Source organism: Natrix helvetica (genome assembly GCF_964273705.1).
Source record: "Natrix helvetica genome assembly, chromosome: Z".
In the NCBI taxonomy this organism is placed as follows: Eukaryota; Metazoa; Chordata; class Lepidosauria; order Squamata; family Natricidae; genus Natrix; species Natrix helvetica.
The window spans coordinates 31,322,438-31,383,385 of record NC_138554.1 but is presented as its reverse complement, the minus strand read 5'-3'; the positions used below and the strand labels follow the sequence as shown (position 1 = coordinate 31,383,385).

Sequence of the window (60,948 nt, the reverse complement as noted above, 5' to 3'; positions counted from 1 at the left end):
GTTAACCATAACCAAGTTTTTTCACTGTCCACTTTATCTTTTATTTTTTCCAGAAATTGACCATGTAAGGCTTCTGCCAACTCTCCATTCTTGATTTTATCACTTCTTTTCTGTATTCTTGTTTCGTCTGTTGGGCCTTCAGTAGATTTTTGTTCTTTACTTCGATTAATAGATGTTCTTGACTTTCTTTTAAATAATCAGCTAGTGCATGTTTTTCTTCTTCAACTATTTGCTTCACTTGTAATAATCCTCTGCCACCTGATTTTCGGGGCAGGTATAGTCTATCAATGTCACCACGTGGATGTAAACTGTAGTGCATTGTCATTAGTTTCCTTGTTTTTCGGTCCAAAATGTTCAAATCAGCTTGTGTCCAGTTAACTATACCAGCTGTGTATCTTATAACTGGTATTGCCCAGGTATTTATGGCCTTGATTGTATTTCCACCATTTAATTTAGATTTCAAAATTTTCCTAACTCTGTTGGTGTACTCTCTCCTGACAATATTTTTTACTTGTCCATGTTTGATGTTATCCAACTGCAAAATGCCTAAGTATTTGTAGGCTTCATTTTCGTTACATTTAATTAGTTGGCCATTGGGCATTTCAATTCCCTCACATGTAGTGATTTTGCCCCTTTTTATGGATACAGTGGCACATTTTTCCATGCCAAACTGCATTGAAATATCGGTGCTGAATACTCGGACAGTGTTTGTCAGTGATTGGATTTCTATTTCTGACTTTCCATAGAGTTTCAAATCATCCATATATAATAAATGTGAAATTTTTTCAGCTTCTTTGGCTGTTTGGTAGCCTAATTTCATTTTTTTTAAGATTACTGATAGTGGGATCATCGCAATGATGAAGAGAAGAGGTGAAAGTGAATCACCCTGGAAAATTCCTCGCTTGATATTAACCATTCCATAGTTCTCATTCCCTACTGCCAACTCAGTTCTCCATTGTTTCATCGCTTTTTCAGTGAAGGATGTAATATTTTTACTAATGCCAGTTGCTTCTAAGCATTTTATGATCCAACTATGTGGCAATGAGTCAAATGCTTTTTTATAATCAATCCAGACCATATTCAAGTTCGTTTTTCTTTTCTTACAATTTTCTAATATCATTTTATCAATTAGGAGCTGATCTTTTGTGCCCCTACTCCTTCTTTTGTTGCCTTTTTGCTCTACTGGCAAGATGTTGTTTGTTTCCAAATAATCCATAATGTTATCTGCAATAATGCCTGTGAGTAATTTAAAGGTTGTTGGCAAGCATGTTATTGGTCTGTAGTTTTCAGGTATTGTTCCTTTAGTTGCATCTTTCTGAATCAAGTATGTTTTTCCAGTTGTCAACCATTCATCAATTTGACCATTTTGTAAAATTTCATTCAGTTGCCTGGCCAACATTGCATGTAAACTGGTCAGATATTTGAGCCAGAAACCATGTAATTGATCATTTCCAGGTGATGTCCAATTCTTTACTTTTTTTACTCGATTTTTGACCATCTCAGTTGTTATTTCTAATACTTGCATTTGTTTGTTACCAATGCTTTCCTCAAAGTCATGTATCCACTTTGCTTCTTTATTGTAGTCCTTTGCATTTCCCCACAATTCTTTCCAGAATTCAGCTGTGGCCTGCTTTTCTGGTTTTTGACTTTTGGTGCCACCATTCACATTAAGACTTTGATAAAAACGCTGTTGGTCTGATCGAAATTGTTGATTTTATTTATACTGGATGATTCGTGCCTCATATCTTTCAATTTTTCTAGCTGTTGCTGTTATCTGCTCTTTTACAATCTCTACAGCTTCATTGATGTTTCTTGTATCCAATCTATATCTTCTGATTAGCTGATCTATGATTTTTCTATTTTTAAGCTGTTGCTCATGCATGTTCTTTAAGTTGCTAGCATCTGCCCTTAATTTTTTGACTTTTTGTTCTAATCGGATTTTCCACTTTGGCTTTGATGCTTTTTCAATTGTGTGATTAGGTACTTTGATTTTAATGCCTAGTTCATTAGTGACTATTACAGCTGCACTGTACATTAACTGATTTGTTTCCAATATGGATCCCGATTCAATTGTTGAAAGCACTGCATTAACCATTTTCATGATAGGACCCAAAATTTTCTTAGGGACAGTTTTTAATGATGGTAAACGTTGCCTTTCCTCCCTAGCCAGAAAATGCTCCATGATCTTGTCCTTCAGTTCATTTTGTTTTTGAGTTGGTTCATCAGTTGGTTCAATGGTAAGTAGTTCTGGTGGTAGTGTTTTTATTTCCTCTCCGGCAGCTTCCTCTGAGAGTTCTCCTATGATTTCTTTAGTTGTGTCATGAGCATCACTTATTTCCTCTTGTGATGTTGTTGTTGTTTTTTTGCAATTTGCCTGAATTTCCTCAAGTTCAACTTCGCTAAACACTTTATTTCGTATAATAAATCACCTTTGATCTGCTAGTCGTTGTCCACTAACATTTGAATCTGGATATTGTTGTTTCCATAAATCATACATTCGCTTTAAATAGCCTCTTTTTTTTGGCTCTGAGTTGTAATAACAGGCCATTATGGCACGATTTTCATCTGCACTATATTTCTGTCGTTTTGTTGGCTGGTCCACTTGTAGCCCACTTGTCGACAGATGCCCAGGGACCTCAACATCCGCCGCGGCCCTTGTTAACCTGCGCGATGACCGATGCGGTATAGAATTTTTATTCGTTTCTTTCACCATGTTGTATGGGTTGGCGAGTTTTTTTATGGGGCCAGGTTGCCAACCTTACCCCAACCCTCCTCCTTTCTCATCCGGGCTTGGGACCGGCAATGGCGGAGTTGTTGTTGTTGTTGTTGTTGTTGTTGTTGTTGTTGTTGTTATTATTATTATTATTATTATTATTATTATTATTATTATTATTATTATTAAAATCCCACACGTGCAAGTGGAGGGAAGGGGCACCCTGTCCCCCTCCCCTTCACTTTGTTTTTCTGCCCTCCTTTTCATTTGAGGGGTGTGATGGTGCAGTGGGATTATTCCTTTCCCCCCCCCCTGAGAGAGGAAGAGGAGGAGGATTACCAGAGATTTAGTGCAGAAGCAAAGCTGCCCTGTACCTCCCTTCATGCCACATTTGCAGATAAGGCAGCCTTAGCTTCCTTCCGGTTCAGAATGGAGCTTGTGCACATCATGTCTTGCTTGCATATCCTTGGCTGAGGAGCTGTGGGCAGGACATGGCAAGGCAATGGCTGGGCCTTAGTACAGGATAAAAGCCATGTCCTTTTGCATCCTGCTCAGACCCTCCTTAGGTGAGCAGCCAGCCGCCCTGCACTGCAAAGTGCCTTTGCTGCACTTTGGCACTTGTTTGAGGGGGCTCTCTCTGCACTTGTGCACTCTCCAGGCCCTGCCACAGTCAGCCAGGGGGTTGCAAGAGGAGAAGGAGGAGGACCACCTGAAAGGAAGCCTCTGCCATGACTAGCAATCAATTTCCAAAATGAAGAAATAAAAGTAGCAAAGCACCCCAAGGTGAGCTTGCTGGCTTGGCCCAGCCTCAGCTCTTCAAAAGAGAGACAAGAGACTCAGAAACAGAGAGAGGAGAAACACACACACACACACACACACACACACACACAGAGAGAGAGAGAGAGAGAGAGAGAGAGAGAGAGAGAGAGAGAGAGATGGGGGGGAGATCAGCTGATGAGTAAGGGCTTTCTCTGAGCCTGACACCTAAGGTGGGCATGGGAGGTTCAGCAGAGACAGCTCCCTTTTCCTGCTGCCCTGAACCTTTTAAAGCCACGGCTGGGCACTGCTGGTGTGGACCCCTTTTTGACTTAACTTTAACCTAACTTTATTGGATTTCTAGACCGCCCCTCTCTCAAAAGAGACTCAGGGCGGTGTACAGTCATATTAAAATAGTTGAACAGTAAATATACATGTTATAAGTATACAATAAATAAATTAAACATAGGACTGGAGAAGGTAGTAGAAGTTCCCTGTACAATTTAGTTAAGTTAGATTAATTTTTTTTAATTTTTTTTTAAAAAAGTTAAAAACTTTAACCTTAAAAGCTATCCCAAATAAAATATCTGCCAGGAGGTAAGAGTTGAACTATAAGTGGGCCAAGCCAGCTAGTCGGAACAGGTGAGTCTTAAGTTTTTGTCGGAAGGAGCGGAAGTCGGTAGTAGTTCTAATATCGGGGGGGAGGTCATTCCAGAGGGTTGGGCCCATCACAGAGAAGGCTCTACTCCTAGGCGCCGCCCATTGGCATTGCTTGGTAGACGGCACCCGGAGGAGTCCCTCCCTGTGTGAGCGAATTGGTCGCAGGGATGTATGTGGTAGAATGTGATCCCGCAGGTAATTAGGCCCTGTGCCATGGAGTGCTTTGAAGATGGTGATCAACACCTTGAAACGCACCCGAAAAACCACAGGTAGCCAGTGCAGCTCACGCAGGAAAGGTGTTATGTGGGAGTACCTAGTACTCCCCATGATGGCCCGCGCGGCCGCATTCTGAACTAGCTGTAGTCTTCGGGTACATCTCAAGGGGAGCCCCATGTAGAGAGCATTGCAGTAGTCCAGACGAGATGTCACCAGCGCATGAGTGATTGTGCGTAAGGCATCCCGGTCCAATAGGGGGCACAATTGGTGCACCAGGTGAACCTGGTGGAACGCCCCCCTTGCCACGGCTGCCACATGGTCATCCATCGACAGCTGGGCATCTAGGAGGATGCCCAAATTGCGCGCCCGTTCCACAGGGGGCAGTTGTTCGCCCCCTATGGCCAGTGATGGAATCAACTGGTTGAACCGAGGCGCCGGTAACCACAGCCACTCAGTCTTGGAGGGGTTAAGCTTTAGTCTGTTGTCCCCCATCCAGACAGGGACGGCTTCCAAACACCGGGACATCATTTCGACAGCCTCGTTGGGGTGGTTTGGGGTGGAAATGTACAGCTGAGTGTCATCAGCGTACAGATGGTATCCAACCCCAAAACCACGGATGATCTCACCCAGCGGCTTCACATATGTGTTGAACAGAAGGGGCGAGAGGACCGACCCCTGCGGCACCCCACAAGTGAGTGACCTCAGGGCCGACCTCTGCCCCCCTGCCAACACACATTGCGTCCGGTCGGAGAGGTAGGAGCCGAACCACCGCAAAACGGTGCCTCCAACTCCCATCCCCTCCAGCCGGCGCAATAGGATACCATGGTCGATGGTATCAAAAGCCACTGCTAGATCTAATAGGACCAGGATAGAGGAACAACCCCTATCCCTGGCCCTCCAGAGATCATCAACCAATGCGACCAAGGCCGTCTCCGTGCTGTGACCAGGTCGGAAACCGGACTGGCGCGGGTCTAGATAATCGGTTTCTTCCAGGTGTCGCGGAAACTGCTGTGCCACCACATTCTCTACAACCTTCACTAAAAAGGGAAGGTTGGAGACAGGACAATAATTAGCTAGTTCCATCGGGTCCAGGGAAGACCTCTTGAGTAAGGGCCTCACCACCGCCTCTTTCAAGGCGGCCGGTAGGGACCCCTCACCCAATGAAGCATTCACTAGGCCCAGGAGCCAGCCTCGTGTCACCTCCCAGGATGCCAGTACCAGCCAGGAGGGGCACGGGTCCAATAAACATGTAGTGCATCGCAGCCGTCCACGCAACCTGTCCAAATCCTCAGGGGCAACAGAATCAAACTGTTCCCAGAATGGTCTCTCAAGACTCGCTGCTGATGACTCCCCTGGTCCACTGAAGGGGGCCCATCCACTCCGGATCTGAGCGATTTTATCCTGCAGATATTCTCCAAACTCCTCTGCTCTGCCCTGTAAAGGCGCTTCCCGCGGCCTCTGTAATAAGAGGGAGTGGGTTACCCGAAACAGGGCAGCAGGGCGGTTATCGGCGGATGCAATAAGAGCGGCGCAATGTCTACATTTGGCCACTCTCAATGCCACAAGGTATGTCCTTAAATAGGTTCTTACCTGTGTTCGGTCAATTTCGGAACGAGAGGATCTTCATCTGCTCTCTAGGCATCTCTTGTGGCGTTTCATCACCCTCAGCTCCTCGGTAAACCAAGGGGAGAGGGTGGTTCTTTGCCACAGGAGAAGCCGCAAAGGCACAACCCGGTCTAAGGCCCCGGCGGCCGCACTATTCCATGCGGCTACCAGGTCCTCCATCCGGGAGCGGGTCAGGTTGACAGGAAGTGGCCCAAGCTCCGTCTGGAACCTATCCGTTTCCATCAGGCGCCTGGGGCTGAACCATCTAGGACATTCTGGTTCTGCCTTCCTGCGGTGGGGGGTAGTACCAGGGAAGTCAAGCCGGAGAAATGAGTGATCTGACCATGACAGGGGTGTGATGACTAAGTCCCCTATTCCCAGATCACTCGTCCACTGGCCAGAGACAAAAACAAGATCCAGTGTGTGGCCTCCCTCGTGCGTGGGGCCCTGAATTAATTGAGTCAGGTCCATGGCTGTCATGGAAGCCATGAACTCCCGGACCACCTCGGATGCTTCTCCCATCGACGGCAGGTTGAAATCCCCCATAACTAACAGTTTGGGGGTCTCAACTGCCATCTCTGCGATCAGCTCGAGGAGTTCGGGCAGGGCCGCTGATGTATTGCGAGGAGCCAAGTATACAATCAGCAGGCCCAACTATCTCCCTGGGTCCCATCTCATGCCCAGAGACTCACACCCGGATGTCTGTGGCACAGTGAACTCTCTCAGTTCCAGACTTTCCCGGATAATCACCTCTACCCCACCACCCCTACCCTGGGCCCGTGGCTGGTGGAATACGCGGTAGCCCGGTCTGCACATTTCCATGAGGGGCAGACCTCCCTTGTGGCCCAACCAGGTCTCCGTTATTCCTGCGAGGTCTGGCTCCCCCTCTGAAATCGGGTCTTTTATGAGGGGGGGGCTTGTTGACAACAGACCTCACATTACACAACATCAGCATCAGGCCCTGGCTCTGTAGATCCTGGCCACCTAGTATGCGGGGGTTGGTACAAGTGACCGGGCATGTCCACGGTCTCCCAACCGACTGCAAGTTTTTTGTCTGTCCTTGCACCCACCCCTCCCTACAACCGTTGGTATAACAGGGCCCTCTGTAGGAATGTTATTTCCCCCCCCTCTCCCCCGCTCCGCTCACTCCCCTCGTGACCACACCTGTTCGCCTGGCTCTAATCCCATTCCTGGTCTGTTTAGCCCTCCCCTCCACTTTGGAGCCCCCTAAAACTGTTAAAAAACTTTTTATTAAAAATCCCCTGAACTTCCGTTTCCTCCACCTCTCTGGGTTAACAAACCCGTCATCAAGGTGGGCCCTTGAAAGGGCAGGGGGGACTCTCGCAGCAGCAGCAGATCCAACCTCGAATAAATCTTGTTACACACAGGGCCGCATGTGTTTTCGGGTGCTGTGGTTGTTTTTCTGGTTTTATAAGCCGGGATTCCCTACAAAGGGGGTAGTTGTCCATCCCTAGGTGGAAAGGATGGGGTGGTGAGTTTGCCAGCTGATCTATGGATGGAGCTGAGGTGCAGTTCATGGTGGACGGTAAGGGTAAAGCCCAAAGTCAGAGTGGTAAAGTTGGTAGCTGAGGATAAGCGAGCGGAAGAGGCAAGAGGCAAGTTATCAGGAAAGCAAAGCAAAAACCGTGGGGTGAGTGTTGAAACCTTAGGCGTGTGGCCACTCGTTTCTCCAGCGTCTCCCCCTCCATGACCTGCCTTCATCGCAAGTGGCCCTCCGCCTACTCGGCGACCCAGAGCCGTGTTCCGAGGCCCGCAGGACTGTTTTAATCTCCTCCACAGTCCTCCTAAAGATCTTCCGGCGCCGTCCTGCACCTCGGGCCTCATTCTCCCTCTCGCGGCCCGCCCCGCTGGTCTGGTGCTTATGGCGACCGAGGAGTTCGGCGCTCGGCGTCTCCAACTGCCCCCGCCATCGCCACCTCCATGCCGTCGCCATTTGAGCCGCTCGGGTTGTTAGGGTTGCCCCCATCACCGCTCCTGTCCTCGTTGTTTCTCCGCTCGCTCCATTTCACTCCGTCCCCCACCACCTCGCTCAGAGATGTTCAAAAACGCTCGGAAAACGCCAGCTCCGAATGCCAGCTCCGAACGGTACTCCCAGCTCCAGCTCCAGCTGGCCGTTCTCCTACTCCCATCCGGCTATCCGACCACCCCGGTGCACCAACCTGGATCAAGGATGAAGCCAGGGGTGGTCGCCAACAAACTCCCCGGCCCTCGAGGTGGAAACAGGACCGGCAGCATCCCTACTTCTCAAAAAGCCCCCGCGATCCTGTGGAGCTTAGAGGCAAGCCGCCATTCCCTCGGAAGCTCCTCCTCCTCCTTTGTGCTGATAAATAAATAAAGGGAGACTAGTATAGATCTATTTCGAGTAATTAGCTCTCATCAGCTAGCCATACCCTTACTGGGATTTGAACCCGGGCTGTATATATCTTAGGCAGGAGTTTTAGCCTCTAAGCCACGGGCTCTGTTCCTTATCAGTTGAGCCAGGGAAATAGGTATGTATTTGTGTTACAACCTCTGGTATGCCTAAATATGGGAGGAAGGTCACTACTCCCTCTTTCTGTCCTTCGACTTATCACAAAGACCATGCAGGCAGAAAACCATATTTTTATTTTTAATGTTGTCTTTTTATATTAGTGTTATATTTGTACTGATAAATAAATAAAGGGAGACTAGTATAGATCTATTTCGAGCTAATTAGCTCTCATCAGCTAGCCATACCCTTACTGGGATTTGATATACAGCCCGAGTTCAAATCCCAGTAAGGGTATGGCTAGCTGATGAGAGCTTTATTTATTTATCAGTACAAATACAACACAAATATAAAAAAAAGGCAACATTACAAATAAAAATATGGTTTTCTGCCTGCATGGTCTTCTGTGATAAGCCGAAGGACAGAAAGAGGGAGTAGTGACCTTCCTCCCATATTTAGGCATACCAGGGGTTGTAACACAAATACATATCTATCTATCTATCTATCTATCTATCTATCTATCTATCTATCTATCTATCTATCTATCATCTGTCTATCTATCTATCTATCTATCTATCTATCTATCTATCATCTATCTATCTATCTATCATCTATCTATCTATCTATCTATCTATCTATCTATCTATCTATCTATACACACATACATACACACACACACACATACACACACATACATATATACATATATACATACATATATACATACACACAAATAGTATGTATATGCCAGCTGTTGAAATGTCTCTGACTCAACAAAGAGCTATTCTGTTTTGTCTAGAAAACTCCTCTATCACTATCCCCTTTTGCTGAAAAAAGACGCTTCCAGTTCGACTTTGGGACACACACACACACACACACACACACATGTAGTGAAGGTCAGGCTCTTCCCCTGGTTGTGGCATGCAGAATAGAGGGTGAGATATTTTAAAAGATAGAGGTCAAAGAGAATCACAAATGATTAAATATGTGTCAGGGGTTTCTTCTCACTTGAATGTGTTTCACCTCTCACAATTTACACTGTAGCCCTCATTCTGTTAATAATCTGAGATATTATTATTATTGCATGTGATATCATAACTGGTCCTGGAGGAAGTTATTGGGTTCTTAGTGGCCAATTATATTAATGAGCATACATGTCTGTTTTATTTATATTTGCTAAATGTGTCAATAAGCACACAGAAGTCATTTTTACTTTGGTGCACAAGTCTCTTGAGAGAAATAAAACAAAATTAATAAACATTCAAAGAGAAATATCTATGACTACAGAGATATATTTTACTACATGAAAATTAGTAGGGCAGCATTGATAGTGATAGAAAGAGATTTGGAAAGATTTCTGTGTAGACTTTTTAAAAAATGAGTTAACTACATATTTAACATTGGTACCTTTTCCATATAATAATAATGAATAAAAAATAGTTATAATCAGCAGAAATTTGGACCAAACCTTCATGCATGAACTGATCACTAATAAAAGTATTAGTGTTGACAAAGTTATCTCATCATCTATCTGTATATCAGTAAAAAAAAATGCATGGTAAGATTCCTACATCTCTGTCTATTTCTCTGTTTTTAAACAAGTTAAATATTATTGCTGAAAATGTATTTGGCATTTGACACTTGAAAATAATGCTGAGATGTCAGAGTTCAAAGGTGCAATAGTTGTGTCACATTTTCTGTCCAAACTCCACTACGGACATTATTGGTTTGTCCTGAATGTGATACTGACTTTTCAAGTTGAATTTTCATTTCCTTCTGATTACTGGAGATGGGAAATTCTTAATTTATTGGGCCAATATTTGAAATCTTTTGATTAACTATATTTCAAAATAGTATAATTGTGTCTTTATCACCAAGCGAATATCAAAAATTTTATTTAACAATATGTCATTAAGCATATGTATATTGTTTTATGTATATTGTTTTTATGTATGACTTTCAAGTGTTTTTATCAGTGGTGAAATTATTACTTTTTTATTACCGGTTCTGTGTGTTTGGCTTGGTGGGCATGATATGGCTTGGTGAGCATTGCAGGGGAAGGATGCTGCAAAATCTCCATTCCCACCCCACTCTGGGGTCAGCCAGAGGAGGAATTTGCCAGTTCTCTGAACTACTCAAAATTTCCACTACTGGTTCTCCAGAACCTGCTGGATTTCACCCCTGGTTTTTATTCTATTATTTTATCCCAATATGTTAGAGAGAATACAACCCCCCCAAAAAAAGCCCACCACCATCACTTACATAAATCGCCATAGAGAAATTATACAAGGAGCAATGTCTGCTCTTTCCAAGTAACAGACATAGCAAGTTATGTTTATATTTATTGGTAAATTTTACATTGTCTTTCCTCTAGAAGTGCAAAGCACCATAGATAGATTTTTTCCCAATTTTCCAACAGTACCACAATCCTGGTGTCCAGACACATTACAATGGGCCTAATTATTCTGAGTAAACTTTCATTTATGTAAATAGACTTGAATCAGTGTTGTTCTACTCCCTAGCCAATGCTTTTGATAACTACATGAGATAATAAAACTGAAAAGAGGATAGAAGGAAAAATGTGAGGTTGGTAGTTGGCCCTTTAGTTCAGGTGGGCAAAAATTGAAAAAAGTATTTTTATCCTCATCCTACATTCCTGTTTTCTGTGTTCTGATTCTCTATCATTCTCTCCATGCTTTATGTTTCCTAATGTTTTCATATCTCACCACATATCAAAATGCCAACTACAAAATTTTCAGTCAGTTTTTATTTACGGTCACAGACCAAAATACAAGTACTACAAAGAGACATAAGAGAATTGATCATTTATTTATTTATTTTATTTATTTATTTATTCTTCGCATTTCTAAACCGCCCCCTCTCCCAAAAAGGGACTCGGGGCGGTGTACAGTCCACACAACAAATAACAAATAAAATACAAATATAAATATAAATATACGTATATATGTGAAGGAGGTTAAAATTAAGAGTACTGTACAGAAGAATAAATATGGGTCTAAAAGCCCTAAAAACAATTAAAAATTAAAACATTACCCTTAAAATAACCAGATGAGAGTATACTACCAGGAGTTCATAGTTGTAACATTTATAATTATGCCAGGCCAGCTAATCGGAACAGGTGAGTCTTCAATTTTTGTCGGAAGGAGCGGAAGTCCAAGGTGGTTCTAATGTCGGGGGGGAGGTCATTCCAGAGGGTTGGGCCCATCACAGAGAAGGCTCTACTCCTTGGCGCCGCCCACTGGCATTGCCTAGTGGACGGCACCTGGAGAAGGCCCTCCCTGTGAGAGCAGATTGGCCGCAGGGATGTATGTGGGAGGATGCGATCCCGCAAGTAACTAGGTCCTGAGCCATGGAGCGCTTTAAAGTTAGTAATCAGGACCTTGAAACGCACCCGAAAAACCACAGGTACCCAGTGCAGCTCGCGCAGGAGCGGTGTTACGTGGGAGAATCTAGACCTCCCCATAATAACCCGCGCGGCCGCGTTCTGGACTAGCTGCAGTCTCAGGGCACGTCCCAAGGGAAGCCCCATGTAGAGAGCATTACAGTAGTCTAGGCGAGATGTCACCAGCGCATGAGTGACTGTGCGTAGGGCATCCCGGTCCAGTAGGGGGCGCAATTGGCGCACCAGGCGAACCTGGTGGAACGCCCCCCTTGCCACGGCTGCCACATGGTCATCCATTGACAGCCGGGCATCTAGGAGGACGCCCAAATTGCGCACCCGTTCCACAGGGGGCAGTAGCTCGTCCCCTATGGCCAGCGATGGAGTCAGCTGGCTGAACCGAGGTGCCGGAAGCCACATCCACTCAGTCATGGAGGGGTTGAGTTTGAGTCTGTTGTCCCCCATCCAGACCCCGACGACTTCCAAACACCGGGACATCACTGCGACAGCCTCGTTGGGGTGGTTTGGGGTTGAAATGTACAGCTGAGTATCATCAGCGTACAGATGGTATTCAACCCCAAAACCACGGATGATCTCGCCCAGCGGCTTCATAGCATCATAGCAATCAGTCACCAGAAGTTTAACTAAGGAAAGTTACAGACTTCTCCTCTAACCTCCAAAATTTTATCTAACTGAATTTTCATCCTTTCTTTCTTTGCAGTTATGCCAGCTGGTAATAAATAAAACATGGAGAACCAAACCACAGTGCCTTACTTTCTGCTTCTGGAATTCTCAAAAAATCGACATCTGCAGATTTTGCATTTTTTCTTCTTCTTTCTGTTGTATGTGGCAACTGTTATAGCAAATCTTCTCATCATCTCTGCAGTCGCTTTTGACCATCGACTACATAGCCCCATGTTCTTCTTTCTCATGAATTTGGGTCTGCAGGACGTGGGCATTGTTTCAGTCATTGTCCCCAAATCCATGACAAATTCTCTCATGAACACCAGAAAAATCTCTTATTTTGGTTGTGCTGCTCAGATATTTCTCTTTCTCTTCTTTGGAGCTTCTGATTTCTCCCTCCTGGCAGTCGTGGCGTATGATCGATATGTTGCAATTTGTCATCCATTGCACTATGAGATGATAATGAATTGGAAAGCCTGCACTGTAATGATTCTTCTAGTGTGGGTTACAGGTCTCCTCTATGGACTGTTGCATACTACTAGTACTTTTTCCATCCTTTTTTGTTCTAATGTGGTCAACCAATTCTTCTGTGAAATTCCACAATTGCTGAATCTATCCTGCACTGGCTTAAATCTACTTGAGGTTGGAATTCTTGTGGCCAATGTCATTGCTGTACTAGGCTGTTTTACTTTTATAGTTGTATCTTATGCAGTGATATTCAAGACAGTGTTACGAATCCCTTCTGAAAAAGGAAGGCAAAAAGCCTTATCTACTTGTATTCCCCATCTTACGGTAGTGTTTATGTTAGTATTAAATGGATGCATTGCCTATCTGAGACCTTCCTCTTGCACTCCATCTTACTTAGATATTGGACTGACTGTTCTGTATGCCCTCCTTCCACCTCTGTTCAATCCAATCATCTACAGCATGAGAAATAAGAATATCAAATGTGTCCTTTCTAAACTGTGGAGATTCTGACAAATTCTTTTAACATTGTTTATATTCTATTCATTATATATATATTTATTTTTCCTCTCTTTTCATTTACTCATGTGAAAATATGGCATAATGTGCTTATGTGGAATGGAGGCAAAGTTTTGCCAATGTCCTCCACTTTTAATTCAATATACTTTACAGATGCTAAATAGGGATTTTTGGCAGCTCTGGCATCCTACACACTAATCATTCTTTATGTTTAGTGAAGTGAATATCAAAGTGTAATGTGATTGGGGGAAATAGGTAGCAATATCAGTAGCACTTAGATTTATATACTGCTTTACAGTGCTTTACAGTCCTCTGTAAGGTTTTTAGAGAATCAGCATATGGCCGCTAACAAACTGGATCCTCATTTTACGCACCTCAGAAATATGGAAGGCTGAGTCAACCTTGGGCCAATGAGATCCGTACTGCCAAACTGCTGGCAGCCTGTGATCAGCAGAAGTAGCCTGCAGTAATGCATTCTATGCACTATGCAACTGAATTGTCAGATGGAGAGCCAACCTGCCTAGAATCTGACTCTAGGTATCTTCTTATGCTTGTATCTTACTCTGTGCATTCCTTAAAACTTTTGATTACTTTTTAATCGTTGAATTTTTTAAAAAAATAAAAATAAAAACACTGAAATAATAAAAATGCTGAAATCTCTTTCTTGGCCATATGGATTGTAATGGTTTCCTCTAGAGAAGTTGCAGAGAACAGAGGGGAAAAATCTCTCCTGATTGAAGGGAACAATGTATTGCTGAAAACAAAAATTAACAACAAAACTGAGTATGCATATACTGATTTTCTAAAGCATATGTCTCCATTGCAGCCTTTCTAAATTTTATTTAGAAAATTTATGTTTCTTCTGCCAGTGTTCTTATTGTTTCTATGGATTTACTGTATTAGTCTATCATCAGTATTTTATAGGCTTCTATAAGATTACATTATATCTCATTTTATGAACCATGTTTTAGGTCTGCATTTAAAATGTACTCAAGCAGCCAAATGCACCCGAGAAAGTAATGGAATATAACAATAAACTATCATCTTGTTTGTTGATTGTCCCACCACCAATTCCACTGGTTTCTATGATGTTATTGCAATTCATAAGGTTTTTATGGGTTTATTTGAACTTTTTTCTTCCTCTTCCCTTTTTATTTTTTCCAGAATTCTGTGTTAATGAGCAGGGCTTAGATGGGCTTAACTAGCACAGTCCTCAGCTGTTCTCCTAGCTGTTGTGGGCAGAATACAGGGTGGGATTTCTTAAAAGCTAGAGGTGAAAGAGACTTCCAAGTAATGAAACAAAGTTCGGGGACATCTTCTCACTTAATAATGGTAATGTTTCACCTCTCACAATTTGGACTGCTGGAATCAATGGAGCCTGAACTCTGTTAACATTATTCTGAGATATTGTTATTTTATGGGATAACTGCAACTGAAGCTTTGGGAGATAGCAATAAAGTTATTTATTGCCAACTATGTTAAGAAGCACAAATAAGTCAGTTTTATTTCACTTTTCGCAGTCTTGGTTTCTAAAAGGGAGGCTGTCTACATTATTCTAGAAAACTGTGTTGGAAGGGAAATTTCATCTGGTTCAGTTCCAAGCTGGAGAAAGACGTTGAAATCAAAATGGAATGTAGAGGTTGATTGGAAAGGAGGCCCATTTATTGGTGAACAGAACCATCAGGATTTATGGTTCTGGGCAGCTTACAAAATGGAGTTTAGAGTGGGTGGGTTTTTATGCCTTCTGGATTCCTATGGAGTCATGTAGGGGTCTGCTCTATAGGCAAAAAGGGAAATGCAAATCCTAAGTGTTTGTCTGAGGTAGTTTTGTCAACATTTTGCTTGTGGCTTACCTGAGTTTCTGTCATGATCCAGTCTTTCTGAATGGATTATCAAATCTGCCTTACTAAAAGTTGGGCACCTCAGTTTCTATTTGGGGCAGTGAAACTCGGGCTAGTTTCTGCCTCCTTAAGATTTTTTTTTAATTTCTCTTTTAGAGAAAATATTTTATCCTGACTTTTCAAATATTTTCCAAAGTATTTTTTTCTCTTGGAGCAGGGTGGGGATTCCCATAGTTAACACTAATGGCAATTTTTTAGCAACACATTTGATAAAGACACACACACACACACACACACACACACACACACACACACACACACACACACACACACACACACACACACACACACACACACATATATATATATATATATATATATTTGTGTTAGAACCCCTGGTATGACCTAATATGGGAGGGAGCTCACTCCTCCCTCTTTCTGTCCTTTCGGCTCATCACAGAAAACCATCCAGGCAGAAACCCATATTTTTATTTTTAATGTTGCCTTTTTATATTTGTGTTGTATTTATTTTATCAGCACAAATACAACACACACACACACACACACACACACACACACACACACACACACACATATATATATATATATATATATATATATATATATATATATATATACATACACACACACACACACACACACACACACACACACACACACACACACACACATATATATATATATATATATATATATATATATATATATATACACACACACACACACACACACACACATACATACATACATACATAATACAAGAAGAGACAAATTAGTTAGCCAAAGTAACAGTTCTACAAAACCCATATTGCAAGTAATACAGAGTCCACCCTAAATAACCGTCAGTTTTCTATCTTTTGTAGTTTACCATTAGCACCCCACAGTGATGTGCGGTGAGGTTTATGGCTGGTGAGGCTGGTGATATCATCAGGAAGGCAGGGAATGGGACCACGTGTGCAGGAAGCTGAGGTAGCCTCCGCCTCCCATACACATGGTCCCATTCCCCGCCTTCCTGAGTCAACATGAAGGGGACTGCGGAGCGCAAGCCATGGTACCACGGAGCGTGCTGAGTCAACATGAAGGGGATCACGGAGTGCGAGCCAGCAGAGTGCACTCTGCGGTACCCTTCATTTTGACTCTGGGAGGCAAGGAATCACACCATGTGTGCCTTTCCCCTTTTTTTTCTTTTCATGATGAGAGCTGTGAGGCTCTGCCTCCCCTGCCTCCCCTGACCGCACGTCCCTGGCAACCCAATCTATTTAGATTTATGATTATCTCTCCTATATTCCAGTGTGCATATCTGTGTGTGTGTGTGTGTGTGTGTGTGTGTGTATGTATGTATATGTGTGTATACATACATACATATATATATACACATACATACATACATGCATGCATTCATGCATGCATACATAGTATGCATGTGGCAGCTGTTGAAATGTCTCTGACTCACTAAAGAGCTATTCTGTTTTCTCTAGAAAACTCCTCTATCACTATCCCCGTTTGCTGAGAAAAGAAGCTTCCAGTTCGGCTTTGGGACACAAACACACACACACACGCACGCACACGCGCGCACGCGCGCACACACACACACACACACACACAGCAAAGGTCAGGCTCTTCCCCTGGTTGTGGCATGCAGAATAGAGGGTGAGATATTTTAAAAGATAGAGGTCAAAGAGAATCACAAATGATTAAATATGTGTCAGGGGTTTCTTCTCACTTGAATGTGCTTCACATAATATATACAAAAAACAATATCACTATTTTCTGATATCTCTGCTACCACCCTCACAATATTTTTGTAAATGTATATAAAATAGAAGATTCACCATGTACTTTGGGGCTCAGTTTAAATGCATTTGTGGGTACTTATGGAATTTTAGGTGACATACGTCACTTATTTAGAGGAAAATGAGGGGCTTTCCGCTAAAGGGATATGAAATTTTCTCATACATTTATAGTGCTCTTGTTTAATTGCTTTATCTGTGGATATTTCTTGTCTACATTATAGAACTGCTATAGTTATGATTTTTCATTGCTTTGCTGAATGAACTCAACTTTTAGGAGGATGTGATTATTTCATTCTAATCCATGAACCTCCTATTTTAATTTTGTGTGGAGAAAAGGAATGATTCCATACCTCTTTAAGTATCTTTCTAATTTGTAATGTCACTTGCATCTGAGGATGTCTGTCTGTGTGAGCCTTTGGCTTGGTGAAAAAGTCAGCATTCTATCAAGGGTAAAGATAAAGCAGATATTAGATTTCTGCAAATCTGTTTATGAATAATTTTCACCAATTGTTGAAGTCCTGAAAGAGATAAGAGGTGAAATTGCTTGGGATGTTTTATGATTAGAGACATCTCCCATATCACATTAAATAAGGATCAGTGGTTTTATTGTGGAAAAAAAACCTATAATCTGTTGGAATCTCAAAACAAAATCATAAATTGCAATTATAAAAGTTATTAACTACATTCACATCAGCATACTAATCCCAAAATCAAATCAAAAGTCAGCATTCTATCAAAGATACATTTAAAGAGGCAAATTGAAAATACAAGAAAATCCATGTTAGTCACCCAGTGCAACAGTACTATAAAATCCATATTGCAAATATTACAAATATCCATCCTACATGGCAGTCAGTTCCCTACCTTATAGTAATTTGCATACTACTTAAACTGGGTTGTTTGCATATCTGAGATCTCCCACTAGCATCTAAAATTATTGAGTTTTAGCATTATTTATCACATTCCATACCAAAATGCAAGTTATAATGTGTTACCGTAATTCTCTCTTTTCCTCTCTTTCTGTCTCTATCTGCCCCTCCCTCTCTGTTTTGCTTTCTGCTTTCACTAAGTCTAAAATTACAGTGTCCCAAATTGTATTTTATTTGATCTCCCACTTCTGCTATTTACTGGTGTAACATTTGTTTTTATTATAAATAAAACATGGAAACATGGATTCACCCAGTGGTGAGATTCAAATAATTTAACAACCAGTTCTCTGACCTAATGTCTGGCTGGATAGGCATGGCTGGGTGGGCATGTGACTGGGTGGGCATGGCTAAATTGACGTCACTCACTTCAAGGGACACTTCACCTCCCCTGGCCTCTCATGACTGTGGGGATGCTGCAATGGTCATAAGTGTGAATAAAGGTAGATAGATAAAGGGAGAGAGAAAGAGAGAGAGAGAGAGAAATAGAGATAGAGAAATGGAGGGACAGAGAAATCCAGTAGGTAGGTAGGGGAGAGAGAGATAGAGAGAGAAGGAAATACACTAGATAGGTAGGGAGAGAAAGAGTAGGTAGGTTGGTAGGTAGAGCGATAGATTCAGTGAGAGAGAGAAATACAGTAGATAAGTAGGTAGAGAGAGAGAGAATAAGTAGGTAGGTAGATGTTTCCAGGTGTATTTATTAATCTGCTGGAGAAGGAAATCACTGACAATCTGCAGCAGTAAAGACTTTCTTTCTGCTGGCATAGCACTTGATCAATGTAGCTCTCAACAATTGGTTGAAGAGCTTTCCAAAAGGGGGAAAAATTGCATTCTGCAAACCTCCCAAAAAATGCCCCGTTATTCATGAAAAGGGGCCCGGTTTTTTAAAAAAAGTCATAAAGAGCCTTGGTGGGGCTTGCAAAGTGCTCCTGGGAGGTGGGGGGCAAAAACGTGCAAAAAATGGCCCATTTTTCATGAAAACACCCCTGTTTCTTTGTCAAATAAATTGCATGCATAGCCTTATGGAGGCTTAAAGAGTGCTGCTGGAGGCTACAGGGGAGCAAAAAATGGCCCACTTTTTGCTCATTTCTGCCCTCCCCAGCCCCCAGGAACTGTCTGAAAGCCTCCATAAGGGTATGCAAGGCCATTTTGGTGAAGGCTTTGGGAGGCACAAAATGCTGTATTCAGTGTATAAGACGCACCCAGATTTTCAGCCTCTTTTTTGAGGAAAAAAGGTGTGTCTTATACTCCAAAAATACAGTATTTTGTTGTATAACTACGAGCATTCCACTTGGTTTCTCTAGGTTTCCTGATATTTCTTTTTGGCCTTTTCTCCTTGTAATTGGCAGAATTATTATCCACTTCTAGATACGTGGACATACCTAGCCAAGGTCAATATCTGGTTCCTGCTGGAATGCTGCCATTCTGAAAAGGAGGGATGATTCTTGCGTGTATGCTACTTGGAGATGAATGCTTTGAATGCTTTCACTTTTGCTGTAACTGCATGGGAATTAGGAAGAGAGATTGTTCCATCATGATGGATTCCCACCAGCCAGTTCCATCCTGCTACCCAAGGCACCCTGAGGATGATCTGTTATCAACTTCCTACTCAGAGTTCTCATGCTACCGTATTGGCTATTGGTAGCACCATATAGGCTATTGGTGAGTATGGAACACTGGGTGAGTTTGACTAGGGGAAATTAGCTTAACATTTTGCACAAGAATCTCCAGACTCCACCTGATTTCTCTGCTATCACTTCTCTCAGTAAAAGTACCTTTTGAACTATGATTTGTTTCAAGAGCCATGCTTTCCTAAGAAGATAGCTGAGAGAAGATAGCTGAAGATCTTCCCGTACATGTGGCATGCAGGATAGAGGGTGAGATTTTTAAAAACTGGAGATCAAAGAGAATCACAAATGATGAAATACTTGCCAGGGAAGTCTTGTCACTTGATTTTTCAACTCTCATAATTTACTCTGCAGCCCTCATTCTGTTAATAATCTGAGATATTATTATTCTATGTGATATGCTAACTGATCCTGGAGGAAGATGTTGTGTTCTTAATGGTCAATTAAATTAATGAGCACACAGAAGTGAGTTTTACTCACATTTGCTAACTATGTTAACACGAACATATAAGTCAGTTTCATTTTGAAGTTCAAATCTCTTGAGGGAAATAAAATTAATAAACATTCAGAATAGAAATATCTATGACTGCATATATATGTTTCACTATCTGAAAATTAGTGGGACAGTATTGACCTAGTGGTAAAGACAGATTTGGAGAGATTTCTACATAGACTTTAAATAATGAATTAACAATTAGTACCTTTGATACTGATAATTGTGATAATGATAATTATGAAGAAGAAAAAGCAGTTATAATTTTCAGAAATTTGGACCAAATCTTCATGCATGAACTGAACCCTAATAGCTTAATTAGCAATGGCAAAGATATCTCATAATCTATCTTCATATGGAAAAAAGAAATGCATGGTAAAATATATATTTTATTTCTCTTTAAATTTTAAACAAGTTAAGTATTATTCTTGAATATGTGCTAACATGGCTTTCAATATTGTTGAAAAAAATGCTGTCAAAGTTCAAAGATGCAATAGTTTATGTCTCATTTTCTGTCCAAACTCTACTACAATTGTTTGTATTTGATAGGATACTATCTTTTCCAACTGAGTTTTTTTTCTGATTGTTGGATAACAGGATTTATTAATTTATTCTGCTGATATTTGATGTCTTTTGATTAAATGTATTTAACACTGATATAATTGTGTGTTTATCAGCAAGTGAATATCAAAATAGCAGTTTTGTTGTAACTTAAGTTCTATCATTTTCTATTTAATACTATGTTATTAAACACATGTTTAACAAACTTATGTTTATGTAGTAGTTTAAAAGCTTTTAGCCTAATTTGGTAGGGAAAATAAAATAAAAACAGTGCCATCATTTTCATAAACAAATACATACTCAGAGATTATGCAAGGAGGAAATGTGTGTTCTCAAGATTTCCAAGTAAGAGATATAGCAAATTATTTCCATATTTATTGGGTAGATTTACATTCCCTTTCTTCTAGAAACACATGGGAATTCTCCAATTTTCAAACACTACCACAAACCAACAAGAGTTCAGACAAATTATGATGGATCCAGTTCTTCTGAGTTATCTTTCATTGATGAAAATGGACCTAAACCAACTTTCTTCTACCCTTAGCCAATGGTTTTGTTTACTACATGATAACACAACTTAAAAGAGGAAAGAAGGAAAATGATTGGTGGTTGGTCCTTTAGTAGAGATGAATAAAAATTGGAAACAGTGTATTCTGATATGACCATCCTACATCTCTTTTTTTCCATATTGTGATCCTCTGTTCATTCCATCCATGTTTTATTTTTCTAGATGTTTTCTATTCTCACCATATATCAAAATGCCACCTCCAAAATTTAATCTAACTGATCTCTCTCCTTTATTTTCTTGCAGTTATGCCAGCTTTGTCATAAATAAAACATGGAGAATCAAACCACAGTGCCTTATTTTCTGCTTCTGGAATTCTCAAAAAATTGGCATCTGCAGCTTTTGCATTTCTTCTTTTTCTTTGTGTTATATCTGACAACTGTAACAACAAATCTTCTGATCATCTCTGCAGTCATTATCGACCATCGACTGCACAGCCCCATGTACTTCTTTCTCATGAATTTGGCTCTACAGGATCTGGGCATTGTTTCAATCATTGTCCCCAAATCCATGATCAATTCTCTCATGAACACTCATAATCTCTTATTTTGGTTGTGCTGCTCAGATATTTCTCTTTCTCTCTTGCTCGGATTTTTCACTTCTGACAGTCATGGCATATGATCAGTATGTTGCCATTTGCCATCCATTGCATTATGAGATAGTGATGAGTTGGAAATACTGTACTGAAATAATAATTATAGTGTGGGTTACAGGTATTCTCTATGGAATGTTGCATACCATTGGCACTTTTTCCATCCCTTTTTGTTCTAATGTGGTCAACCAATTCTTCTGTGAAATTCCACAGTTGCTAAAACTATCTTGCTCTGGCATAAATTTACTTGAGGTTGGAATTCTTGTGGCCAGTATCATTGCTGTACTAGGCTGTTTTACTTTTATAGTTGTATCTTATGCAGTGATCTTCAAGGCAGTGTTAAGAATCCCTTCTGAAAAAGGAGGGCAAAAAACCTTATCCACTTGTATTCCCCATCTTATGGTAGTGTTTACGTTAGCATTATGTGGATGCATTGCCCATCTGAGACCTTCCTCTAACACTGCATCTTACTTAGATATTGGATTAACTGTTCTGTATGCCCTCCTTCCACCAATGTTCAATCCAATCATCTATAGCATAAGAAATAAGAATATTAAATGTGTCCTTTCTCAACTGTGGAAGTTTTGATAAATTATTTTAATGTTTTTATATATATATATATATATATATATATATATATATATATATATATATATATATATATATATATATATATATATATATATATATATATATATATATATATATATATATATATATATATATATATATATATATACCCCTCCTACCAAGACTTACAGAAATACAGCAGCTCTGATCACATTTTAAGCCCACGCTTGAAGATGGCAGGTGAGATCCTGCCGAAACGTTGCAAAGACAATCTCAACCTTACACGGGAAAAGACCCGAATAGAACAAAACAGCATACCTGCACCCGTGAAAATCTACGAAAACAAATATATATATATATATATATATATATATATATATATATATATATATATATATATATATATATATATATATATATATATATATATATATATATATATATATATATATATATATATTCATTCTTACCTTCTCTTAATAAAGTAATAAAGGTAGGAATGGATAGTTGGAATAGAGGCAAATCCAAATTGTCAAACAGGAGAACCATAGAACTCAAGATTTATTTGCAAAAATCCTGCATCCCTAATTTTTGTCAATTTAGTTTACCAATGCTAAATATGGATATTTGGTAGCTCTGGAATTTCACAGGCTTGGGAAACTTACTGGGGAAAATGACATTGTGGTTTTGATAATGACGCCTTGCGAGGAATTCTACTGATACTACAATTATGTAGTAACATAGAATTTTATCCTGAATTTTATCTTGAATTTTATCCTGAATTTGAGTAGATGTCATCCTTTTGAGGTAGGCCAGCCAAGAAACTCATCAAGTGTAACTGGAATTGTTATTATTATTAAGAATATTAATAGCCACACTGTGTTTAAGTATGGCTTGTAAAATAAGAAGAAGATAAAATACTAGCAAGGAGGTATTTTATTCTGAGGTTGCCTAGAGCCAATAAGAACTCTGGAACTAAACCTTCCTGAGGTCATCAAGAGTTCCAGGAAACCAAATCCATCAATCCAATGAAAAAAGACTTGCAGTGCCATCAAAGCCTATCTTTTCACCCTTTCATGTATAAATGGGAGATTTTAATGTTTATAGAATTTCATAGAATAACAGAGTTAGAAGGGACCTAGGGGAGCTAAATTTGACTTTGCCTATACCTGTACAATGGGCTTTTCTTGCCTAAGTGTAGAACCTTATCTTTAATGGATTTCATTTTGTTAGGTAGGGCCTAATGTTCAAGTCTGCTTAGCTATCGGTAATAATAACTAGACCCAAACATGAAGATGTCAATTAGCTGTTTTATTTGTCAAGTCTATACAAAGGAATCTTCTCAAAATGACAGTTGGCACCTGGCTGAGTGTAGATAAGTGTAGTCCTCGACTTATGACTGGTTGCAAGTCCTCAACAAAGGACTGTCTGGCAACCAAAGGCTCAAGATGTGTCTGGGTGGAAGTGGGCTTTTTGCTGAGTTACCATTGGCTGCTCTTCTTGACAGCTCCGTATAAATATCTATCAAGCAGATCAAGGTACTGAACTGTTCTGTAATTGCTTTGAGCTTGTTCTATTGAAAATAAAAGCTGTTCCGTTTACCTCAGCAAGTCTGATGCCTCGTCCTTGGGTTCAGGCTTCAACAATAAGGTCCAACAGCATTCAAAGGGGGTGAGGATGTCAGACTTTGCCCTCCTATACCACATAGGGATTCCAGACTAATTCCCCATTTGACTACTGCCCCTGACTCAGCCAGTCTCTTGCCTACATTAGCAAAGTTTATGTACCTTGTGTTTTCCAATACATCCTCAAACCTTCCAATGGTATGCTCAGTTTTCTTCATTTTCTAGCTATTTTTCCATTCATTCCAGTAAAAGCTGCAAAATTGTGGGATACAGAGAGCCAACCACCCTAGAATCTGCCTCTGGGTATCTTCTTATGCTTGTATCTTGTGACTGTGCGTAAGGCATCCCGGTCCAATAGGGGGCGCAATTGGCACACCAGGCGAACCTGGTGGAACGCCCCCCTTGCCACGGCTGTCACATGATCATCCATGGACAGCCGGGTATCCAGGAGGACGCCCAAATTGCGCGCCCCCTCCACGGGGGCTAGTTGTACGCCCCCAATGGCCAGAGATGGAAGTAACTGGTTGAACCGGGGGGCCGGAACCCACAGCCACTCCGTCTTGGAGGGGTTGAGCTTGAGTCGGTTGTCATCCATCCAGACCCGTACGGCTTCCAAGCACCGGGACATCACTTCACTTCGACGGCCTCGTTGGGGTGGTTCGGGGTGGAAATGTACAGCTGAGTATCATCAGCGTACAGATGATATCCCACCCCAAAAGCACGAATGATCTCACCCAACAGCTTCATATATGTGTTGAACAGGAGCGGCGAGAGGACCGACCCCTGTGGCACCCCACAGATGAGGGGGCTTAGGGTCGACCTCTGCTCCCCTGCCAACACACGTTGCGTCCGGCCGGAAAGGTAGGAGCCGAACCATCGCAAAACGGTGCCCTGGACCCCCAGCCCCTCCAGTCGGTGCAACAGGATACCATGGTCGATGGTATCAAAAGCCGCCGAGAGGTCTAATAGGACCAGGATAGAGGAACAACCCCTATCTCTGGCCCTCCAGAGATCATCCACCAACGCGACCAAGGCCGTCTCCGTGCTGTGTCCGGGGCGGAAGCCGGACTGGCACGGGTCTAGATAATCATTTTCCTCCAGATGTCGTGGAAACTGATAAGCTACCACACTCTCTACAACCTTCGCCAAAAAGGGAAGGTTGGAGACAGGACTGAAATATTACTGAAATATGAAAAAAGCTGAAAATCTTTCTTGGCCATATAGTTTGTAATGGTTTCCTCTGGAGAAGTGGCAGAGAACACAGGGGAAAAATTCTCCTGATTGAAGGGAACAATGTATTGCTGAAAACAAAAATTAACAACAAAACTGTATGCATATACTGATTTTCTAAAACATATGACTTGATCGCTGTCTTTCTAAATTTTATTTAGAAAATTTGTATTTCTTCTGTCAGTGTTCTTATTGTTTCTATAGATTTACTGCATTACTTAGTCTATTATAAGTATTTTATAGGCCTCTCTGAGATTACTTCATATCTCATTTTATAAGCCATGTTTTATGTCTGCATTTAAAATGTACTCAAGCAACCAAATGCACCTGAGAACGTAATGGAATATAACAATAAACTATCATCTTGTTTGTTGATTGCTCCCAACACCAATTCCACTGGTTTCTATGATGTTATTGCAATTCATTAGGTTTTTATGGGTTTATTTGAACTTTTCTATTCCTCTTCCCTTTTTATTTTTTCCAGAATTCTGTGTTAATGATCAGGGCTTAGATGGGCTTAACTAACAGGCAGAATACAGGGTGGGGTTTCTTAAAAGCTAGAGGTGAAAGAGACTTCCAAGTAATGAAACAAAGTTCGGGGACATCTTCTCACTTAATAACGGTAATGTTTCACCTCTCACAATTTGGAGTGCTGGAATCACTGGAGCCTTAACTCTGTTAATATTATTCTGAGATATTGTTATTTTATGGGATAACTGCTACTGAAGCTTTTGGAGATAGCAATAAAGTTATTAATGGCCAACTATGTTAAGAAGCACAAAGAAGTCAGTTTAATTTCACTTTTCGCATCCTGGTTCCTAAAAGGGAGGCTGTTTACATTATTCTAGAAAACTATGTTGGAAGTAAAATTTCATCTGGTTCAATTCCAAGATAGAGAAAGACGTTGAAATCAAAATGGAATCTAGAGGTTGATTGGAAAGGAGGTCCATTTATTGGTGAACAGAACCATCAGGATTTATGGTTCTGGGCAGCTTACAAAATGGAGCTTAGAGTGGATGGCTTCTGGATTCCTATGGAGTCATGTAGGGGTCTGCTCTATAGGGAAATGAAGGGAAATGCAAATCCTAAGTGTTTGTCTGAGGTAGTTTTGTCAACCTTTTGCTTGTTGCGTACCTGAGTTTCTGTCTTGACCCACTCCTTCTTAATGGATCACCAAATCAGCATTTCTTAAGCTGGGCACCTCAGTTCCTGTTTGGGGCAGTGAAACTGGGGCTGGTTTCTGCCTATTTAAGATTTTTTTTTCATTTCTCTTTTAGGGAAAATATTTTATCCTGCCTTTTAAAATATTTTCTGTTAGATACCAGAAATATTGGTAATGGTTTACACCAAGGTCCTCTCTTCCGGCGGGAACAGAGATTCAATATGATTGGTCAAAGGGTCTGACAGCTCCCTATTAAAGGGCTGCTTTCAATAATAATAATAATAATAATAATAATAATAATAATAATAATAATAATAATAATAATAATATTTAATGCTTCTAGACCGCCCCCTCTCCCAAATGGGACTCGGGGCGGTGTACAGTTCATACAAAATACAAAATACAAAATATACCAAGATACAATAAAATTAAATATGTACAGTTGACAATTGACATGGAGGAGGTTAAAATGCTGTTAAAAGAACTGTACAAAGCAGATATAAAATAAATTCAAAACCCCTAAAAACAAATACAGTAAATTAAAAAACCCTAAAATAACCAGATATACATTTGCCAGGAGGGACAGTTGAATTATGCCAGGCCTGCTAATCGGAACAGGTGGGTCTTCAGTTTTTGCCGGAAGGAGCGGAGGTCAGAAGTGGTTCTAATGTCAGGGGGGAGGTCATTCCAGAGGGTTGGGCCCATCACAGAGAAGGCCCTACTCCTCGGTGTTGCCCGCTGGCATTGCCTAGTGGACGGCACTAGGAGAAGTCCCTCCCTGTGTGAACGTATTGGCCGCAGGGATGTATGTGGGAGGATGCGATCCCGCAAGTAACTAGGTCCCGTGCCATGGAGCGCTTTAAAGATGGTAATCAGCACCTTGAAACGCACCCGGAAAACCACAGGCAGCCAGTGCAGCTCGCGCAGGAGAGGTGTTACGTGGGAGTACCTCGTACTCCCCATCACAGCCCGCGCGGCTGTGTTCTGAACTAACTGCAGTCTCCGGGCGCATCCCAAGGGCAGCCCCATGTAGAGAGCGTTGCAGTAATCCAGGCGGGACGTCACCAGTGCATGAGTGACCATGCGTAGGGCATCCCGGTCCAGTGGGGGGTGCAATTGGCGCACCAGGTGAACCTGGTGGAACGCCCCCCTTGCCACGGCTGCCACATGGTCATCCATTGACAGCCGGGCATCAAGGAGGACGCCCAAATTGCGCGCCCGTTCCACAGGGGGCAATTGTTCGCCCCCTATGGCCAGCGATGGAATCAGCTGGCTGAACCGAGGTGCCGGTAGACACAGCCACTCAGTCTTGGAGGGGTTGAGTTTAAGTCTGTTGTCCCCCATCCAGACCCCGACGGCCTCCAAACACCGGGACATCACTTCGACAGCCTCATTGGGGTGGTTTGGAGTTGAAATATACAGCTGAGTGTCATCAGCGTAGAGGTGATACTCAACCCCAAAACCACGGATGATCTCACCCAGTGGCTTCACATATGTGTTGAACAGGAGAGGCGAGAGGACCGACCCCTGTGGCACTCCACAAGTGAGTGGCCTCGGGGTCGACCTCTGTCCCCCTGTCAACACACATTGCCTCCGGTTGGAGAGGTAGGAGCCGAACCACCGCAAAACGGTACCTCCAACTCCTATCCCCTCCAACCGGCGCAATAGGATACCATGGTCGATGGTATCAAAAGCCGCCGAGAGGTCTAATAGGACCAGGATAGAGGAACAACCTCTATCTCTGGCCCTCCAGAGATCATCAACCAACGCGACCAAGGCTGTCTCTGTGCTGTGCCCGGGTCGGAAGCCGGACTGGCGTGAGTCTAGATACTCGGATTCGTCAAGGTGTCGTGGAAACTGCTGCGCCACCACATTCTCTACAACCTTCGCTAGAAACGGAAGGTTGGAGACTGGACGATAATTAGCTAGCTCCATTGGGTCGAGTGAAGGCCTCTTAAGTAAGGGCCTCACCACCGCCTCTTTCAAGGTGGTTGGTAAGGATCCCTCACCCAATGAGGCATTCACCAGGCCCAGAAGCCAGCCTCGGGTCACCTCCCAAGATGCCAGTACCAACCAGGAGGGACACGGGTCCATTAAACATGTGGTGGGTCGCAGCCATCCACGCAACCTATCTAAATCCTCGGGGGCAACAGAATCAAACTCCTCCCAGGATGGTCTCACAAGACTCGCTGTTGGCGGCCCGTCTGGTCCACTGAGTGGGGCCCATCCGCTCCGGATCTGAGCGACTTTGTCCTGCAGATATTCCCCAAATTCCTCTGCTCTGCCCTGTAAGGGTGCCCCCTGTGTCCTCTGTGACAAGAGGGAGCGGGTCACCCTAAACAGGGCGGCAGGGTGGTTATCCGCGGACGCAATAAGGGTGGCGCAATATCTACGTTTGGCCGCCCTTAGTGCCACAAGGTAGGTCCGCAAGTAGGATCTTACCTGTGTTTGATCAGATTCGGAGCGTGAGGACCTCCACCTGCTCTCTAGACGTCTCCTGTGGCGCTTCATCACCCTCAGCTCCTCGGTATACCAAGGAGCCCGGGTGGATCGCTGCCGCAGGAGAGGTCGCAAAGGCGCAACCCGGTCCAAGGCCCCAGCCGCCGCCCTATTCCAGGCGGCCGCTAGGTCCTCCGACCGAGCGCGGGTCAGAGCTACAGGTAATGGCCCAAGCTCCGTCTGGAACCTATCCGGCTCCATCAGGTGCTTGGGGCGGTACCAGCGTGGAACGTCTGGTCCCGCCTCCTCGCGGTGGGGGGTAGCGCCAGGGAAGTCAAGCCGGAGACATGAGTGATCTGACCATGACAGGGGTGTAACAGTAAAATCCCCTCTACCCAGATCACTCGTCCACTGCTCAGATACAAAAACAAGGTCCAATGTGTGGCCTCCTTCGTGTGTGGGGCCCTGAATTAACTGGGTCAGGCCCATGGCTGTCATGGAAGCCATGAACTCCCGAGCTACCTCAGACGCTGCTCCCGTCGACGGCAGGTTGAAATCCCCCATAACCACAAGCCTGGGGATCTCAACCGCCGTCTCCGAGATCAGCTCGAGGAGCTCGGGCAGGGCTGCTGATGTATAGCGAGGAGCCAAGTATACAATCAGCAAACCCAACTGCCTCCCTGGGCCCCATTTCACACCAAGGGACTCACACCCGGATATCTGAGGAACAGTGAACTCCCTCGGCTCTAGACCTTCCCGTATAACTACCGCCACCCCACCACCCTTACCCAGGGCCCGAGGCTGATGGAATGCACGGAAACCTGGTGGGCACATTTCCACGAGGGGTAAACCACCCTCGTGGCCCAACCAGGTTTCCGTTATCCCTGCAAGGTCTAGCTCCCCCTCAGAGATCAACTCATTAATGAGGGGGGCCTTGTTGGTTACGGACCTTGCATTGCAAAGCATCAGCCGTAGGCCCGGGTTCTGTAGTTCCTGGCCACCTAGGTTGCGGGGGTTGGTACAAACGACCGGGCATAGCCAACAACCACGGTCTCCCAACCGACCTTGTGATCTTCTCTTGTCCTCGCATCCCCCCCTCCCCGCGACCGTTGTAATCAAACAACCCTCTATTGGAATCACATGTTCCCTCTCCTCCCCCACTCCGCTCACTTCCTTCCCGGACTCACCTGTCCGTCCAGCACTGGCACTGGTGCCTCTCCCGGCCTGGTTATCACACACACCCTCCCTGGAACCCCTTAATAACAATAAAAAACTTCTGGATAAAAAGCCCCTCAGCCTCCATTTCTTCCACCTCTCGGGGTTCACAAACCCATCATCAAGGCAGGCCCTTGAGAGAGCCAAGGGCCATACCTGCGAGAGAGGGGCCTCCCGCAGGTGGAGCAGGTCCAACCTCGAATAAATAGTTCGTTAAAAGTCCAATGGTATCAGGATGCTAATAAAGGTTGATAGAAAGTTGATAAAAGTTGATAAAAGTTCATAAAAGTTGATGGCTAATGAGTCGGGGTCTTAGAGGGAGGAAGGAGATGTTAAAATATTTAGATAGAGAAGAAGGGGGTGGGAATGATCGAATACCCCCAATTACATAAAATTGCATAAAATGACGCAGGTGACCACAAGGTGAGAGATTGTTCAAGGTGTTCAGGAAGTTCCATGGCAGGGAGACCCAAAAGTGGGAGATTATTCGCGCTGGTTCAGGGTGGTTCCTTCCTAGAGGTCCACAGAGACTTACAGTTAGAGTTTGGTGTCCCCTGCTGGCGTTGACAAGTCCTGGAGGGGGGGCATAGGGGCGTTGGGAGCAGCCAGGGTATGATGGAAAAAACAGCAGAAGTCCAGGCAATGGCGACCTTCCTTTCCCTCACCCGCCGCCATAGCCACCTCTAGTTGGTCTCTCCCGGCTAACTCACCAACTCCTAGCCATATCTTGTTCTCCTTATTCTCCCCCCCGGTCTTAGGTTAGTTGCCAGCAGCAATGCAAATCTCTTGCAAATCTCTTGCGCCTCAAGCCTCACACCCATCTGTCCTTTTTTGGTTGTTGTTATTTTGTTGTTGTTCTCTCCAGCGCTGTTCATGCCAGTATCTTTCACCTTGAACCATTTGCCCTGGGGCAGCCCGCAGTCCATCACGCTGCGTTCCGCTCCGTGCTGCTGTTCCGCTCCGTGTTACTGTTCTCGCTGTAGCCACCATTGCAGCACCGCCTTCTCCTCGCTCCAAACAGCCTTCCTTCTATTTCTATTTCAGCGCTCTCCGCGCTCTCCACCAGACTCCGGACTCCTCCGACCACCCTGGCAGCCCAAAATGGGCTCAAAACAAGCCAGGGTGGACAGGCTATCAAACCCTCGGGCCTCAGATGGCATGAGGCCCGGCAGCAGCCCTAATCCATCAGGGAGCTCCGTGGCGTTCTCCGGAGCTCAGGAGGCGACCACCATCACCGGAAGCTCCTCCTCCGAATCAGACTGAACCTTCGCTGGATTGTACATAGTTGACTTGTGCTAATAAAGAGCTGTTTGTTACTCTGAAGCCTGAGTGTGCCCTCAATTCACCCGATCTAACACTGGCGACAAGGATAGGATGGGAAGGCAACTAGGCAGACAAAAAGAGCATGACAATCCAACAAGTCAATCCAGCCCGGAGCACGGTGCGGCATCGAGCATCCATCTTTGAGTGGCAAATTCAAATGCGCCACGGCGGAGGCTCAAACCATCATGACACATAATGGTGCATTCAAATGAACCCACCTTCAATTCAGAGTTAGTATCGCCCCTGGACTGTTCCAAAGTGTCATGGAATGGCTTTTGCAGGGGATTCCAGGAGTTGTCCCATATTTTGATGACATATTGGTATTGGCTGCAAATAAGGCACAATTATTTAAAAGATTGGAAACTGTTCTGACCAGAATCAGAGACAAAGGCCTCTGCCAAGGGTTGAATTCCTAGGGTACCTCATCAATGGCTCTGGGATTCAACCGACCAACAAAAAAATTGAGGCAATCCAGGACGCACCTACATCTCGCAATCAGACTGAACTGCAGGCGTTCCTCAGGCTCCTTAACTTCTACAGTGTTTTTCTCAAGCAGAAAGCCACGGTTGCTGAGCCTTTGCATCGGCTTCTCAGCAAACATGCCAAGTGGTCCTGGGGCAGAGCTAAAGCAGCCACATTTGCCGTGGTGAAGAAACTGCTGCCAGTGGACACATTTTTGGTCCAATATAGCCAGACCCTGCCACTTGTCCTAATGTGCGACGCTTCCCCCTTTGGCATAGGAGCTGTCCTCAGCCACCGCATGCCCAATGGAACCAAGGTGTCCATTGCCTACTACTCACTAACATTGTCTGCTGCCGAGCAGAACTACAGCCAACTGGACCGTGAGGCTCTGGCTGCAGTCGCCGGTGTGAAATCGTTCCATGAGTACATCTACAGCTGTGACTTTGAACTTATCACAGACCACAAACCATTGCTGGGATTGCTGGCTGGGGACCAGCCTACCCCTGCTTCTTTGTTGCCATGAATGACCAGATGGACAATCTTCCTCGTGGCCTACATTTATCGCCTCGTCCATCGACCTGGCTCTATCTTGGGACATGCTGACGCCTTGAGTCAATGCCCACTGCCTGAACTGCTTGTAGACCCTAACCCCAAGATGCCAATCCTCCTCATTGACTGTCTTGAGGCCTGTCCTATCTCATCTTGTTACATTGCCCGCCACTCAGCAAAAGACTTTACATTCCGACAGATTTTGAACTGGGTGTGGAGGGAGTGGCCCAAGGGGCCTGTGGGGTCTGAATTTAAAATGTATTACTGCACATGTGATGAACTGTCAGTAATAAATGGTTGTTTACTGTGGGGGGACTGGGTCGTTGTTCCACCCAAACTGCGCATTGCAGTATTAGAGGCCTTGCACGTAGGACATCCTGGACTTGTCAGGCTGAAATATTTGGCCACGAGTTACGTGTGGTGGTCTAACATGGACAGGGAGATAGAAGAATGGGTGGCTACCTGCACACCATGCCAGGAGTCCAGACCAGTTCCCCCAATGGCACCAGCTAAGGAGTGGAAGCGATCTCAAGCACCATGGTCTAAGGTGCACATAGATTTTACTGGCCCTGTTTATGGCCAGACCTTTATGGTAGTTGTGGATACCTACTCGAAATTGCAAGAAGTAGTCCTCATGACCTCTACCATGGCAGAAGTAGTCATCAAGCACAAAGGGAGATTTTTCTCCACTCACAGCCTGCACCACATCTCTGACAACAGGCCCCAATTTACAGCCATGCAATTTGAGACCTATTTAGCAGCCCTACACAAAGCCCTACACCAAAGGAGCATGAATTCACTCGTTCCACAGATAACTCAATCCCGAAGGTACCAGGGCACTTATCTGTAAATGTGGCAGGCCCACTGCGAGTTCAGAGTGACCCAGCTCCAGAAACTCCAGCCGCGGCCTGTGAGAACTTCCAGGAGCTTCCACCAGGCAAAGCCATGGAGGCAACAGGTCCATCCGACCTGACTGAAGAACACCCACCAACTGAACTGTGCAGGTCTGAATGAGCCACCAGAAAGCCCGCCTACCTGCGTGACTATGTCACAAGTCGGTTGAGCCTATCCATGAAGGGAGAGGTGTTAGATACCAGATATATTGGTAATGGTTTAGGCCAAGGTCTTCTGTTTCGGCGGGAACAGAGATTCAATCTGATTGGTTGAATGGTCTGATATCTCCCTATAAAAGGGCTGCTGTCAGACTGAACCTTCACTGGATTGTACATAGTTGACTTGTGCTAATAGAAAGTTGTTTGTTACTCTGAAGCCTGAGTGTGCTTTCATTCACCTGACCTACCATTTTCCAAAGTATTTCTTTCTTTTGGAGGGGGGCAGGGATTCCCATATGAACACTAATGGCAATTTTTTAGCAACACATTTGATAAATGCATATATACAATACAAGAAAAGACAAGTTAGTTAGCCAAAGCAACAGTTCTACAAAACCCATATTGCAAGTAGTACAGAGTCCACCCTAAATAGCCCTCAGTTTTCTATCTTATAGAAGTACATCATTAGCACCCCAATCTATTTAGATTTATTATTATCTCTCCTATATTCCGGTATGCATATCTGTGTGTGTATATGTGTGTGTGTGTGTATGTATGTGTGTGTGTGTGTATGTATGTATGTATGTATGTATGTATGTGTGTATGTATATATGTGTGTGTGTGTATATATATATATTCGGGTCTTTTCCCGTGTAAGATTGAGATTGTCTTTGCAACGTTTCGGCAAGATCTAACCTGCCATCTTCGGCCCAGCCGAAGATGGCAGGTGAGATCTTGCTGAAACGTTGCAAAGACAATCTCAATCTTACATGGGAAAAGACCCGAATACAACAAAACCAGCATACCTACACCCACATGCTTCCAATTAAAATTCCACTCCAACTCTGCAGCCACCAAACGCATCCTGAAAAGAACAGAAATGGCCCTAATCAGAAATGAACTTCACACAAAAAGATTCCACCTAGACCAAATCAACAAAAATCTCCTTACACTTCACCTCAAACTCAGCAACAAGATCCACCCCACACTTTGGGACAAATCCAAACAACTCGCCACCTGGAGAGCCGAAACACAGACCACCCTCAAGACAGACACACATACCAATAAACTCCGAAGACTAAAGGAACGCCAGAAACAAACCCCTCCCCCCTCACATCCACACATGAAACAAACAGTGCATAACATCTCAGATAAGATCCTCACCAAAGCTGAAACCAATGTCCTTGCCAGAGGATTCAACTTTGCAGTCGCTCCCAAACACATCCCCACTGAAACCATTATATGCGGAGTTGAAACCAGCCTGACCAAAATCAACCCCGATGACGCTAACAGAATCAGACTCGAAATCACCAACATCCTCTGCACCAGCAAGCCCCCCAAAAGCAACTTACCCAAAGAGGAACAGACAGCACTACTTAACCTAAAAGAAGACACTAGCATAATAATCCTTCCAGCAGACAAGGGGAATGCTACGGTGGTCATGAACACATCTGACTACCAAACCAAATTAACCAACCTACTCCAAGACTCCACTTACAAACCCCTAAGCACGGATCCCACCACCTACTTAGAAAAAACCACCAGATCCAAAATAAAAGCCTCCCCCATCAGCGAAGAGATCCAGCAAAGACTCATTCCCAGAGAAAAATCATCCAGATGCCCTAAGCTCTATGGTCTCCCCAAGATCCACAAAGAAGGAACCCCACTCAGACCCATAGTCAGCTCCATAGGCTCACCTCTACAAAACCTAGCCAAATTTCTCGCCAAACAACTACAGCCCTATGCAGAATCCATCACCTCACACGTAAAAAACTCATTCCAGTTCATAGAGATCATAAAGAAACAAAACTTACAGCCCAGCGACCTACTCGTGAGCTTCGATGTTGTATCACTCTTCACCCAAGTACCAATCAAAGAAGCCTTGACAGCTATCCAAAACAAATACAACCCCCCCAAACATATCCTAGATCTGACCAACCACTGCCTATCCAACACATACTTCATCTATAACGGACAAAAATACAAACAAACAGAAGGAGCACCCATGGGATCACCCCTCTCACCTGTCATTGCTAACCTCTACATGGAACACTTTGAAACCCAAGCTCTAGAAAAATCCGATCACAAACCCAAACTCTGGCTCAGATACGTAGACGGCACCTTCATAATCTGGCCACACGGGAAAGATAAACTGGATAACTTCCTCACACACCTCAACAGCCTACACCCCAAAATACAGTTCACCATGGAAACAGAAGCCAATAACCAACTCCCCTTCTTGGATGTCTTAGTCTATAAGAAATCCGATGGATACCTAGGACACACCATCTACCAGAAGAAAACACACACAAACCGCTATTTGCACGCACTCTCACACCACCACCCAGCACAGATCAACTCTGTAGCCAAGACACTCATCTCCAGAACAAAACGCTTAGCTGACGAACAACACCTCAATACCGAACTACACACTCTCACCAACGTACTAACATCCAACGGATTCCAAAGAAACAATATCACTAACCTAATCCAAAAAGAAAACCCCACTAAAATCCAAGACAGTGAACAAGAAAATGGCAAAGCCCTCCTCCCATACATAAAAGGCACCACAGACAGAATCAGCAAGATCCTCCACAAACACAACATCAAGACAGCATTCTACACAAACCGAAAAATATCCACCATCCTGAGAAACCCCAAAGACAAAATAGAGTTAGAAAATCAAGGAGTATATGAAATCCCATGCACCACCTGCCCCACCACATACATCGGACAAACCAACAGAAGAATTAAGGCACGCATTGAAGAACACAAAAACTCAGTCAGAAAGGAGGAACCAACTTCTTCCCTGGTCCAACACCTCAAAGCCACAGGACATGATATAGACTTTAAAAAGACCAGAACTATTGCCAAAATTGAACACTTTAACAACAGAATAATCAGAGAAGCTATTGAGATAGAAAAACGACCACACAGCATGAATAAACGAGATGATACCTCCCGCCTACCAGCCATTTGGAAACCCACCCTCACTGACAAACGAGTCCCTAACACTAAGAATGATACCAGACCCACACCCACGAAAACCACACAGGATGTCACTATCACACATCCACGCAAAAAGCAAGCCCAAACCCACACCGATAATGACCACAAACCAGAAGCCCGACCACAAACCAGAAGCCAGACCACAGCTGCATTATTAGCCACTTTAAACCCCTCCAATCCATACATGAAGCAAACTGATGCCCACCACGGAGATGTGGCACGACCACAAACGCGAAGCCAAACAACAGTAACGCAGCTCACCAGCTCAAATCCCTCTGCAACTCAGACTAACACAAGCACAACCAGGCCCCCACCCAAACAGAACACGCCCCCATCCAATCAGAGCACAGCCAAACTCCCATCCAATCAGAGCACAGCTAAGGCACCTACCAATCAGAATACACCTCCACCCAATCAGAATGCAGCCAAGCTCCCACCCAATCAGCACAAACCCCCACTGGCAGTTAAAAAGAGGAACCGGCTGAGATCTCACATTGCTCCTGGAAGCACCAAGCCAGAAGCACCAAGCCAAATATGTCTCAGGGGTTTCTTCTCATTTGAATGTGTTTCACCTCTCACAATTTAAACTGCAGACTTTATTCTGTTAATAATCTGAGATATTATTATTATTATTGCATGTGATATGATAACTGGTCCTGGAGGAAGCTATTGGTTTCTAAGTGGCCAATTATATTAATGAGCTTACATGTCTGTTTATTTATATTTGCTAAATGTGTCAATAAGCACACAGAAGTCATCTTTATTTTGGTGCACAAGTCTCTTGAGAGAAATGAAACAAAATTAATAAACATTCAAAGAGAAATATCTATGACTACAGAGAGATGTTTCACTACATGAAAAATGCATGGTAAGATTTCTATGTCTCTTTTTATTTCTCTGTTTTTAAACAAGTTAAATATTATTGCCTGAAATGTGTTTTGCATTTGACACTTGAAAAAAATGCTGAGATGTCAGAGTTCATAGGTACAATAGTTGTGTCTCATTTTCTGTCAAAACTCCACTACCGACATTATTGGTTTGTACTGAATGTGATACTGACTTTTCAAGTTGAATTTTCATTTCCTTCTGATTACTGGAGATGGGAAATTCTTAATTTATTGTGCCAATATTTGAAATCTTTTGATTAACTATATTTCAAAATAGTATAATTGTGTCTTTATCACCAAGCGAATATCAAAAATTTTATTTAACAATATGTCATTAAGCACATGTATATTGTTTTTATGTATGACTTTCAAGTGTTTTTATCAGTGGTGAAATTATTATTATTTTATTACCGGTTCTGTGGGTTTGGCTTGGTGGGCACGGGAGGGGAAGGATGCTGCAAAATCTCCATTCCCACCCCACTCTGGGATCAGCCAGAGGTGGCATTTGTCAGTTCTCCAAACTACTCAAAATTTCCACTACTGGTTCTCCAGAACCTGCTGGATTTCACCCCTGGTCTTTATTCTATTATTTTATCCCAATATGTTAGAGAGAATGCCCCCCCCCAAAAAAAGCCCACCACCATCACTTACATAAATTCCCATAGAGAAGATATAAAAGGAGCAATGTCTGCTCTTTCCAAGTAACAGACATAGCAAGTTATGTTTATATTTATTGGTAAAATTTACATTGCCTTTCTTCTAGGAGTGCAAAGCACCATAGGTAGATTTTTTTCCAAATTTTCCAACATTACCACAATCCTGGTGTGCAGACCCATTACAATGGGCCTAATTATTCTGAGTAAACTTTCATTTATGTAAATAGACTTGAATCAGTGTTGTTCTGCTCTCTAGCCAATGCTTTTGATAACTACATGAGAAAATAAAACTGAAAAGAGGATAGAAGGAAAAATGTGAGGTTGGTAGTTGGCCCTTTAGTTCAGGTGGACAAAAATTGAAAAAAGTATTTTTATCCTCATCCTATATCCCTGTTTTCTGTGTTCTGATTCTCTATCATTTTCTCCATGCTTTATGTTTCCTAATGTTTTCATATCTCACCACATATCAAAATGCCACCTATAAGATTTTATCTAACTGAATTTCCCTCCTTTCTTTCTTTGCAGTTATGCCAGCTGGTCATAAATAAAACATGGAGAACCAAACCAGAGTGCCTTACTTTCTGCTTCTGGAATTCTCAAAAAATCGACATCTGCAGATTCTGCATTTCTTCTTCTTCTTTCTGTTATATGTGGCAACTGTTATAGCAAATCTTCTCATCATCTCTGCAGTCGCTTTTGACCATCGAGTACATAGCCCCATGTTCTTCTTTCTCATGAATTTGGGTCTGCAGGACATGGGCATTGTTTCAGTCATTGTCCCCAAATCCATGACAAATTCTCTCATGGACACCAGACAAATCTCTTATTTTGGTTGTGCTGCTCAAATATTTCTCTTTCTCTTCTTCGCAGCTTCTGATTTCTCCCTCCTGGCAGTCATGGCATATGATCGGTATGTTGCCATTTGCCATCCATTGCACTATGAGATGATAATGAATTGGAAAGCCTGCATTGTAATGATTCTTCTAGTGTGGGTTACAGGTCTCCTCTATGGACTGTTGCATACTACTAGTACTTTTTCCATCCTTTTTTGTTCTAATGTGGTCAACCAATTCTTCTGTGAAATTCCACAATTGCTGAATCTATCCTGCACTGGCTTAAATCTACTTGAGGTTGGAATTCTTGTGGCCAGTGTCATTACTGTACTAGGCTGTTTTACTTTTATAATTGTATCTTATGCAGTGATATTCAAGACAGTGTTAAGAATCCCTTCTGAAAAAGGAAGGCAAAAAGCCTTATCTACTTGTATTCCCCATCTTACGGTAGTGTTTACGTTAGTATTAAGTGCATGCATTGCCTATCTGAGACCTTCCTCTTACACTCCATCTTACTTAGATATTGGACTGACTGTTCTGTATGCCCTCCTTCCACCCCTGTTCAATCCAATCATCTATAGCATGAGAAATAAGAATATCAAATGTGTCATTTCTAAACTGTGGAGACTCTGACAAATTATTTTTACATTGTTTATATTCTATTCATTATGTATTTTTTATTTTTCCTCTCTTTTCATTTACTTATGTGAAAGTATGGCAGAATGTGCTACGTGGAATGGAGGCAAAGTTTCGCCAATGTCCTCCACTTCTAATTCAATATACTTTACAGATGCTAAATAGGGATGTTTGGCAGCTCTGGCATCCTACACACTAATCATTCTTTATGTTTAGTGACGTGAATATCAAAGTTTAATGTGACTGGGGGAAATAGGTAGCAATAGCAATAGCCCTTAGATTTATATACTGCTTTACAGTGCTTTACAGTCCTCTGTAAGGTTTTTAGAGAGTCAGCATATGGCCGCTAACAAACTGGTTTTTAGCCTGATGTCTTAACTTCTACGTTCAGTGGATTTTCAAATTATTTAGCTCATGATATTTCTTTTTTTTTAATGTTTTGGCAGGAAGAGACATGTGGCAGGGTGTTCAAGCTCTGTGTGAACTATTACTATTTTACATAACCTTTTGATAACCATGAGAAATAAAAAATCAAGAAATTAAATTAAGATGATGCATAATTCTACTAGATACTAGAACGTCAAAAAAGCTTTCAGGAGTTTTACAACTTAATACAAAATGGAAAAGATAAAGTACTTTCTCTGGTTAAATACTTGGGGAAGGGAACAAGGAAACCAAGGATGATATCTTATTGAAATTCCTTGAGAAATATTGAATTTCATCCAAACTGCTAATAATATATACAAAAAGCAATGTCACTATTTTCTGATATTTCTGCTACCACCCTCACAATATTTTGGTAAATGTATACAAAATAGAAGATTCACCATGTACTTTGGGGCTCAGTATCAATGCAATTGTGGGTAGCTATTGAATTTTAGGTGACATACGTAACTAACCTAGAGGAAGATGAGGGGCTTTCAGCTAAAGGGATATTAAATTTTCTCATACATTTATAGTGCTCTTGTTTTCGTGCTTTATTTGTGGATATGTCTTGTCTACTGTTAGATAATTCCCCTCTACTTTTGCTAAGGACAATAGTAGTTGCCACTCAGGTCCTATCTTTTCAGGCAGGAACAAAGAGACCCCTGATTGGCTGAAGCGCTGGACAGCTCCCCTTTAAAAAGGGAGCTGCCAGACCATTCAGTCAGTGGATGCCTATACTTGACCAAATAAAGAGCTGCTGTTATCTCTAGCCTTTTGTGCCTTTCATTACCCTATCTAACACTGGCGACGAAGGTGGGATTGGAAGGCAATTAGGCAGACAAAAGAGTGAAACTCATTAACAAAGAGCTTGGTCACAAGGCAGCGATTCCACCCGGAGTGCAGGAAGGTATCAACCAGCCATTATGAACCCAGAGAGAGTCATGATGACCACCTATGCCCAACCGCCTCCTTCAATGCAGCCGCGGAAGACTGGGACGCATATCTGCTGCGGTTCGAGGTTTTCCTGGAGGCGAACGATCTCGGTGGCGTCCCGGAGCCCCGGAAAAAGAACCTATTCCTGGGTTACTGCAGCCCCAAAGGTTTAGAGACCACCAAGAACCTCTCTGAACCGATGCTGATACACGCCATCTCCTGGTCTGCCCAACAACAAACATTGAAGACTCACTACTCCCCAATACCATCCAAGTACGTTCGGCGCTATCACTTCAACATGAGGAACCAGATGGAAGGTGAGACGATAAATGAATACATCACCCCGCTCCTGAAAGCCGATGCCCATTGTGAGTTCTGCGAGCTGGACGATGTTATCTTGGACTGGATAATTATGGGTGTCTGAGACCAGAGCCTACAGGCAAGACGGCTGGCAAGAAACAACCTCTCCCTCCAGATAGCTCTTGACGAGGCAAGAGCAGCCAAGTCCATTGCAACCCTCCAGCATCTCCATGCACCCACAGAGGCACCCAAGAGCGCCCACGTCCACCACGAGACCGTAGAACAGGAGAGCTCCAAAAGTGGCAAGGAAAGCAGCCACTGCATGCGCAGTAGCCGCACAGCACCAGTGCGACAATTCAAGTCACCTGGCCTGCCCTGTGCCAGCTGTGGAGGCGATCACGCAAGAGCAACCTTCCGGTTCCGGGATGCAACGTGCCAGTGATGCGAGCGGAAAGAACACATCACCACGGTGTGCCACAGCGAGTTCCCTGCGACCATCGGTCACCCCAAGAGAGTGGAGAAGGGGCCGAACCGGAGACAACGTCCCAGCCAGAGACATCTCCGAAGGTCAGAGGCCGACGACCAAATGGCCAATGTCACCGCATCTGCCCAGAAACACCAGGGCCACCACCCGAAACCGAACTTCACGGTCCCGGAACAGCACATCTGGATCAGCCACCCCAGGAAGCTTAAGGTCACCATTTTCCTCGAGGGCACCCCTTGCGAGATGGAGATCGACACCGGGTCATCTCTCACGATCATCTCATGAGCAGTGCTGAAACGAACGATCCCCAAATGCAGAAAAAGGAACTCAGGAGCCCTGACGTCTGCCTCCACAACAATCAGGGAAACCTGGTTCCCCTCATGGGGCAAGGCAAGTTCACTGTACACTACAAGCTGATCACTGAAAAGCTACAGGCGACCATGGTTCGGGACAATCTCCAGAGCCTTTTCGGACTGGACTGGTTTCAGGCTCTGGGGATGGTCGTGGCTGAAGTCAATGCCCTGGATGAAACAGGCAAAGCACCAACCGCTGCCGCCATCAGGAATGCTGCAGAGACAATTTTTAGGGAATTTGAGGACATCTTTGCCTCTGGTCTGGGTGAGTACAAGGGGGACCCCATATCTTTCAGCCTAGACCCTAATGTGGCCCCAATTCAGCTGAAACCCAGAAGGGTGCCTTTTGCCCTCCGACCTAAAAATGATTAGGAAATTGACAAGTTGGTGAGCCAGGGAATCCTCAAACCCATCGATCATGCCCGTTGGGAAACACCAATACTGACCCCAGTCAAGCCTGATGGGTCTATCAGATTGCGCGCCGATTACAAGTGCACAATCAACAAGGGGTTGCAACAAAGTGCATTCTCCATTCCCGTAGTCCAACATTTGTTGCATTCCCTCGGACCGGGAAAAATATTTGCAAAACTGGACTTAGCACAGGTGTACCAGCAGCTGGCAGTAGATGGCACTACTGTGGAGGCCCAAAACATTGTAACGCACAGGGGGTATTCAAGAGCAACCACCTGCAATTCGGTGTTAGTATCGCCCTGGGGCTGTTCCAAAGCATAATGGAAAATCTTTTGTAGGGGATACCAGGAGTCGTCCCCTATGTCGACGACATATTGGTATCTGCCACAAATGAGGCACAACTTTTAAAAAGAGTTCTCACTATACTGAGCAGAATCCGGAACAAGTGGCTCCGTTTAAAAAAGGAGAAGTGCAAAATAAATGTTCCCAGGGTGGAATTTCTAGGCTACATGATTGACGGATCAGGGATTCACCCAACCAACCAGAAATCAGGGCCATTAGGGAAGCCCCTGTCAGGGGAAATTTCACCCTGAGCTAATGAGGTGTAGCCCGTCGGCTTTCCTAACAGCATATCTTCAGAAAAAGCGAAAATAAGACCCAATTACATGTTCAAATGAAAAACAAACTTTAATATGAAAATAAAAATAAACAAAACCTTACTATCTAAATTAATTGCATCTCTGCAGAGGTATGTGCCTGCCTCTGGCAGGCAAACAGAAGATCAGAAGTCTCTTTTTTGGAATGTGTGTGAGCAGGCACAGTACATCACTTGCTGATAAGGTCTGTGACCTGCACAGTATATCTTCAGCACTGCTAGCAAACAATTAATGCAGTGACAGTATCCCCTTCTTTTGCTAGTTGGGCTGATGTCATCAAATCATCAAATAAGGCACATCTTCTTTCGCAGATACTCATGTTGAGCTGCTGGAAGGGGTTTGTTGAGCATGTCAGCAATTTGATCATGTGTAGAAACATATTGCAATTTAACAAAACCTTGCTTAACTAATTGCTTTGTGTTTTGATAACGAATGTCAATGTGTCTGGACCTATAACCTGTAAAATGTGACTCAGAAATGTAAACCACCGATTCATTATCTTCCATCACGGTGATTGGTCGAATCGGACGTGTCCAGATATCTATGATCAAAGCATAAAACCACGTTAGAGAATTACAAGCATCTGAAACACAAGCATATTCAGCTTCAGTAGATGAGCATGAAACAAAACTCTGTTTTCTCACTTGCCAGTAAACAGGACATCCATTCAGGAACATCATGTAACCTGAAATACTTTTGCATGATTTCTTATCACTTGTCCAATCAGAATCTGCATAACAACATAATTCTGCATAATCAGTATGTGTTGGTTCTAGCAATAACTTCATGTGTTTGGTGTGTTTCAGGTATTTCAATAACTTCTTAATGCATGTCCAATGAAATTGTGTTGCCTTACCTACGTGTCATGATAAAAGATTAACACTATGTGCAATGTCGGGTCTGGTCCAACTACTAATGTACAATAGTGACCCAATGACTGAACGATAAAGTGTTTGGTCCTCGAACTCAGGACTTGGTTCATGTGTTAAGTTGTGAAAATCTGTTTCCATGGGTGTCTTAGTTGTCTTAGCATCTTTCATGTTGCAATGATGCTGAATGTGGTCAATTTTCTCTTCTTGTGAAAGACTAAACCCCTTCTGTGTTTTTTCAATCTGAACACATAAGTAAGTGCTAATGTGTCCTAAAGATTTCAATGTGAAATATCTCTGCAAACTTTTTGCAAAAATCTCACTCATTTTCTTATTTGGACCAATATAAACAATATCATCAACATAAACAAGAATTATCTCATATGCATTGTTAGATCTTTTTTGTGAACACACATTCATCAGTTTCAGACTTAATAAAGGCCATTGAATTTAGTTTGTCAGTAAGACAGAAGTACCACATTAAACCTAATTGTGAATAATTTTTCCTTTTTTCCCTAATTTTCTTGGGGATCTGCTTCAAGATAGTTATTTCCCTATCATGGTATGTCAGGGCTTGCCCACTTTGTACACCCAGTATTTCGTCTCTTGTGCTTTTTCTAAGAAATTTAATATGTACCTCCCTGGGTACATTGTGTGTTCTAGCATAGGCTGAATTCACTCTATAAACCAGATCTATCTCCCATTCCATCTGTTGTTTTTCTTTGTGTATATATTCAGCCAAGATGTTTATCATGATGTCCCTTATGTTTTCATCATCTGCTTCCATCACATTTTGAAATGTAAGATAAAAGGACATTCTCTCAAATTCTATTTTCATTTGTTGGGTATCAAGTTCTTTGTTTCCCTTCTGCACCGCCTCTACCCCCCCCATCTCCGCCACCCCACCCTCCACAAGGTCCAGTCTCTGTGAGTTCTTATAAATTTGGGCTTGGTTCTCTTTAATTTCTTCTTTCATTTCCGCTAATTGTTTCTTAATTTCCTCTTGTCCCTGTAAGAGTTGCTGGAGCATTTGTTGCAAATCCATCTCTGTACTTTTAGGTTGCATCAGGTCTGTAATCTTTGATTATGTAGCAGGACTGGATGTTGCTGATGTCGGGGCAGAGGTAGCAAAGCCAGGCTTTCCAGGGGGTGGTCTTTTAGGAGACATAGTTTATAGAAAAAAGAGTTCAGTCAGTGTAGAGAATGGACAGCTGGAGCAGCAGAACAGCCAGACGAGTCCAGGAGGCAGAAGGTCCAAGCAGGAGAGAATTTCTCTAGTCAGCCTGGCAATAGAGTAAAATTTTCCACCACAGAGAGTTCAAAGAGTAACAATCCACAAGAGATTCTTCATGGTAGCACGGGGACAAAGACCAGAAGCCTGGTTTTTTAAAGGTGGAGTCAGGTTTCACAGTTCATGAAGACAACAGAAGTGTGCCATCTTGCCCTGCCAGCTTCGGGCTCAGAGGCATAACAAAGTTTTCAAAGTTCCCAAAGTCCTCAGATCATCAGTAAATTATGGAGCTAGGTTCACTTTAAGTCACTTTAAGCAAGGGTGTGGCATCATTGGTTGGCTCTCCCCCCTCCTCCTTCCCCTGGGGCTGAGAGCAGAATTGTTCCAAGCCGCTTGTCCAGGGGGGGGGGAAATCCCCCTCCCTCCAGCCGCGCCTCCAAAGTTAGCCGAAAGTAAAAGTTTTAAAATGCTGAAAAGTTCTTCAAATCAAGAAAGGGCGTGAAGGGGGTAGCGCCTCACCACACCGCCGCTGCTTCCTTCTGCTTTTTCATTCTCCGATCAGCCTGTTGCGAAGACGCTTTACGCGCCCTCCGATACTGCTCCCCAGTGCCTAGAGCGAGGCGGGCGGCCCACCACCAGCCGCTGCCGATGCAGGGATCCCCCGCGATGCCGCTCCTCCGGCAGGATGCCTCTTCGGGGCATCCTGTGCCCCCCAAGGAGTAGGGAAGCCCACTGGGGAGCCGGAGCGAGCAAACGAGTTGCCCGTCGCCATCAGTCGCCGGAAGGGGGTGTGGTTTAAATGGTTGATGCCTGAAGGTATGTTGATATTCTGGGAGGAGACAAGAATTAGAATTAACACACCCATAGAGGCACAGGCCTTTATGGAAAAAAACAAAATACACCTAGAAAAAACAGAAGATCTTACAACGGATATGCAGGACACGGGAGGGGCCGGAGCTCTGCCAGCGGGGGGAGAAGGGGCAATACCAACAAAGCTCAGATCACAAAAATGAATAAGAAAATCTCATTGATATAAATTGACCGAAAGTAGTAATGGAATTAACATGTGGATCATATATTACTATGTACTAAATTGATTGAAAGTACTAATAGAACTAAAATGCTGATTATATATCATTATGTATTAATGATTTATACTCAGATGTATACTATGAGTTTGGAGGGAGGGGGCGTCTACCACACTTTGCAACTGCCAAAATGTGTACACCTTTCCACTACCCCTTTCCTTGTAAATTTTAAAAAAACCAATAAAACTTTGAGAACAAAAAAAGAGAAGTACCACATTAAACCTGACTGTTTCAGACCATAAAGACTTTTGTTCAGGAACCAGGTATGCCTTCTTGCTGTTGGAATCCTGGAGGGCTTCTCACGTAGATCTCTTCATCTAGGTCTGCATGTAGATAAGCTGTGTCCACATCAAATTGGAAAACTTCTAAACCAAGAATAATTGCAGTGGTTAAAGCAATTTTTACACTCTCAGTTCTGACTGTTGGTGAGTAAGTGTTTGTGTAGTCCTCAGGATAATGTTGAGCGAAACCCCGAGCTACAAGTCTGGCTTTGTACAAAGATTCACCATTCGGTTTCTTCTTGATTCTGTAGACCCATCGAGTGCCAATGACTTTCTTGTTTGCTGTAAATACATTAAGTTTCTTTAAACTGTCCATTTCATCCTGCATTGCATCATACCATTTGTCTTGCTCAGAATCAGGAAGCTGCTTCATTTGTGTGAATGTATCAGGAGGAAGAGTAATATTGCAAATCAAAGGCAAGGGTGTCTTTGTCAGTTGCCACGAATATCGTTGTGGAGGGATTCCTTTTGTGACCCTCTTGGAACGTCTCGGAACAACAGTCCATTCTTCTTCTTCTCCTTCGTCATCGTCCTCACGTTCGTCGCTAGCATCAGCACCCGCAGCTTGCGAAGACAGAACATCAGGTTGTGAAGAACTGTTAGAAGGAATATCTGCCTGTGAACATTGGTCATAAGGCTGCATGGCATCTTCAACACCATCTCTAGGAAAATAAACTCCAGGATCATTGGAATGAATCCTGAACCAGTCAATATCTTCCTCAAAATTAGCAGATTGTGAAATGACAATTGCATGTTTAGGATCAATAAATTTGTTCCATTTTGAATTATCATAAATACCCATAAATCTCAGTCTCTTTGCTACTGGACCTCCTTTTCTTTGAGCTAAGGGAATGTTCACCATAGTGTATGAACCAAAAATGTGGAGGTTCTGGAGATCAGGCTTGTAGCCATACATCATGCAGAAAGGAATTTGATTTATTACACTGCTCCAAGTACGGTTGACAATGTAATTTGCATATTTGATTGCTTCACCCCAGTACATGCTACTGAAATTTTCATCTTCTAGGAGACAACGCATCATGGTTTGTAGAACTCCTTGTCTTCTTTCTACGACTTCATTAGGAGCCGGTGTATATGGAGCAGATGTCTGATGAAGAATTCCATTCTTACGCATCCAGTCCTGGAAACGCTAAGACATGAATTCAGCACCACGGTTGCTCTGGATTCTGGTGATGCGAACTTCGTATTGTGTAGAAACCAAAGTTGCAAAGTCTTTAAAGATCTGAAAGGTCTCAGATTTCTCTTTCGTAGGATATACAAATCCATATCTAACAATCTACAATTGTTAGAAAATATTTTCTGCCACCAATTGTTGGTGGGAAAGGACCCACTATATCATTGTGTACCAAATAAAAAATGTGTGTTGACAGGCGTGTAGCGTGTTTGGGAATTGCAGCTGCCTTGGATTTAGCTTTTCTGCAAACTGCACAATCCAAAAAAACCTTACACCCCTTTAGATCCAAACCTTTTGCGAACTCTGGCATCTTTCTAAGAACATGGAAACTGGCATGCCCCAATCTTCTATGCCACTTGTGGATACACCTGGAATGCAAAGGTTTACCAGTTAGTGAATTTTCAACATTAACAGTTTCATGAGGAACCTCAGGCTTGCTCTGAGCAATCTGCTTATGTTTTCTCTGTTTGTTGGCTTTAGGAGCCTTTGGAATAGCAATGGGTTCTCTCTCTGAAACAACTCTCTCTGGGCCCATGATGCCCCTTTTTGGAGTTTGCATACATACCTATGCTTTTGGTTTTAAGTAATAAACACGACCAATCAAGATGGTTTCAGCAACAATATCTCCATCTTTAAATATGTAACTTGTTTTCTCGAGGTGGTGAACCTGGAACTTTAACTCTCTAGACAAGTGACTTTGACTAAGCAAATTACTGGTTGCTGAAGGTATGTAATAAACATCAGGGATGAATGTATCGAGTTCTTCAATGTAAACAGTTCCTTTTCCCATGACCTTACAGGTATGGTTGGAGAAGGAGTACAATCCTCAATATTCCGGCTCGGGGTTGCCCATCTCTGTGAAAAGTTCCTTTCTGTAGGTAACGTGTAAAGCTGCTCCACTGTCTAAAGTCCACAAAAGACGTCTATCATATTCTGGATCAGGTTGTGGAATGTTGGTTATGGCCAATGTTGCGAGTGGAACATGTGGATCACACCTTGGACCACAACGACCTTGTCTTCTGCCTCTACCTCTGCCTCTGGAGTCTGTTCCTCTGGGCTGCTATGTGACGGGAGCTGGAACTTGTTGGGGACAATCCCGGGTGTCATGTTCCATACGGTTGCAGATGTAGCATCTTGGCATTCTTGGAGCGTAGCCGCTTCCTCGTAAGGGACGTCTAACTGGAGCTTTTGATGCTGGGGTCATTGCAGATGTTGTGTAGCTAATTTAATAGCTTCCTCCTCAATTAAAAGTCTGCATACATGATTAACAGTGTGTTGAGCAATAGGCCCGTGATTAATCTTTGCAATGGCATCTTTCCATTCATAATTCAATGAGTTAATGATGATGCTGATCATTTGGATATCATCAATAATATAGCCATTTTCTCTCAATTCACTTCTCATTCCTTTCTGTTTGGTCAAATGTCCACCAATTTGTTCACCAGGTTTCAACTTCGAACCGTGGAACTCAGACTTGAGCAAACATGAAGATTCAATTGAAATGGGCCAGTAGCAATCTTCCAAAATAGCCCAAATTTGTTGGGCTGTTGCATCAGGTGGAAAGGTAACCTGTAATTCAGTATCCATTAACATCAATAATGTTGTGCAAGCCTTAGTCTCTTATTGCAGGAATCCATGGTTGGGCAGGAGGATTAAACACCATACAATGGGTACCTTCTCTGCGAAGCAGGAGTGCAATCACTGACCCTGGCTTTATAATTCTGTCCTGACATCGTTAATCAGGCCTCACCAGTCAAAGGAGTGACAGAAGGTGCCTGTTGAGGAATATGCATTTGTATAGCTTGTTGTGCAGGTAAATATGCTGGTTGTTGAGCCAGGGGCGCTGTAACGTGACCTGTGGTCTCTGTGTTACAGATGTAGTTGGAGCTTGGGCAGCAAAATTAAATTGGCTTGCTTGAGAGGCTGGCATTTGCCTTTGCTGCATTAAGTATTGCCTTGTTCCATCTAGGGAAAATCCAACACCACCAGGGGGCATTGAAGATTGAACCTTTGGAGGCATTTGCATTGTTGCTTGGACATCTGGACGAGCTACAGGTAAATTTGACCAAGTCTGTTGCAATTCCTTTAACTGCTGCTCTAATAAATTACTGCTGCCTGGAGATGGCAGTGCAGCATCACTTTTCAGCTGTAAGAGATCTGTCTGCGTGGCCAAATCTGAAGAACAAAGGAGATCACGTGGCCTCTGTGACATGTACATATCTCTCTGTTCTGATTTGCCCGACACTGTATCCACCAGGGGGGGTGTCTTAGGCTGTGAAGAAAAAGGCAAGATGGTGTCCTCAGACATTTTGGAAATGGGGAAACCCCTCCTACTTGCCTCTAATCTATCATAGTGTTTTCTAGCTTAAAAAAGCTGTTTTTCAAAAAAGCCTATATGGTCACGATAGCTTTTCATATCATGCCCAGGGCTTGGGAAGAATTCATAAGTTTCTTTTTCTACTTGAGGGTGGAATTCTTCTGCCTGTGAGGGTTTTGGCCAAGCATCAATTGTTTCATAATCTTTAAGAGATATTTGAGAGTGAATTTGCTCTGGGAAGGAACGCTTTGGTTTAGCCCCGAGCATTTCATAATCTCTTGGAGATATTTGGGAACATGCATAATCAGAAGGAAAAATAACTGACCTCGATCTGTTTGTTCCAACTTCGAAAGCAGCTTTATCTCTTTCTCCCATAGCAGATTTTTCTTTTGGCCCGGCTGTTGAAGAAATTTGGAGCTTTGGAAGCCAGCTTGAGAAATCTTCCAGTTCCGTGTCAGAGGGGAGTGACCCCTCAGAACGTGCTTCATCTTTGCCTCGTTTCTTTTTCTTCTTCGGCATGGTTAGGAAGTTAGATTTAAGTGTATCTCAATAGCTATAGATCATTCTTTCTAATGAGCCTGGTCGCTTTATCTCTTGAAGATAACTAGGAAGGAAAAAGCCGTAAATTATAACCATCCTTCTGCTACCATTTATTGTCAGGGGAAATTTCACCCTGAGCTAATGAGGTGTAGACCGTCGGCTTTCCTAACAGCATATTTTCAGAAAAAGTGAAAATAAGACCCGATAACATGTTCTAATGAAAAACAAACTTTAATATGAAAATAGAAATAAACAGAACCTTACTATCTAAATTAATTACATATCTGCAGAGCTATGTGCCTGCCTCTGGCAGGCGAATAGAAGATCAGATGTCTCTTTTTTGGAATGTGTGTGAGCAGGCGCAGTACATCACTTGCTGATAAGGTCTGTGACCTGCACAGTATATCTTCAGCACGGCTAGCAAACAATTGACTAAGTGACAGCCCCCACTCCCAAAAATCAGACCGAGCTTCAGGCGTTCCTCGGACTCCTTAACTTTTATAGTGTGTTCCTAAATCAGAAAGCAACGGCTGCTGAACCGCTACACCACCTTCTGGTGAAGAACGCGGAGTGGGCATGGGGCAAAACCAAAGCCAAGTAGTTCGCCACAGTGAAGGGACTATTATCAGTGGACTCCTTCCTGGTCCGATACAGTCAGACCCTACCATTGGTGCTGACCTGTGATGCATCTCCATTCGGAGTCAGCGCCGTCCTGAGCCACCGGATGCCCAATGGCACAGAAGCCCCTATCGCATTTTATTCGAGAACGCTGTCCGCCACCAAACGGAACTACAGCCAGTTGGACCGGGAAGCCCTGGCTGCCATGGCAGGGGTCAAGCGATTCCACGAAAATCTGTACGGCAGGGATTTCGACTTGGTGATGGACCACAAGCTACTGCTGGGACTGCTGGCTGGAGACCGCCCAACACCGGTGTCACTCTCCCCCCACATGACCCAATGGACAATCTTCCTGGCTGCGTACTCCTACCAATTCATCCACCGTCTGGGCGCCACGTCTGAGGCATGCTGACGCACTGAGCCGATGCCCCCTACTGGAGCTGCTTGCTGCCCCAACACCCGAGACCATCATACTCCTGATCGACTGCCTAGACTCAGGCCCCATCTCCTCCAGAGAGGTCGCACACCACTCTGAGAAAGACCCAATCATCAAACAGACTTTGAACTGGGTGTGGAGGGGTTGGCCCAAGGGGCCAATTGGGGCAGAGTTCAACCCATTCGTCACAAAATGAGATGAAATGTCCGCCATCCGGGGTTGTCTTTTGTGGGGGGACCGGGTAGTAATCCCGAAACAACTGCGAGTAGCCGTACTGGAGGCCCTCCACAAGGGGCACCCAGGAATAATGAGGATGAAGGGGTTGGCACGAAGCTATGTATGGTGGCCCAATATGGACAGAGACATATTGGAGTGGGTGGCCACATGCACACCATGCCAAGAGTCCAGGCCGGCTCCCCCAGAAACACCCGCGAAGGAATGGGAGTGACCCCAAGCGTGGTCCAGAGTCCACATAGACTTTGCAGGGCCAGTGCATGGGCAAACATTCTTTATAGTAGTGGAAGTTTTCTCAAAGTGGCTGAAGGTAGTCCTGATGACATCCACCACCACAGACGCTGTCATCAGGATGCTACGGAGACTGTTCGCGACCCACGGATTCCCCAACATGCTTGTGTTGGATAACGGCCCACAATTCACGGCCAAATCATTTGAAGAATTCCTAGCGGCACAAGGAATCTGACATGCCCTCGTCACCCCGTTCCACCTGGCCTCCAATGGCCAGGCGGAATGGATGGTAAAGTCTACCAAGGAAGCCCTAAGCAGAATGTGCCCGGGCAACTGGTAAACGTGGATAGACCATTACCTCCTGGTCCAACACATCATGCCTAGCGCCACCACCGGCCGAAGCCCAGCCGAACTACATGTGGAGCGCCAACTCAGGTCCCACTTAGATTCACTGAACCCCAACTACTCCTCGGACACACACCCTGACTCCACAGGCAAGATCCGGACATTTAACATAGGTGACCCAAACTATGCCCACAATTACACAGGGGGGACCCTGTGGATACCCGCAACTATCGTCGGAGTTTCGGGCCCGCAATTATACTCCATCAGGCACGGGGATGGACAACATTGGAGGAGGCACATTGACCAACTCCGGCAAACCCCATCAACACAATCACAGGATGAGTCACACCACCCACAGACCGCTACGGAAGCACCCAGGGACTTATCTGACTCCGACAGGGCATAGGCAAGTCTTCCCCCGACGGTGCCAGCCGAGGCTTCCGAAAGCTTCCAGGAGGTTCCATCCAACAAGTCTGGAGATGCGACATGTCCGACCGACCAGCGCAAAGGAACCCAACCGTCTTAACTCCGCAGGTCCAGCAGGTTGACCCAGAGACCCGCCTACCTGCATGACTACATCACTCGTTAGGATGTTCCATCCTAGAGGGGAGGGATGTTAGATACTTCCCCCTCTAGTTTTGCTGAGGACAATAGTAGTTGTGACTCAGCTCCTCTCTTTTCAGGCAGGAACAGAGAGACCCCAGATTGGCTGAAGCGCTGGACAGCTCCCCTTTAAAAAGGGAGCTGCCAGACCATTCAGCCAGTGGATGCGTGTACTTGACCAAATAAATGCTGCTGTTATCTCTAGCCTTTTGTGCCTTTCATTACCCTATCTAACATCTACATTATAGAACTGTTATAGTTATGATTTTTCACTGCTTTGCTGAATGAACTCAACTTTTAGGAGAGTGTGATTATTTCATTCTAATGCATGAACCTCCTAATTTCATTTTGGGCGGAGAAAATGAATGATTCTATAGCTCTATAAGTATCTTTCTAATTTGTAATGCCACTTGCATCTCAGGATGTCTGTCTGTGTGAGCCTTTAGCTTGGTGAAAAAGTCAGCATTCTATCAAGGGAAAAGATAAAGCAGATATTAGATTTCGGCAAATCTTTTTATGAACAATTTCCCCCATGCCTCACCAATTGTTGAAGTCATGAAAGAGATAAGAGGTGAAATTGCTTGGGATGTTTTATGATTAGAGACAGCTCCTATATCACATTAAATAAGGATCAGTGGTTTTATTGTGGAAAAAAACCTATAATCTGTTGGAATCTCAAAACAAAGTCATAAATCGCAATTATAAAAGTTATTAAGTACATTCACAAAAGCATAGAAATCCCAAAATCAAATCAAAAGTCTGCATTCTATCAAAGATACATTTAAAAAGGCAAATTGAAAATACAAGAAAATCCATGTTAGTCACCCAGTGCAACAGTACTACAAAATACAAATTGCAAATATTACAAATATCCATTCTACATGGCAGTCAGTTCCCAACCTTATAGCAATTTGCCTACTACTTAAACTGGCTTGTTTGCATATCTAAGATCTCCCACTAGCATCCAAAATTATTTAGTTTTAGCATTATTTATCATATTCCATACCAAAATACAAGTTATAATGTGTTACCGTAATTCTCTCTTTTCCTCTCTTTCTGTCTCTATCTTCCCCCCCTCTCTTTTGCTTTCTGCTTTCACTAAGTCTAAAATTACAATGTCCCAAATTGTATTTCAATTGATCACCCACTTCTGCTATTTACTGGTGTAACATTTGTTTTTATTATAAATGAAACATGGAAACAAGGTTTCAGCCAGTGGTGAGATTCAAATAATTTAACAACCAGTTCTCTGACCTAATGTCTGGCTGGGTAGGCATGGCTGGGTGGGCATGTGACTGGGTGGGCATGGCTAACTTGACGTCACTCACGTCAAGGGGCACTTCGCCTCCCCTGGACTCTCATGACTGTGGGGATGCTGCAATGGTCATTAGTATGAAAAAAGGTAGGTTAATAAAGGGAGATGGAGAGAGAGAGAGAGAGAGAGAGAGAGAGAGAGAGAGAGAGAGAGAGAGAGAGAGAGAGAGAGAGAGAGAGAGAGAAAATAATAGAGAGATAGAGAAATACAGTAGGTAGGGGAGAGAGAGAGAGATAGAGAGAGTGAGCGAGAAATACAGTAGATAAGTAGGCAGAGAGAGAGAGAGTAGATAGGTAGGTAGATGTTTCCAGGTGTATTTATCCATGTGCTGGAGAAGGAAATCACTGACAATTTGCAGCACCTCTTTTTTTCTGCTGGCATAGCACTTGATCAATGTAATTCTCAACAATCAGTTAAAGAGCTTTCCAAAAGGGGATTTTTTTTTTCACTCTGCAAACCTCCCCCCAAAAGGCCGGTTTTTCATGAAAATGGGCCTGTTATTTTTTAAAGGCATAAATAGCCTTGGTGGGGCTTGCAAAGTGCTCCTGGGAGGTGGGGGGCAAAAACGAGGAAAAAATGGCCCATTTTTCATGTTTTTTGTCAAATAAATTGCATGCATAGCCTTACGGAGGCTCATAGAGTCCTGCTGGAGGCTGCAGGGGAGCAAAAAATGGTCCACTTTTTGCTCATTTCTGCCTCCCCAGCCCCCAAGAGATGTCTGAAAGCCACCATAAGGGTGTGCACAGCCATTTTGGTGAAGGCTTTGGGAGGCAAAAAATGCTGTATTCAGTGTATAAGACGCACCCAGATTTTCAGCCTCTTTTTTGAGGAAAAAAGGTGTGTCTTATACTCCAAAAATACAGTATTTTGTTGTATTACCACGAGCATTCCACTTGCTTTCTCTAGGTTTCCTGATATTTCTTTTTGGTCTTTTCCCCTTGTAATTGGCAGAATTATTGTCCACTTCTAGATATGTGGACATATATAGCCAAGGTCAATATCTGGTTCCTGCTGGAATGCTGCCATTCTGAAAAGGAGGGATGTTTCTTGTGGGTATGCTACTTGGAGATGAATGCTTTGAATGCTTTCACTTTTGCTGTAACTGCATGGGAATTAGGAAGGGAGATTGTTCCATCAGGATGGATTCCCTCCAGCCAGTTCCACCTGCTACCCAAGGAACCCTGACGATGATCTGTTATCACATCCCACGTCAGTGTTCTCATGGTACCATATTGGCTATTGGTGAGTATGGAGCACTGGGTGAGGGTTGACCAGGGGAAATGAGCTTAACATTTTGCACAAGAATCTCCAGACTCCACCTGACTTCTCTGCTATCACTTCTCTCAGAAAAAAAGTACCTTTTGAACTATGATTTGTTTCGAGAGTCATGCTTTCCTAAGAAGATAGCTGAGAGAAGATAGCCGAAGTTAGCTGAAGCTCTTCCCCTACATGTGGCATGCAGGATAGAGTGTGAGATTTTGAAAAACTGAAGGTCAAAGAGAATCAAAAATGATGAAATATTTGCCAGGGAAGTCTTGTCACTTGATTTTTCAACTCTCATAATTTACTCTGCAGCCCTCATTCTGTTAATAATCTAGGATATTATTATTCTATGTGATATGCTAACTGATCCTGGAGGAAGATGTTGTGTTCTTAATGGCCAATTAAATTAATGAGCACACAGAAGTCAGTTTTATTCGCATTTGCTAACTATGTTAACAAGCACATATAAGTCAGTTTCATTTTGGTGTACAAATCTCTTGAGGGAAATAAAATTAATAAACATTCAGAATAGAAATACCTATGACTGCATATAGATGTTTCACTACATGAACATTAGTGGGACAACATTGACCTAGTGGTAAAGACAGATTTGGAGAGATTTCTACATAGACTTTAAATAATGAAGTAAGAATTAGTACCTTTGATACTGATAATTGTGATAATGATAATAATGAAGAATAAAAAGCAGTTATAATTTGCAGAAATTTGAACCAAATCTTCATGCATCAACTGAACCCTAGTAGCTTCATTTGCAATGGCAAAGATATCTCACAATCTATCTTCATATGGAAAAAAGAAATGCATGGTAAAATATGTTTTTATTTCTCTGTTTTTAAAGAAGTTAAGTATTATTGTTGAATATGTGCTAACATGGCTTTCAATGTTGTTGAAAAAATGCTGTCTAAGTTCAAAGGTGCAATAGTTTATGTCTCATTTTCTGTCCAAACTCTACTACAAACATTGTTTGTATTTGGTAGGATACTATCTTTTCCAAATGAGTTTTCTTTTTTTCTGATTGTTGGATAACACGATTTATTAATTTATTCTGCAGATATTTGATGTCTTTTGTTTAAATGTATTTAACACTGATATAATTGTGGTTTTATCAGCAAGTGAATATCAAAATAGCAGTTATGTTGTAACTTAAGTTCTATCATTTTCTATTTAATACTATGTTATTAAACACATGTTTAATAAACTTTTGTTTATGTATTAGTTTAAAATCTTTTTGTGCTACTAATTTAGCCCAATTTGGTAGGGAAATTGAGATAAAAACAGTGCCATCATTTTCATAAACAAATACATACTCAGAGATTATGCAAGGAGGAAATGTGTGGTCTCAAGATTTCCAAGTAAGAGATATAACAAATTATTTTTATATTTGGTGGGTAGATTTACATTCCCTTTCTTCTAGAAACACATGGGAATTCTCCAATTTGCCAACACTACCACAAACCAACAAGAGTTCAGACAAATTATGATGGATCCAGTTCTCCTGAGTTAGCTTTCATTGATGAAAATGGACCTAAACCAATTTTGTTCTACCCTTAGCCAATGGTTTTGGTTACTACATGATAACACAACTTGAAAGAGGAAAGAAGGAAAAAGGGTGTTCGTACTTTAGTAGAGATGGATTAAAATGGGAAACAGTGTACTCTGATTTGACCATCCTACATCTCTTTTTTCCATATTGTGATCCTCTGTTCATTCCATCCATGTTTTATGTTTCTAGATGTTTTCTATTCTCACCACATATCAAAATGCTACCTCCAAAATTTTTATCTAATCTATCTTTATTTTCTTGCAGTTATGCCAGCTTTGTCATAAATAAAACATGGAGAATCAAACCACAGTGCCTTATTTTCTGCTTCTGGAATTCTCAAAAAATCGGCATTTGCAGCTTTTGCATTTCTTCTTTTTCTTTGTGCTATATCTGACAACTGTAACAACAAATCTTCTGATCATCTCTGCCGTCATTATCGACCATCGACTGCACAGCCCCATGTACTTTTTTCTCATGAATTTGGCTCTACAGGATGTGGGCATTGTTTCAATCATTGTCCCCAAATCCATGATCAATTCTCTCATGAACACCAGACACATCTCATACTTTGGCTGTGTTACTCAATACTTTCTCTTTCTCTCATTTGAAGCCTCGGATTTTTCATTACTGACAGTCATGGCATATGATCGGTATGTTGCCATTTGCCATCCATTGCATTATGAGATGGTGATGAGTTGGAAATAGTGTACTGAAATAATAATTCTAGTGTGGGTTACAGGTATTCTCTATGGAATTTTGCATACCACTGGCACTTTTTCCATCCCTTTTTGTTCTAATGTGGTCAACCAATTCTTCTGTGAAATTCCACAGTTGCTAAAACTATCTTGCCCTGGCATAAATCTACTTGAAGTTGGAATTATTGTGGCCTGTATCATTGCTGGACTAGGTTGTTTTACTTTTATAGTTGTATCTTATGCAGTGATATTCAAGACAGTGTTAAGAATCCCTTCTGAAAAAGGAAGGCAAAAAGCCTTATCTACTTGTATTCCCCATGTTACGGTAGTGTTTATGTTAGTGTTAAGTGGATGCATTGCCTATCTGAGACCTTCCTCTAACACTGCATCTTACTTAGATATTGGATTAACTGTTCTGTATGCCCTCCTTCCACCAATGTTCAATCCAATCATCTATAGCATGAGAAATAAGAATATCAAATGTGTCCTTTCTCAACTGTGGAAATTTTGATAAATTATTTTAATGTTATTTATATTTATATTTTTTTCATTCTTACCTTCTCTTAATAAAGTAATATAGGTAGGAATGTATAGTTGGATTAGAGGTAAATCCAAATTGTCAAACAGGAGAACCATAGAACTCAAGATGTTATTTGCAAAAATCTTGCATCCCTAATTTTTGTCAATTTAGTTTAACAATGCTAAATATGGATATCTGGTAGCTCTGGAATTTCACAGGCTTTGGAAACTTACTGGGGAAAATGACATTGAGGTTTTGATAATGATCCCTTGCGAGGAATTCTACTGATACTACAATTATGTAGTAACATAGAATTTTATTCTGAATTTTATCCTGAATTTGAATAGATGTCATCCTTTTGAGGTAGGCCAGCCAAGAAACTTGTAAAGTGTAACTGGAATTATTATTATTATTAAGAATATTAATAGCCACACTGTGTTTAAGTATGGCTTGTAAAATAAGAAGAAGATAAAATACAAGTAAGGAGGTATTTTATTCTGAGGTTGCCCTGAGCCAATAAGAACTCAGGAACTGAACCTTCCTGAGGTCATCAAGAGTTCCAGGAAACCAAATCCATCAATCTAATGAAAAAAAAAACATGCAGTGCCATCAAAGGCTATGTTTTCTCCCTTTCATGTATAAATGGGAGATTTTAATGTTTATAGAATTTCATAGAATAACAGAGTTAGAAGGGACCTAGGGGAGACAAGTTTGACTTCGTCTGTACCTGTACAATTGGCTTTTCTTGCCTAAGTGTAGAACCTTATCTTTAATGGATTTCATTTTGTTAGGTAGGGCCTAATGTTCAAGTCTGTCAGAATCCTTTTGGATTTTGAAGCTAGTTACTGGACTGCTGCATATTCTTGTCCGCTTGGTCTAAATTTGATGAGTTTTCCTTCCATTTTTTAATCTACATTTTAATCTACATCATTTATTAAGATATTGAAGAGCCCTGGGCCTAAAACTGAACCTTGGGGCATTCCAATACTTACTTTTTTCCATGTTGATGTAGTTCTGTTGACGACTATACACTGAGTACAGTTTGTCAGCTAGCTACAAATACATCTGGTGATGATGTTGTCTGTCCACAAATTATGTAACAGGAGTGCTGCTTGCATCATTATACAAGCTGATTTATCAATGACGTTACTCCTGCTTATGGATGCGGCTCTTTTTGTTTCTACCTGCTTAGCTATCAGGAATAATAACTAGACCCAAACATGAAGAGGTCAATTAGCTGTTTTATTTGTCAAGTCTATACAAAGGAATCTTCTCAAATTGACAGTTGTCACCTGGCTGAGAGTAGATAAGTGTAGTCCTCGACTTATGACTGGTTGCAAGTCCTCAACATATGACTGTCTGGCAACCAAAGGCTCAAGATGTGTCTGGGTGGAAGTGGGCTTTTTGCTGAGTTACCATTGGCTGCTCTGCTTGACAGCTCCATATAAATATCTGTCAAGCAGATCAAGGTACTGAACTGTTCTGTAGTTGCTTTGAGCTTGTTCTATTGAAAATAAAAGCTGTTCCGTTTACCTCAGAAAGTCTGACGCCTCGTCCTTGGGTTCAGGCTTCAACAATAAGGTCCAACAGCATTCAAAGGGGGTGAGGATGTCAGACTTTGCCCTCTTATACCACATAGGGATTCCTGACTAATTCCCCATTTGACTAGTCCCCCTGACTCAGCCAGTCCCTTGCCTACATTAGCAAAGTTTATGTACCTTGTGTTTTCCAATACATCCTCAAATCTTCCAATGGTATGCTCAGTTTTTCTTCATTTTCTAGCTATTTTTCCATTCATTCCAGTAAAAGCTGCAAAATTGTGGGATACAGAGAGCCAACCACCCTAGAATCTGCCTCTGGGTATCTTCTTATGCTTGTATCTTACTCTGTGCCTTCCTGAAAACTTTTTGATTACTTTTTAATGCTTGCAATTTTTTTAAAAAATTAAAATAAAAACACTGAAATAATAAAAATGCTGAAATCTCTTTCTTGGCCATATGGGTTGTAATGGCTTCCTCTGGAGAAGTGGCAGAGAACACAGGGGAAAAATTTCTCCTGATTGAAGGGAACAATGTATTGCTGAAAACAAAATTAACAACAAAACTGAGTATGCATATACTGATTTTCTAAAACATATGTCTCGATCGCTGTCTTTCTAAATTTTATTTAGAAAATTTGTATTTCTTCTGTCAGTGTTCTTATTGTTTCTATAGATTTACTGCATTACTTAGTCTATTATAAGTATTTTATAGGCCTCTCTGAAATTACTTTATATCTCATTTATAAGCCATGTTTTAGGTCTGCATTTAAAATGTACTCAAGCAGTCAAATGCACCCGAGAAAGGAGTGTGGCTTGGAATATAACAATAAATTATCCTCTTGATTGTTGATTGCTCCCACCACCAATTCAACTGGTTTCTATGATGTTATTGCAATTCATTAGGTTTCTATGGGTTTATTTGAACA

General features: G+C 42.8%; 3 protein-coding genes and 1 pseudogene across 4 annotated transcripts in view; all 4 read left to right on the top strand.

Annotated features, from left to right (window-relative positions):
• Nucleotides 1–12,585: 12,585 nt before the first annotated feature.
• On the top strand, nt 12,586–13,500 carry LOC309401835 (olfactory receptor 14A16-like; the record flags this gene model as incomplete). Its single annotated transcript, XM_081971123.1, has 1 exon — nt 12,586–13,500. The coding sequence occupies one exon, from the start codon at nt 12,586–12,588 to the stop codon at nt 13,498–13,500; it is 915 nt and encodes a 304-aa protein (XP_081827249.1).
• Nucleotides 13,501–21,607: 8,107 nt separating this feature from the next.
• Nucleotides 21,608–22,514, top strand: LOC309401389 (olfactory receptor 14A16-like; annotated as a pseudogene). The gene has a single exon. The product of its transcript is annotated as an olfactory receptor 14A16-like (transcript).
• A 16,142-nt stretch (nt 22,515–38,656) lies between these two features.
• Nucleotides 38,657–39,571, top strand: LOC309401388 (olfactory receptor 14A16-like; the record flags this gene model as incomplete). The annotated part of the gene is made up of 1 exon (XM_081970459.1): nt 38,657–39,571. The coding sequence occupies one exon, from the start codon at nt 38,657–38,659 to the stop codon at nt 39,569–39,571; it is 915 nt and encodes a 304-aa protein (XP_081826585.1).
• Nucleotides 39,572–57,558: 17,987 nt separating this feature from the next.
• The window catches only part of LOC309381889 (olfactory receptor 14A16-like), a gene marked incomplete at both ends in the record, with an annotated part of 11,987 nt that continues 8,597 nt past the window's right edge, over nt 57,559–60,948 (top strand). The window contains one exon of the mRNA XM_081933205.1: nt 57,559–57,901. Within this exon, the coding sequence (XP_081789331.1) occupies nt 57,559–57,901 (343 nt within the window). The remainder of the gene's footprint in view (nt 57,902–60,948) is intronic.